The sequence below is a fragment of the Balaenoptera musculus genome, chromosome 5 (assembly GCF_009873245.2).
Source record: "Balaenoptera musculus isolate JJ_BM4_2016_0621 chromosome 5, mBalMus1.pri.v3, whole genome shotgun sequence".
Taxonomy (NCBI): domain Eukaryota; kingdom Metazoa; phylum Chordata; class Mammalia; order Artiodactyla; family Balaenopteridae; genus Balaenoptera; species Balaenoptera musculus.
In genome coordinates, this window is record NC_045789.1 from 119,113,723 (window position 1) to 119,185,811 (window position 72,089).

General features: G+C 38.1%; 1 protein-coding gene and 1 pseudogene across 1 annotated transcript; both read right to left on the reverse strand.

The window, feature by feature from the left end:
* Positions 1-22,655: 22,655 nt before the first annotated feature.
* MAD2L1 (mitotic arrest deficient 2 like 1) lies at positions 22,656-27,927 on the reverse strand. The gene is made up of 5 exons (XM_036852072.1): positions 27,721-27,927; positions 26,775-26,921; positions 25,332-25,452; positions 24,238-24,341; positions 22,656-23,509 (listed from the first exon to the last, which is right to left on the reverse strand). Exons 1-5 carry the CDS (start codon positions 27,791-27,793, stop codon positions 23,337-23,339), a joined length of 618 nt encoding a protein of 205 aa, XP_036707967.1. The 5' UTR covers positions 27,794-27,927; the 3' UTR covers positions 22,656-23,336.
* A 443-nt stretch (positions 27,928-28,370) lies between these two features.
* LOC118895345 lies at positions 28,371-52,046 on the reverse strand (annotated as a pseudogene).
* Between the last annotated feature and the right edge of the window lie 20,043 nt (positions 52,047-72,089).

A 72,089-nucleotide genomic window follows, 5' to 3' on the forward strand; every position in this document is an offset into this window, starting at 1 on the left:
ATCCCATTTGAAACAAGTCTAAATTACAAAGACTGCTGAATTAAAGAGACCTCCGGGAGAGGAAGTGTGTGAAATAGAGTTGTTGGTGACAGGTACTATGTATGTTTGCCCTTGGCTCCTGATTAAGAATCATGGCCTTGCTGTGAGAGAGGCAGGGTCCCGGTATGGAAGCAGTCTCACTCACAGACACACACACACACACACACACACACACGAATCTCAAAAATCAAAGTTGGTTTTTAACTAAATATAACTTGCAGGTAACTTACAGTTATTCCTAGCTTTGAAAGTGACATGTTGATAACATCATTCGCTGTGTCTGAATTTGTTACTGTTATAGTTACAGACTGCAAAAAAGAAGCAAGAAAAATTGCTATAAATTAAAAAAATTTAAACAGGTGAGTAAATAATTATTGTTAAATTATTATCCATATTCTAAAGGCAAAACTTGTATTTCAGGTAATGACAAAGTAAAGCACATGTAGAACACAAACCCCTAATTATAGTTTATTTCCATTCCTTTATATAACATGAAGCTAGTAGAAAGCATTTCAGTAAAACAGAAAGGATTTGTGGCACACAAAATATAACAGCTTGGGACTTCCCTGGTGGTGCAGTTGTTAAAAATCCGCCTGCTAATGCAGGGGACACAGGTTCGAGCCCTGGTCTGGGAAGATCCCACATGCCACGTAGCAACTAAGCCCGTGCGCCACAACTACTGAGCCTGCGTGCCACAACTACTGAGCTGCGTGCCACAACTACTGGAGCCCACGCGCCTAGACCCCGTGCTCCGCAACAAGAGAAGCCACCACAATGATAAGCCCGTGCACTGCAGCAAAGAGTAGCGCTGCAACTAGAGAAAGCCCGGGCACAGCAACGAAGACCCAATGCAGCCAAAAAAAAAAAAAAAAAAAAAAAATATATATATATATATATATATATATATATATATATATACATATAACACAGCTCAAGCAAGAAAGAGATAGACTGAGAATTCTGAGAGGGCAAATGGGCTGGTCATCAGCACCTTAATGCTTTTTCCATAATGGAGGAGGGATAGTTTAAAAAGAAGGAGCTGGACTCTCTTCTCTCTTCCTGAGTTGTGTTTTTATAGTATGGCTTTTTTTCTTTGCAATTATGTAGTCAGTTAATTTCAGCATTTTCCCCTATGTCTGTGTATTTGAAGATTTCTTTGAAACACAAGTATCAGATAAAATTATTTTTCTACATAGTAATTCTAAAGGCATTATCAAGCTAACACTATATGGCAAATGGGAAAGATAGACATATATCTGCTGGATTTTATAGATTTTTTTTTCTGATGTAGATATCTATGTGTATTGACACCCAGGGTACTGTGCAGAAACTTCCAAATACAATGACCTGGAAAAAGTCATTTGAATAATTCTCTTCTTAGTGAAATACAGTGCCAAGATTATCCACTCCCTTGAAACCAAACCAAGGAGTTATCCAAAAGTCCAGAGCATGGTTTTGACTCTCCTGTAACATTGAGCACTTACCATATGCCAAGCACTGTTCTAAATATTTTATAAACATTATTTCATTTAATTGTAAACTACATCAGGTAGTCTTTATTAGCCCCATTTTACAGATGAGGAAACTCACAGTTTTCTGTTGCCAAAAGCAACAGAAACAGGGTTTGAACTCAGACAACCTAACTCATGAGCCTGTGCTCGTAACCACTTGGCCTCCATGGGTGTTGACCTGTAGCTCCCTGAAGAACCCTCCTCCTCTTTCCTATCCTGAGCCTCACCTCTTCCCCCAGAGCCACCAGGCTTTCTGATGGGATTATTCTTTTATTTTTGGAGTGAGATGATAAATCTCATGATACTATACCAACAAAGCTAGATGCTAGCTTGGAAATGTTCAAACTGTATCACAACAAAGCTTTATACTACAGTGGATTCTCCTAGGGTCTCATGGTGTTTTTTCACACTCAGTCACAACTCAGTGAGATTTTCTCAGTAGAAGTTAGAAAGAATGAATCTAATGTAAACTGACTTGAGGAGAAGGGAGAGGAGGGCTGCAGTTTTAATTTCTATTGTGTATCCCTTACTATGGATACCCCTCTCCTTTCCTGTACCTCAGCCTTATACTAGGGGGTAAGCCCCAATGGTTTGTGAAATTTATAGGATTCTAGGGAGATTTCTCCTAACACAGGGGTGTTCCCTTAGATGCTTAGGAGGAGGGGTTGTGGTATATTCTGTAAGTATCTGTCATCTCACTGATAAGTTAATAGTAATCGTCAACTTTTGACCTAAATAAAATTCATTTTTCATTGTTTCTGTATTCTTCAATAACTACATATGAGAGGATAGTGATGTCTAAAGACAGTGAACTAGGTACAGTCCCTTCCCATTTGTAAATTCTTCATGGGCCTCTGCTAGTATTAATATCTTAATATTTATAAAGCAGACCCTGTTCTAAAAAGCAAAAGTAATAATTTTATTTGAAAAATAACTTACTAAGCATTCTAATGAATATCAAAAGTGATAGTGAAGGTTTCATCTGAGTTTAATTCTTGAGAACAGAATTTTCTAATGTATGTAGTACAAAAGAAAATGACAAAAATCTCAAAATAATTTTCGCTGAATATTAACATCCCACACAACTGGAGAAATATAATTTCTTTCACAAGAAATAAACATTTACGCTTATTATTACATACAAGCTAAAATTTACTTACTCTGACCAAATACATAGGTAGCAGTTAGTCAACTATTTATTCCATTTGTGTTGATTTCTATAGCATCAACCTAAAGTTGAGTTTTCAACTGAAGTCTGAAGATGAGCTGAGGTAGAAGGGAACTTCAGTCCCCCCACCCCTTTTTATGGCTAAGTGGAAAAACTAGGTGCTAAACTCAGATTATTAATTTGCACAGACTGATTCAGGGCATAACACAATCCTCCATCAAGGATGAGGCATGACAGAGAAGAGATATCACAGGAGGCTATTTCTTTTTAATTGTTGTTTCTTTCTGGAAAAAGAAAAAACACATTTTTTATATTAATAATGATCATGAATATACCTAAATGTTCTTATGGGAATGTTCTTGTAGGTGGTTTTCTAAAAATTGTGGTGAAAACTCATACAAGGTGGCAGCACTCAGTACTGCTAGTCATTGCCATGGAAGAACTGTGTCTCCCCCTCTCCCTGCTGACACCTTCATACACCGAAGCCCTCACTGCCAATACGACTGTATTTGGAGATAGAGCTTTTAGGATGTAATTAAGGCTTATGAGGTCATAAGGGTAAGATTCTAATCCAGTAGGATTGGTGGGCTTGTTTGATGAGGGAGAGAGATTTCTTTCTCTCTCCCCACATTCACACAGTTAGGAAACGCCATGTGAACATACAGTGAGAAGACAGCCATCTGCAAGCCAGGAAGAGAGCTCTCACTAGAACCTCACCATACTGGTACCTGATCTCGGATTTCCAGCCGCCAGAACTATAAGGAAATACATTTCTGTTGTTTAAGCCACCAAGTCTATGGTATTGGTTGCATTTGTATTCAGGGTTGAGAGGAAAGTGCACCCAGTTGATTCTGTCTCCAACATACATTCCAAATCTGTCTGGCTGAATCTTTCATTTTCACTGCCAACCCCCAAATGGAGCCCTTGTTACTATTCATCGGGACTGTTGCCTCCCCTAACTACTCACCCTGCTTCCACTCTTGCTTACCCAAAAATCCATCATCTACCAATAGTCAGAAAATTTTGCTAAAAATATAAACCAGATATGGTTACTGTCCTAGTTAAACACCCTTCAGCATAGTATTTCAGCCCCTTACTATGGCCTGTGGAGACCCTGTGTGGCTGGACCCCTGACTCCAGTATCATATCTAATATCGTGCCCCCCACCTTAGGCTCCAGTCACACTGGCTTTCCCTGAACTCCTCCCTCCAGGGGGCTAAGCTGCACCCACTTACGCCTGCTGCTTCCTCAGCCTAGAAGGCCCGGCCGCCTTGGCTAGAAACGGTGGCTGCTTCTCCCCCCACAGGTCCACCCTGAGAGGTCCTCCTGGTCAACCCCTCTGTAATACACTCCCATCTTCTACATGGTCCTGGTCAACCCCTCTGTAATATGCTCCCATCTTCTACATGGTCCTGGTCAACCCCTCTGTAATATGCTCCCATCTTCTACATGGTCCTGGTCAACCCCTCTGTAATATGCTCCCATCTTCTACATGGTCCTGGTCAACCCCTCTGTAATATGCTCCCATCTTCTGCATGGTCCTGGTCAACCCCTCTGTAATATGCTCCCATCTTCTGCATGGTCCTGGACAACCCCTCTGTAATATGCTCCCATCTTCTACATGGTCCTGGTCAACCCCTCTGTAATATGCTCCCATCTTCTACATGGTCCTGGTCAACCCCTCTGTAATATGCTCCCATCTTCTACATGGTCCTGGTCACCCCTCTGTAATATGCTCCCATCTTCTGCATGGTCCTGGTCAACCCCTCTGTAATATGCTCCCATCTTCTGCATGGTCCTGGTCAACTCCTCTGTAATATGCTCCCATCTTCTGCATGGTCCTGGACAACCCCTCTGTAATATGCTCCCATCTTCTGCATGGTCCTGGACAACCCCTCTGTAATATGCTCCCATCTTCTACATGGTCCTGGTCAACCCCTCTGTAATATGCTCCCATCTTCTACATGGTACCCTAGGTACTTTGTATCAGAAGCACTAATCACAATCTGTAATCTCCCCCTCTTATTTTTATCACCTGTCTGTAAGCCCCAGGCAAGAGAGACACTGCCTGTCATATTTTCTTACAGTAAGGGTTAGCGAACGTGGAACTCTAGGATAAGCGGGAGAGCAGGTAATGTATATGCACTTGGTATTAGACATAAGCATCAAATCACTGAATAAAGAGAGGGGCCGCTTCTGCCTTCTCCAGCCTCTTTTGAGTTCTACGGGGCTCTGGATCAGCAGGGTATGATTGGCTCACTCAGATGATGTAGTATTCTCACTGTGGGTGTCCACCTCAATGGAAGGGCTTCTCCTGCAAAACATCAAACACCACAGAACAGCTAGTCTCTGGTCAAATATATGATGGAGTTTATGTTAAATGTCAAGGTGGACACAACTCTAAACATTAGCCTCAATCTCCCAAATAGGGCTTCACAGCTCAAATTCAGGAGTCAGTAAGTTATTGAAAGTTATTGAAAGAAATTAGGTTACTTAGGGAGCTGATATGGGCAGAGAACAGTTTCAGGAACAAAGCCTGGCGCATGTGGACTCTTAGAGGTGGGGAAATGGGGAAAGCAGCAAAGCCGGGCACGAACTGTTAGGAAGAGGAGAACCGAGGGGCCAAAGGTAGAGAGGATTACAAGATGGTAAAAACCAACAACAGCAACAAAAAACAGCCAACAACCACCCAAAATAGGACCATTTGTGGCCTAATATAGATAAAATAAAATGATATGGAGATTTGCAAAGACGTAACTACAATTTGGTGTCATGTTAACATAAAAATTTAGGTAACGGAGGATTCTGGAAAATTGACCCCAATCTTATCTAAATCCATATTCAGATTTTGGGGAAAATTCTCAAAGATCAGCAGATAATACTGGAAACATCAAAAAGTTTCTAAATACAAAGCAGTGCTTAGCTATTATTTGGTTGAGCTATGACTAAGCTCTAACAGAACTCTCTGGTCATAATAGGTAAAACAACTAAACTGAACAGAACATAAAGACTCTGATAGATAGAGCAGAAGTCTTCATAGTTCTACAGAAAATTCTCCCCTGTGGAGCCAAAAAAGTGTTCCCCCCATACCCTCTCTGCCCCGAGAATGTAAAGCCGCTCACCTGTGTTCAGCAGCACTGAATCTTATGAACACCAGCAGCTTTTCAGGAAACCAGTGCTGAAGTTAAAAATTAGTTCACATGTCTTAGAGGAAACAAAACAAAACACCTCCTGTGACCACCAGTCTGTTTTGATGGTCAAAAATAGTATATTAAAAGGCTACCTGATGCAGTGAAGCCTTGAATGACCACCAGAAAGCTCCAAGTGCTCTTTGATTGACATAAACATCCTTTTTTCTCCAGTTCTTGGCACTGAAACTTGAGGATGTCTACAGCACTTGGCAGAGTACAGTGAACAAATCCATAAAGCCTGAGGATTCTGTAGTAGTCAAGATCACTTGCCATTATGATGTCAATTCTGAGGCCATGCTGTAACTGACAAACTGCCATACTTGTTTCCCTGACTTTGTCTCCATCTTTTCTTTTTTTTAATTAATTTTTTTAATTTTGAAATAACTGTAGATTCCCATGTAGCTGTAAGAAATAATACAGAGAGAGTCTATAACCTTTTACCCAGGTTCCCCCAATGGTAATATCTCTCTAAACTATAGTACAATATCACAACTACTATATTAACATTGAAACAGTCAAGATACGGCACATTTCCATCACCTCAGGGATCCTTTATATTACCCGTTTACAGCCACATAGACTTCCCTCCCACTTCTACCACCTCTTTAATCCCTGGCAACCATTAATCTTTCTCAATTTCTTTAACTTTGCCATTTTCAAGAATGTTGTATCAATGGGATCATACAGTATGTAACACTTTGGGATTCGCTCTTTTCCACTCAGCATAGTGGGAGATTCATCCGGATTGCTGCAGGTATTAATAGTTCATTTCTTTGTAACTCTTGGTAGTAGTCCATGATAATGATGTGTCACAGTTTGCTTAACCAACTGTTAAGGAAGGCCCAGGTTGTCTTCAGTGTTGGGCTGTTAAATATAAAGCTGCAACATACATTTGTGTACTCATTTTTGTGTCAACATAAGTATCCATTTCTCTAGGCTAAATGCCCAGGAGTGCAAATGTCTGGTTGTATGGTAGTTGTATCTTTTGTTTTTTAAGAAACTGTCAAATTGTTTTCCGGAGTGGCTGTACCATTTCACATTCTCACCAGCACTGTATGAATGATTGTTTCTCCAAGTCCACACAAGCATTTGGTGGTGTCATTTTTTTATCTTAGGCATTCTGATAGCTGTGTAGTGCCATCTCATTGTGGATTTAATTTGCATTTCCCTAATTGTTAATGATGCTGAACATCTTTTCATGTGCTTATTTGCCATCTGTATGTCTTCTTCAGTGTTAGGGAACCTACAGTAATCTGCTAAGAACATTTTATGTAAAGACACCTTTCTCCTTCCACTTGAGAACTGACCACTGTACAGTTGAGGAGGCTGACGCACAGGTAGTTTAGGTGCCGTGAAACCAAGCAGCCACAGTGCAACTAAAGGATTCAAATCCAGCTGACTCCCAGCCTCTGAGCAGCAAGGCCCCCTAACCTCTTCTCACAGGGACGGTCTCTTTCCTTTGACAACGGTGGAGGACTGAAATTTGATCATATAGTGAAGTTTGTGGTTTCCTTTGTAAGGCTCCTGTAATAGTTATCTGAATACATATCTTTTATTCCCCACTAGACTCTAAGGATCTCAAGGAATGAGTCTATTTTTGATTTATCATTTAATTCTCACAGGCATTGGCACATTGGAGGAATTCAAAACATTTTATGAAATAATTTTCTGCTGTGGATGAAGGAAGAAAGGAATAATCTAAAATAGTCTCTCTTTCTTTTACTTCATTCATTTAACAGAGAGTGTTTGAACCTGTACTGAAAGAAAGGCACTTGGTTAGGTCTGGGCAGCAGGGAGCAAAAGGGACTCCAGCCCAGCTCTCTCACAAAACCTAGATTTAAATTGGGGAGACAGAAATTAAACAGAGTCTCACCAATAACTCTTAATGCCAGACTCTGGTAGGTACTACAAAGAAAAATTAGAGTGAGATGAGTAATTACAAGAGGGACCGGACACCTGACTTTGATTGTGTAGAGGGCAGGCAAGGAAGGCTTCTTTGAAAAGCTCCTTTGAAATGAGCTTTAAAAGATAATTTGGAATTAATTGGGGGGGGGGAGGGGAGGAAGGGAGAGAGGGAAAGAGGTATGGAGGGAAGGAGGGGGAGAGACAGAGAGAGAGAGAGAAAGGGAAAGAGAGAGAGAAGAAGAGGAGAAAAGAATATGTGTTGGGAGAGGATGTTTCTTTTTTAAAATAAATAAATAAATTAATTAATTTATTGCTTGCTTGCTTGCTTGCTTGCTGCGTTGGGTCTTCGTTGCTGTGTGTGGGCTTTCTCCAGTTGCAGCAAGCAGGGGCTACTCTTCGTTGCGGCACGTGGGCTTCTCATTGTGGTGGCTTCTCTTGTTGCGGAGCACGGGCTCTAGGTGTGCAGGCTTCAGTAGTTGTGGCTCGTGAGCTGTAGAGCGCAAGCTCAGTAGTTGTGGTGCATGGGCTTAGTCACTCCGCGGCATGTGGAATCTTCCTGGACCAGAGATCGAACCCATGTCCCCTAGCATTGGCATGTGGATTCTTAACCACTGCGCCACCAGGGAAGTCCGGGAGAGGATGTTTCATATTTCATGCTGAAGGGGTAGAATTTGAGTATATGAAATTTCAGAGACATGAAAGAGTTTGCTAGATTGGAGACACTAACAGAAGGTACAGGAAGGTGAAATAAGTCTGAAAAGGTGGGTGGAAGCCAGAAGCACAGGTCTTTTAGGTCCTCTGTGACCTTGTTAAGGCCTCTCCTCTTAAAACCAAACTAGCACAGATGCGGCATATAGACAGTGGCCTCCAGAGACTGCTCACCACTTTTAAAGGGACAGTGCTAGTCTGGACATGCTTGACTGTATTTAGAACCATGGAGGCTCATTGGGCAACACTTTTTGGCCTCTCATCAAGCATTTGGCAGAATCTATGTAAGGCAAGAAATGTAGGCAGACGTATCTCTGCACCTTCCCCAGTTCCCAAATTATCTCCATTCTCTGCCTCTCCCTTTTGGAGAGTTTAGAGGCCAGGAAGACGTCTCCCCTTCTAGAATCTAGTCACTGGTAATCAGTTCTGATATGCATCAGAATTGCTTTGAGGAGCTTTTTAGGCTGTACTCTCCCAGAGGTTTTGAGTCACCAGATCCAGAAAACCTGTATTTATAAAAAGTGTTTTGCATGATTCTTACATGTAACCAGGATTGTGATTGTGTTTTAGGCATCCATTGAGAAAGAAGTGTTCTTGTACCATCTTCCCCTTGTAGTGAAGCAAAAGAGAGAAAACCTTTTCTCAGAAAGATCAAGGAAGCTTTCCTTAGTCATGTAATAGTTATCTTTAAATGTAATAGCTAAAGCTGAATGTCTTCCAAATACCGTTGTTAGTTCTTTTAATTTTATGAAAGAACTCTAAATGGAATAACAATGACAAGGTGTGTTTTCTTTTTTTAAAAAAAAATTATTCATTTTTTAAAATTGGAGTATAATTACTTTACAATGTTGTATTAGTTTCTGCTGTACAGTGAAGTGAATCAGCTATATCTATATACATATCCCCTCCCTCCTGGACCTCCCTCCCACCGCCACCCCCCCATCCCACCTATCTAGGTCATCACAGAGCACCGAGCTGAGCTCCCTGTGCTTTACAGCAGGTTCCCACTAGCTCTCTATTTTACACATGGTAGTGTATGTATGTCAATCCTAATCTCCCAATTCATCCCACCCTCCCCTTCCCCCCGCTGTGTCCACATGTCCATTCTCTAAGTCTGCAACGAAGTGTGTTTTCATTTATTTCATTGAACACTGAACTTTTGCCCTAAATATCAAATAGAAGAGGTGATCCTATGCCAATAGTACCAACATTTAAACACACTGCAAAGACAAGACTATTTTCTTAATTCTATTTTTTCCCTTAGATTTTTAAATCTTTGATTAAATGTCTGTATTGGAAAACAGATTGTGTATTGTCAGGAGCATGAGTTCTGGAATCCAATTACCTGTTTTGAATCCCTCCTCGTTCTTTACTCCCTACATGAGAAGACTAGGAAAACCAGTTTACAATGTCCTCATTTGTCAAATGGAGATGATGATAAAAGTACATTCCTTATAGGCTGGTTATGAAAATTAAGTGAGGTAGCACTTCAGAAAACTTACTATGGTACCTAACACAGTAATCCCTCAATTAACGTTAGTCTGCTTTTAGGAGACAGCGAGACTTTGTATTCAAAGACAGCAAGTAGTATCATGGATCTTCTTCCAAGATAAAGACAGGGAGACAGAACAGGTACCAATGTTGACTGACTACAGGTTGCCAAGCTCTTTGCCACGCAGTTTATGTACATCATGTCATTTCTTTGCAGCAGATTTGTGAGGTAAGAATCATTATTTCTAGTTTTACAGATGGAGAAACTGAGGCTCAGTAGAGTTAAGTAACTGAGAGCCATATACCTAACAATTCACAGAGTCACATTTGTCTAATTCCAAAGTCATATAGTGTTTCCACAGCTAAACAATGTTTCCCCTCTGGAGGAGGGAAGAAAATATATTTAAGCCACATCGTGTTTAGGTTCACTCCCAAATTATTTAATTGGAATGTATCTGAGTGTTTACATTAACTGTCAGCATTTGCATTTGGTGCCCATACCCCACTCTCTCCTCCTCAAAATGGCTGGCTATGGACCAACTCTCAGACAGGAAGTTTGTATCAGTTCCCAAGGTGGATAGTCGACTCCTGTTACCTTAACCAGGAGCCAGACCTTGGGGTTTAGACAGGCTGGGAGTAGCAGTCAGAACTGTGAAAGTGCTCTAATTGATGCTTCACCTCCTGATGGTTAGTTGTCCACATCTCTGTGACAGATACCAGGCTGTGAATTGTGGCTAAACCTTTCCACTGCCTCCTCAGCCTAATCCCCATTCAGGGTCCCTGTCCCTGTCCCTGTGAGTAATTTCTCTCCTGATTCTGGCACTCTGGCCCTTCTACTACCTGCTAGTTGATTTTTACCTCCACGAAAAGGGAAAAGAGAGGGATGCCCAGGCCTGGGCAGTGAGCGCTTGTTCCACTACCCTTTGCTGCCCTCTGCTGACCATACCTGGAAATTATGTTTAACCTTCAGGCCCCCGGTCCAAGGCGTATTCATGATAGAGAGTGAGTGAGTGAATTCTGGCACACAAAAAACTAAGTAAATAAAATAAATGATATTTTCATGCATTTTTTAAAAAGTCAAATTTCAAAAAAATACATTAAAAATGTATTTAAAATTTCAAAAAAAAAAATAACATGGTTAACAAGATATCTAAATGTACCCTTAAAGAATACAGTCATCCCTCAGTATCTGTGGGCGATCAGTTCCAGGATGCCCTGTGGATACCACAATCCACAGATGTTCGAGTCCGTTATATAAAATGGCACAGTATTTGCATATAACCTATGCACGTCCTTCTGTATGCTTTACATCATCTATAGATTACTTATAATACCTAATACAATGTAAATGCTAGGTACATAGTTGCCAGCACACAGCCAATTTAAGTATTGCATTTCGGAACTTTCTGGAATATTTTTGGAATATTTTGGATCTTAAGTTGGTTGAATCTGTGGATGTGGAACTTATGGATGCATAGGGCTGACTGTACTAGCTTATATGTACATAGACCCTACCATTCATCTTTTCATTCAAGGGACAGGTCTATAATAGCACAGTTGAAAATCATGCTACCAGTATTGATCAATCTTCTTAATCATGCATGTGTATGGAAAAAAAAAAAACAAAAACAAAACCAGAAAATTTAGAAGAAACCAACAGCAAAAATGAGAAGGCCAAGTGGAACAGATGTAACAGTTGACTCCTGAAGAAAACAGTTAATTAAGAGAACTGAACAAAACAAATATCGTATATTAACGCATGTATGTGAAACCTACAAAAATGGTACAGATGAACCGGTTTGCAGGGCAGAAGTTGAGACACAGATGTAGAGAACAAACGTATGGACACCAAGGGGGGAAAACTGCGGCGGGGTGGGGATGGTGGTGTGCTGAATTGGGCGATTGGGATTGACATGTATACACTGATGTGTATTAAATTGATGACTGATTAAAAAAAAAAAAGGGACAATGAGAAAATGCTGAAGGCTGGAGGAGAACAAAGAACATTAGATACAGAGCGGCAAATATAAGTATATATCCAACATTTAATTAGAAATCATGCAAGTTAGAAGACATTTGAGTAACATCATTAAAGTGCTGAAAGCAAAAATGTCCATCTAGAAGTCTTTATCCAACAAAGATGTTCTTTAAGAGTGCAAATATATTCTCAAACAAATCTGAGAAACTTATTGAAAGCAGTCGTACATTACAAGAAATGCTCAGAAAATGAATGAGAGTAAGGAGGGAATGTGACTGACAGAGTGCTAATTTAATAACGTCTTTGAGAAGCTGACATATCAGAAGAGCCTTGCCTGGATAAGGTTAAGGAAGAGCTATGCAATGAGTGTCCAAGTAAAGAAAATAAACACCATTGAATGTCCTGAGTATGGGAAGTCTTCATGTTTTGTTAAGAAGAGCAATAGGCCATTATAAAATTTTAAAATAATCATAACAGATTGAACATACCTGTTTAACTTTCTTCTGTCCTAAAATGTCAATAAACTTTATTTATTTAAAAAAAAAAAAGAGAACTGAAAGAAAAAATGATTTAAAAAACCCCTCAAACCCTAACATCTTCAGAGTCAAGAAGCCAAAGAATAGGTGGCTGGGTAACAAGAATAATCAAAGAAAAAAGATTTCTTGGAAATTAAAGGTATCATTGGCTAAATGAATAATAGAAATTCTTGAAGATTGGGTTTAAGGACTCCCATTTGAGCTTGACACTTGGAACATTCATCTTTCCATTTTGATGATATAGATTACCTTTTTTCCTCAATAGGTAGAGCTATTCAGTCTTTCAGTAAGGAGTAATTTAATAATTGGAATAATGTAAATGCTATTTCAGTTTGTAGAATCAACATATAAACAAAACTTGGAAGACAATAGTAACTATAAAAAAGAATCTAATATTAACATTGATAATGTAAAAAAAACGGAAGTCTGTTAAGGCAGCAGAGAGATGTGGAAGGTAATGTCAGACACAGATTTTTCTCACCTTATCTAGTAAGGAATCAAGATATACTATCTAAAATTTATGTAACAAAATATGGGGTTTAAGCATATTCTTTAAAATTATAGATAAACACCAGAAGAACCAAAATACTGTAACTGGAAAAACTTAGTAGTGGATAAAGAAATATGAACTAAATTTATCATCTTTTAATAGATACTATCTAAAGTTGATGAACGAGAAATGGAGAAATTAACATAAGTTTCAGAGGTATGGTAATAACCAGCAACAGAATAAAAAATGTTTAAAAATAGGGAGCTGGTGGGGGGGGTGGTGGGATGAACTGGGAGATTGGGATAGACATATATACACTATTGATACTATGTATAAAATAGATAACTAATGAGAACCTACTGTATAGCACAGGGAACTCGACTCAATGCTCTGTGGTGATCTAAATGGGAAGGAAATCCAGAAAAGAGGGGATATATGTATATGTATAGCTGATTCACTTTGCCGTACAGCAGAAACTAACACAACATTGTAAAGCAACTATACCCCAAGGGAGCTGGATTAGAAATGGGGAGTGGGAGAACGAGGTAAGGTAGAGAACTTATTTTTCATTTAGTACCACTCTGTACTGTTTGATGTTTTTTAACTTGTGTATGTATTAATTTTACATGTCAAAAGTAAAAAGTGAAAAAAAAAAACCAAAAAAATTTCTGCAGCTGCAGTTCTTGGCACCATTTTCCTTCACAGCTGCAGTCTCTCTCCTTACACTAATGGTCAGATCCTACTGAGACAGGAAGGCGTAAGAACAGAAAAGTTTCTGCTCTGAAGTTTAGGTTTAGGTATTTTTTGTTTGTTTGTGCTTGTGTTCTATCTTTTCAATGGCCCAACCTTTTGGAATACTAACTTTTGAGTACTTTAATCTGTGACATCTAGAATCTCCTTAAAGTTTTGTTAAACTTTGGTATCCTTCTGTTACTTTTTCTTTTTCTTTTAATTGAGGTAAAATTGGTATATAACATTTATACACATTTCAGGTATACAGCATTATAAATTGCTATTTGTATACACTACAAAGTAACCAGCACTTAAGTCTAGTTACCATCCATCACCATACAGTTGATCCCCTTCACTCACTTCACCCTTCTTCCAATCCCTTCCCTTCTGGTAACCACCAATCTGTTCTCTCAATCTGTGAGTTTGTTTTTCTTTTGTTTGTTTTGTTTTTTTATATTCCACATAAAAGGGAAATTATATGGTATTTGTCTTTCTTCATCTGACTTATTTCACTTAGCATAATACCCTCAAGGTCCATCCATGTTGTAGCAAATGGCAAGATTTCCTTCTTTTATGGCTACATAGTATTCTGTTGTGTGTATATATATACATTAAATCTTCTTTATCCATTCATCCATCCTTGGACATTTAGGTTGTTTCCATTTCTTGGCTGTTGTAATAATGCTGCAGTGAACATAGGGGTGGATATATCTTTTCAAACTAGTGTTTTTGTTTTCTTCAGATAAATACCCACAAGTAGAATTGCTGGATCATTTAGAAGTTCTATTCTTAATTTTTTGAGGAATTTCCATACTGTTTTCCACAGTGGCTGAACCAGTTTACATTCCCACCAACCATGTACAAGAGTAATCCTGACTCACTGGCCTTTACTGTGATCCTGGTGTTTTAATTTTTTTTTTTTAATTTAATTTTGACTCTAGTCACCTACTGCCTAGCTGGGTCCAACTCAACCTGCCTAGGTAAGAAGGAAAAAATTTATGGAAGAGTGATGACAATCACTATTATCATAATAAATAAAACAGTGTATATTATTAAGTTAAAACACAGTGCTAAGAAGTAGGGTGATGGTCTCTACCCGATTCTTCATGTTTTCATAGAGAAGAGTGTACTTCTCCCCTACAGAGAACACACTTGGAAGAATTTGGGAGTAGAGGTTTCCTCTAGACCACAATCTTGCATGAGACAACAGACAGGAGGAAATGAAGAAACCAGAATATCTAAATTTTCTAAGAAGGCAATAATGTCTCAAATGTCACTCTCTGAGAGAAAGTAGGCAATATATATGGGGAGATCCCACAAGCATCACCCAAACAAAACAAAACAAGAAAAAACACAAAGAAATACACAAATATATTACACACGTAGAAGCACAACTGTTGGGCAGTTTCTGGTCAGTAAACACAGATTCCCAGGCTGTGGACTTGACACTGGTGCAGCTGGCTGACCTGCCATGGGACTGAAACGAGCTGTTCTCAGGTCCTCACTGTCTCCAACACAGGTACCACTAAGTTATCTGCCATGCTCTCTGGCTGAGAATAGCAATGTCAAACCACATTATACCATTCACTTAATTTGGGGATCATAATTTTGTTTGTGATAACTTCTGTAGTGGAGCTGCAGTTTCTTTTGTGGCTACCGACCCCTTGGAGAGTAGAGCTAACTAGAGATTTGAATTTAAAAAGGCTGAAGAAGCTATATTCCTATGAAAGACAGCCTAGGACACAGCTGCAGATCTAGGAATCCAGACAACTAAGACCCTCTGGCTGAGACTGAGCCAATTGTATAAAATAGGGAATGAAGGCATTTGGACTTTAATTTCTATGGGCTTTTATTTACAAGGGGATTTAGTTTTGAGGAAGCTGAAAAAGAAGAGTTTCCTATTGTTCAAATTTGGGACATTTTGTTGTTGATCCAGTCTTTGTATTCGTTTCATAAAGTCTGATGATCTATTTTGGACAATGTGACAGGACATAATTAGTGATAAGAATAGAATAGGGAGTGAATTTTGAGCTTAGGGTGCTGCGTGGAATCCTGTCTGACTCATGTTGCTAGAGTCTTTTGTGGGCAAAAAGTGAAATGCCCATCAGCAGTTCCAGAGGGGAACGTAGTGTAGAAAGAAGTGGAGTGTAGGATGGTAAGAGCACAGCAGCACTCTGAGCATGCAGCCCGCCCTGCTGAGAGGACAGCCCGCCCTGGCTTACTTCTGACTTGCTTAAGTACAATGGCTTATGACATCATTTCCCAGCCTTCCTTCATATATGTGCTGCCTTCGTGATTTTTATTTGCAAATCACCCGTCCCAATACTGATACATTTTAAAAAAAATAATGTGTGTACTTTAAAAATCTTTAGCTCATGATATGTTAAAATATGCTATATATTTTTCTGAATACAGATTAAAATACATAATTACTAAAATTTTTTTTAAATGCCTGTTACCATCACCCTGCTACCTAAAATCAACTGGCATAATGCCAGTGGAACACACTGGCATTGTAATATGCTAAAAGATTAAAAACCTGGCACATGGGCTTCCCTGGTGGCGCAGTGGTTAAGAATCCACCTGCCAATGCAGGGGACATGGGTTTGAGCCCTGGTCCAGGAAGATCCCACATGCCGTGGAGCAACTAGAGAAAGCCCGTGCACAGCAACGAAGACCCAACGCAGCCAAAAATAAATAAATAAAATAAATAAATTTATATTTAAAAAAAAAAACCTGGCAGATACTGGGAGGGATGCATGTTACTCCACTCTTCAGGTTTCTGCTATGATCCTGATGATGGAAAGTGGTACTGGAGAAATATTGGGGGCCCCTCTCTCCACCTTCTCTCTCACACCATCCCAAGCAACAAAGAAGAACTCTTTCTAAGGCTTGCCGGAGCTCAGGTACAGTGTTTCTAACTCTGCCCTTGGCGTTCAGGGAGCGGCACTTCTTACTCCCATGCTGGAGTTGGGCTTGAGTGAGGAAGACCGAAGTTGTCTGACTGTTCCACAGTTCATTTATAGGGGAGTAGTAGCAAATCTATTTCTGCTTTAGGTGTAAGCCTCTTGCTCCTACTCAGCTTTACTAGAAAACCCCATAATATAGATGATAATACATACATTTCAATCTGTTTTCTGTGTCTATTTCTCAAACTGGTGAAAGCCCATAAAGCAGAAGCCCAAATTCCAACACAGCATTTAGTTACAAAAACAAGTGAAAGGAATGAGAGAAGAAAATGTTGATGGAAGAAAATGAATGCTCCTGTTACACAGCAAAAGGCTCTGTGTTAATAAACATTTAGTGATAGCTTATTATGAAAAAGAGTTTTTCAAAAAGTTAATGTACCTTGACGCTCAAACATTTGTGGTTGTGAGTTTTCACTTCCCCAGCTGAAGTTAGATTCAGGTGGTACTGTAGTCTCCTTGGCTGAGTCTGCATACTGGAACAGGGGGACCCTTCCTTGTTCCCTAGTCTCTGAGAGGCAATGAGATACAGTAAGAATACAGGCTTTGGAGTCAGGCCTGGGAATGTATTCTGGATGTTTGAAGCTGGGCAAATTACTTAACCTTCCCGAATCTCACTTTTTACAGGTGTAAAATGGGGATGGTATCTCTCATTGGGTTGTTGTGAGGATTGAGATAATGCATGTCATGTACTAATTTGATGCCAGATCCCCTCCCTGCCCACAAATTGAGCCTAAGGTACTCTATGAAGGATTCTTTCTCCTTACGCAGTGTTCCTTCACGGTTATCCTCTGGGCATCAGCAGTTATAAAACCTTCATTTTGGATCCAGTCCTTCTCTTTCCACACTGTTCTCCCCTCACAGCCCTGAATTGAGGTTTTGGAGCTATTCCTTATTCCAGAGGACTTGTCATTTGGGACTCAGACTTCATCATTTTCTTTGCTTCATGGCTCTCCCCATGTCCCATCACCAGTTTCCAAGACCACAGGCTGTAGCCCAAGTCTCCTACTTCCCCACCAGCCCCAGCTTCTATGCACCTAGAAGGAACCAGGCTGAAAAGGTGTAAAGCACCTAACTGGTACTTGGCACATGGTAGATGATCATTGGCTATAAATTTCCTTTCTTAGATCTGGAAGCTTTCAACTGGTTTCTAAAGAGCTGTATTGACTATTATGATTGAGTACAGTGATACAAGAACAGTATTTTAGACATGAAATATTTTGGATACCACTGACTCAATCTTTAAAACCACTAACTTCTGCACTTAGGGAGACTGCCATTTAGATAGAAATCATATCCATGTCTAGGCATATACTCAATATGTCCATATCTATATAGTTTTTAAAGACGTTTGAGATCTTTCCCTTGCATGGCAATGGAGTATGGTTGGCCTGCTTATACTCAGAAGTCTTTTCCACACAGATAAAATTCCAAGACAATAAAGATTTTGATCTGATGTAAGTTCCTTTGTGCAAACAAGCTTACATAGCAAAATGATGCAGATAAATGTAGATGAAAATGGACTTTACACAAATAAATGAAACTATATTATGTTTTTCTAGTATAAAAAGAGATCAAATGGTAGGAGGACAAAAATAGGTGAAGTGGTAACATAAACTGACTTGTGAAATCAGAGGGTCAACTCTGACATTTTTCTCTCTAGGCCTTTTCTAATAGTTTTGTTGCTAGGGCTACAATGTTTTTGCCAGATTGGAACAGGATTGTCAACTCTAATGGAGATTAAGTAGCTTTCCCAGCTAGATTTTTTTTTTTTTTAAATAAGCATAGGTTAATACTGCTGACTTTCAAAGCCATATTCAAGAATGGAAAGATCGCTAAAGATCTGTTTTTAGAAAATATAACTAATGTGAAGTTTAGCAGACAGGTTCTATTCCATAGTTGTTCCAACACAAACCTTTATCATGGTCACATTGAACCAAATAACTTGAAATATAATTTCATACACTAAAAAAAGAATGAGAAAATATTATTTACAAGTTAAGCCAAAAATTAATTCCCCAAGGAGTAACTGAGGTAGTTAAATGAACAATTCTTCTGATTAGTTGGAAAACTGTTTCACAGATGCTTGAAAATTCACACTTGATTTATTCTATAAACAATATAGATAAGGCATAGGATAAAGTCCTCTCTGTTTTGGTTTCTTCCATTCATTGGTCAGAGTCGTCTGAGGAAAGTGTAAATACAAACTCACCAATGAAACTCAAAGCCCAGTAAAGGAAAAGTAATTTGTTCTGGACACTCGATTGCTAAAAGGATGTAGAAGGTAAGAACCATTAAGAAAAGGGTGAAGAATTGCTTTTGATGTGCCTGTTGTGGAGTCAAATGAGCTTCCTTGGCTGAGGTCAAAAGAGGCCATCTAAACTTTAAAAACATAGTGCCATTTGCATGCCCACTGACCCCACGATTCTGCTTGTGCACTAAAGCATGAGAATTAAATGAAATAGTTCATGTAAAGTGCCTAGCAAAAGACAGATGCTGTGTTTTTCCCTCTGATGTCTTCATATTTTTGTAGACAGAAATCCCAATGTTAACTTCCAATAAGAAAAGCAGAATATTAGTCTAATTTAGAGTTAGAAGAAATTCACTTTAAGTATTACAACATTAGTGACGCCTGGTGGAAAATACAGGCATTACAATGTAACATCATAGCTATTCTGATCTTTCACAGAAAATAAAATTAAGATAAATTTTACAGACTAAGCAATTAAATGGAAACAGAAGGTAAAGAAAAATTAAATGTCTATGTGGATACCTACTTTATTATGCTTATGATTTTGGAGTTCATATGCTAAAATATATAGGAGGTTAATGAACCTAAGAAACTTGAATGCATTCTAATAGTAACATTTATTCAGCATACATGTTTATATAGTGATTAAAAATAGAGGCGTGTTGCCTTTATGCTATTCTGAATCTCTTTGTACACATCATGCGCCAAAGAACCTCCCTTCCCAGTTTTCAGATCAAAATTCACCGTGGGGTGTCCTGAGGAGTACCTTAAAGAAATAGCCAGTTGTGTTTCGCAGAATATGGGATAGAGATAGAGCCATCCCATTTGAGATACCATGGATGGAGAAAACAAATGATGTTGCTTTAAATGTAAGCCTTGAATATCACAAAATCAATTGCTCTGAGCGAGGGAGGGGTTTGAATATTTGTGAACAAAACAGCAAACACATCTATTACAAGGTCAGCAAACTACAACCCCTGTGTCAAATATAGCCCACCGTCAGGTTTTTGTTATTGGAACACAGCCATGCTCATTCGTTTACCTGTTGTCTAAGGCTGCTTTCAAGTTACGACGGAATCACTTGAGTAGGTGCAAGACACCATATGGCTGCAAAGCCTAAACTAGTATCTGACCCTTCACAGAAAACGTTTGCCAACCCCTGGACTATTAGATCCTTTCACCATATTTTCACACCTCTCCCCCATCTCCTTGGGAGGAGTATACTTCCCTTCCCCACTGAAGTTTGGCTTAGCCATAAGACTTGCCTTGGCCAGTGGAATGTGGAAAAGTGTCAGTGTGCAAGTTCTGAAACTAAGCTTCAAGAATCCTGGCTAGTCACTGCCCTTTCAGTGGTAGAACGACACATGACCTGTAGACTTAGGTGAGAATGAAGACAAGCACCCCAGCTGACCTGCAGACTTGAAGGAGGAAAAAATGCTTATTGTTGCTATGTTATGGTTGTTTGCTCTACAACAAAAGCCAATTGATACATGAGATTGTTATACCTCTGTGTAAAAATTCCCATGGAGGCTTGACTTCTCTGTCTGATTGATGGTACTGAGAGAAGGATCCTGAAGACCAGGTGTGGTTCAGTCCCTTCTGGGGCTCTATTTCAAACCCTGATGGGCTCAACTGGAACATGGTTTCATCCCTCTACCTATGGTAAGCAAAATTGAGTCAGAGCCCAGGCAGGTCTAGAGGCCCACCAGATTCTCTTGGAATCTTAGCTTCTATTTAACATGGTATGAAGTCAGTCACAATTCTTTCATCTGTTGGTTTAGATATCTTCCTCCCAGGGTGAGCCTCAAGGTATAGAAGGAGGGTGGGAGAAGTCCAGCTGGAACCTTAGGCCAAAGCTTTTCCAATCTAGCTTTATCAGTAAAGCTCATAGCTTGGCTCCCATTCAACTCCAATATGTATATTTCTGAATTGATACATAATCTGTAAGAGGCGAGGAAGATCATGACTGGCTCCTCAGAATCCTCACAAGAGTAAATAGTTAACATGCAAATGGTGTAAGAAGTCTAATTTAACCATGTTAATGATGTTGGCTGAGATGAAATGATCAAAGTATTTAAAAATGCAGTTTCCCAGAATTCTTAGTCTTACATCTCAGCTTGTTAAAATGCAAACAAAGCTTTTCATTGTCACTTTTTTTAAACCAGCAATCTGAGTCACCTGGATAGATCACTGGGTAACACCAGTGGTCCATTTATTACATAAAGATATGCAGAGTTCACAAATTTGTCACTGAAAATCCCTGGGGCTGCCCTAGCTCTCTGGTTTTCAGCCTTTCCTTTGATTCTTTACATAGCTAATATTCTTCCATTAAATTTTTTCAAAGCCAATTTTTTTCTGTTTTCAAAAAAAGAAGAGCCTAGCTGATGCAGAACTGATACTATAGAGTAACTTGCAGGCAACAGATTGTATGGCAGAAGCTCCTGTTATTGAGGGTAACATTCAAATCCAGAGCATTAATTTCTGGACATAACAACTCTTAAAGGAGAGAGAAGTACCATAATAAATCACAAAAGTAGTAATATTAGGATCACTTAATTTGTCAGAAACATAAATGACAGAAATGTGTTATCAGCAATATATAATGTTGCTGCTGGTGAGCTTTTTTGGGGCAAGAACCACATTTTATTATTCCCATTGTTTAACGAAGGGGCATTCAGTGTTTCCTGAAGCAGTCATTGCTTTCTATAAAAACTTTCAAACGTATTATTTCCTAAATATAGGACCATAATTTTCAACTCTCTCCATATTTTTACTCAAGCTCTATTTCTGCTTTCCTTCTCAATGCATATTTCAAATGTTAAACAGATTATGAACAGCTCAAGGATTCACATGTTGACTCTTGACCATCCCTAAATAAACATTATTTCCACTTCTGAGTACCTACTTTCTTATTCAGGAAGACTTGTGGGTGAACCTCAGTTAGATAGCTTCAACAGCTCTTTAGAGATTGGCCTTTGCAACAGCATTCACGATACCCATCATCAAAAATTGGCACCTATTTGTCCAGCAGCTCTAAGAGATGAAAGGATGTAAGACATTGCCCTTTATTCTTAACAAGCACACAATTGGATCAGAGATAAGATTATCCAGGTGAAATAATAAAGACAAATACATAATGAAGTAAACCTGTTTGGTTACTTCATGGTCCTTTGCCATATATTTTCCTCTCCTTCATAAGATCTCAAGCTTCAGTACTGTAATAAATACTACAGTACTACACGATCCGCAGTTGGTTGAATCCATGGGTATGGAGTAACCACAGATATGGAGGGCTGGCTGTAAGTTATACTGGGATTTTCAGCTGCTTGGAGGGTCAGTGATCCAGTCCCTGCACTGTTCAAGGGTCAACTGTATATGGAAAATTAGACTAACAGTAGGCTAAGAGTATAGAAAGGTTCTACAATCCAAAATTTGCTAAACTGAATTAATTCCAAAGGACATTTATCATTTTCCAAAAAGAATGTTTATTTTAAATCTACTGTTATAAGATGAAGGGGGGTACAATAAATGCTCGTGCATTAAATTGAAAGTACCTCAAGACTTACTCAACTTTCAATTCTTAGGCCCTACAACCATAGTAGGCACAAGAAATAATATGCTGTACTGAATGCATCATAACTATTTAACTGTATTAACACCACACCAATATAAAAATATTTTAAGACAAATTTAAAACATACACATTTAACTTTATTTCATCATTGTCATTTAAAGCTTGATTTTATAAAACATAAAAGGACATTCTTAAAAGTTTGGTATCACAGCAATTTGAACAGTAGGAATATCCATAGCTTCATAGGTTCAAGTTATATAAATTAAAATCAAATAATTGGAAAATTTTTCAATATGGAAACTATACAAATGAAATAAATGGCAAAAGGACCTAATAGGAGCAATATTTCATTACTTATGGACTATCATTAGTTACTTTCAGGATCTAAACAAATATTCTGAATATTCATATTTCTTTTGCTCTATTTTATATTTAAATATTTCTCTATATTCTGAGTCAAGCTGCTTGACCAAAAGGTCTGATTTAGAAAGACATTTAGCTTTATGGCAAAAGTTTTTCCATCTACCGTTACTACCTTCAAAGGAACTGACATTACAGTGCTAATGTAAGCTGCTAGTTCCCTTTGGAACAGTGTGCAATAACTTACATCAGCCCTATGGAAAGTGAAACAGGTACCAAGGAATGGAACAATTATGCACAGATTCAGTAAAGTATAATGTTAAGTTTTCCCCATCTAAAAATTAACCAGTGAAATAAAATATATCAACTAAAGTTGATTTGGTTTCAGGAAAACCACATTTGAGAATACAAGTACATTACTGTCTTTAGCTTATCCTCAGTCATTGACAGGAATTTTGTAGGCTACCATGCTATTTACTTTGTGAATTGTAGTAGTAAATGAACGAAGACGAACTTCCTCAGAATTGGTAATGAACTGTGGTCCTGACTCTTCCCACTTTTCAGGTACAACCAAATCTTTGTCTGTATAAATCAGGAGATCAAATGAACCTAAATTGGGGATAAAATAATTAAGGTACATTATTTTTTCAAAAGTAAAACTACCTGCCCTGTCTCTCTCACATTTTGAACCACACATAGTGTTAGAAATGTAGTTTAGCCTGGTCTGTAATAACTAGTTCATTGCTTTTCTTCAATGGAAATTTACTGTAGTACAGAAAATATTGCACTCCTTTCACTTTATCTTATGAAAAATTCAAGTTTTTTTTTTCTTTAAAGAAAAAACCGTTAAAAATATTTGTAGAAAGTATATAATGAATCACATGGGATAGCATGAATGTGACCTACAGTAAAGCTAACATCTTGGTTCTGTGACTGATGTATCCTAGTGCCTAGAACAGAGTGTGACATATAGTAGGTTTTCAGGACATATCTGATGTTTGAAGGAGTAAGGAAGATAGAAAAGCAAGACACAATTATAGCTATAGTCTTAAATATATATCAATACATAAAAGTGTGTAAGAAATGAAGATAATGAAAGAAATTACATCAAAACATTCAAGAGTGAGTATTGTGGAATACTTTCATTCCTTTCCTTTTCAGCATTTCCAAATTTTCCAGAATGCATATAACATTACTTTTCCTTTATAATGCTTTCCCATTCTTATTACATGATATTGATGATTAAGAAAAAATTTAATAAAGGGGTAATTCTTAAAATAGTAGCTTAGTCTTTTCCCCGACAAATTTAAGGCAATGTGACGTTGTATAATACTTACAAGAAACTTCCAACAGTGGCAGAAATGTCACTGTAGCTGTGATCTGTCTGATCACTGAGCGGATTTCATCTTGGATAGCTTTCTGAGACTTTTCTCTGGGTGCGCTACCAAAGAAACCAAATCAATTAATTTAAGTTTTAACGAGTTATTTTAAACATTTGTAAGATTATTTATCTAATTAAATGATTCCAAAATCAAATAAGTAATACATTAAAAAGGAGTTTTTTAGAAAATGAGTGCATCATTAGGACCCATAATACCACAGTAAGCATAGTATGTATTTTTATTATTTCATTTATCCTTCCAATCATTTTTTAGGGTTGGTCTTAGGATCAGGTCATTTTGTATCAGGTGACCAGAAAATTTGCCAAGTGCTTCAAGTTAGGAAAACTTCAGTACCTCTTAAAAAAAAAATAACAGTGGTATCTAAAATATTTAATTGGTATAATCATTTTGGCATTTTTAGTAACGCCTAAATGTCTAATTCCCTGTTGTCTCAAATAAGATATTAAATTGTATATCAAATTATTTTTATAAGCTAAACATTCCCTAAAAGAGACCAAAGGCTTCAGAAGCAAACTACATTTCATTATGAGAAATGGTTCTGAATTTACAGGTGAGTATGCCTAGGACAATGCTAGTCATTAGCATATAATGATGGGCATTTCCCATTCAGGTAGTCTGGAAACTTCAGAGTTTATGAAGTGTCTTAGGAAATTTGTGGCATTAAGTGAAATACAGTAGAGCTGCATCTTAAGCTGGGAGAGTCTAGGATAATCCCTTATGCTTAAAAGTACCTTTAAACAATTCATAAAATGGGCCACCTAGTATATTGTATGGCATTTTGCATATACCACCATCAATACTACAATTTGAAATTCACCAATTTAGGCTAAAGGCAATACTATACAAGTCAATGACATGCTAAAGTAAGCACAATTCTTTTCCACAGGAGACTGAAGATCAAATTAAACATCCTAGAAAAAACTATACCTCATATGAAACTTGTTCAATATAATTAGAACTCATTTTGTAAAGAAAACAAGTTTTAGAACAAGCATATGAAAGTGGAAATAATTTAAATTCCTACTTACCTGTTATCTTTTGCAGTCTTGTCGCACTCAATATCAAATTGCCATCTTTCAAGGACCTCACCACTTTCAATATTTGAGATGACTACCACCAATTTCTGCACTGTACACTTGTATAACCATTCTGTAATACATAACAAGGCATCTTTTTTGGTTCACTGAATTACAAAGCAACTCTTTTCTCGGGTCCCACTTCCTATCCTCAGCAAATTTCTACCACTGCTATTTTGGATCTCCTCCAAATTATACAGAAAACTTGCCCCATCAATAACCTAGCTCCTGTTTTCAAATTCTCAGTATTTATACCAGGTATAGCACTGGGTGCTGAGGATAGGATCGTAAACATTCGGTACTTCCATCCTAATCCAAGGCAAGAGTGTAGAAGATAACATTAACCTAATCAGTGCACCAATTAACGTGAAATTAAAATTGTGGTAACTGCTATGCAGGTGCAAAATATATGGTACAATGAAAGCATAAAATAGGAAAATTTGACTCAGTCAGGGAGGGTTTGAGTTTAGTTCTAAGAGGTTCCACACCAAATAATCCGAGTGCAGCGCTATGAATGACTATGGGTGATTTAGCCCTGAAGTTAATGAAAATACAATGATGTAATTTAAAAAATGAAGTTACTTAAAACAACAAAAAAAAAGATTCATGAATTTTAAAATTAAAAAGGAAAAAAAAAGATGACAGCTGTAGTGTTTTTTAGAACTAGTAATTTGGAAGGTCAAATGGGTAGATAGGGAAAAATATCCCACAACACAGAAAAATCAGAAATGGGACTCCTAAGTGGAGAGAAACTTATAGGAATTCTAGAAAAAGAAAGAAAAGGAATAGATGGAGAACAAATATTGATCCAACAATACTGCAACTTCTTGAGCTAAAAGGAAAAAAATGAGTGTTCAGATAGAAAAGGCTACTGACTCAGGCAGGATTTAAAAAAAAAGGACAAATGGAAATAGGTGAAAATAAGAAAATTCTAACGAGCGCTCTGTTATTTAGTAGTTCTTCTTTTTTAAGTTTAGTCCCCCAGGTTGAATTCAGTTTTAGTTCCTTCATCTTAATATAAGGATGGTTTTAGACTGCAAGCAGCTACAAAAAAATATATTTAGTGGATTTTTTTCTCAGATAATCAACACCATCATAATAGTAAAATTCAAACATGTTCCATCTGGTCACATAAACTCCGTTAATGGAGATTGTTTCCTTAAGCCATATCAGATTTCTAACATTAAAATATTCAGCCTACTCAAAGTGTGGTGGAGGAAGGGTGGGACGTCTTTCAATTTATATGCTATTTGCTTCCTCCCAGTTGATTCACTATGGGGTGGTAGTGTGCTTTACACCACCATGTACAGAGCTGAAAAATGAGCACCAAGATGCTAGAAAATGTGGATCATAGAAGGCCTGCAAAACTCAAAACTGTTTCCAACAGTTAATTACCTTTCAGTTGTTCCACCACATTATTTAGGTATTTTATGAGTTCAGGATCAGTAGTTACAAGCAAGGTGAGTCCATATTTCTGCACTCGAGTAAACGTTTCGGATGGATATATGCCACGCTGATATAAAATGCTGTTGATGCCAAATGCTGAAAACAAGAAATATTAAAGTCACTGTCACTTTGTAACTTCGGGAAATAAAGCATATTTAGATGTGGCTATGGTTTCATTAATGGTGTAAAGCTGTAAATGTCTAAACACACACGTGTTTGTGTGTTTTGCTGAAAGCAGAATAGGTACAAAGTGGCATTAAAAATCCTTAAAATCTTGCTTTTAAGTAAGAGAGAAAGTGATACCTGCATTTATGTGGCAATAAAAGAAAAATGCCAAACTGCATTAATCTCCCAGTGGCAAATTTCATTTCATTGTAAAACAAGTACAAACTCAGATTTTATGGTTAGAGGATGTCAAAATAGGCAACCGACTGACTAGTCCAAAGCCCAGGCAAGCCTCGCCCCCTCTCTCTTTCCTCCTTTTATCCTCACAAGTTCTGCCACATTCTATCAGAAGGTACAACTGGCCTGGTCCAGAACGGAGCTTCCCGAAGTCTAGTCCATCACCGTCGACCAGATTCACCTCGCGGGGGTGATGGTGAGGGGTGAGCTCTGCACTTTAAACAAACGGTCCCGGCGAAGGGGCTGTACCGCGAGGCAGGCCTCAGCAGCACCCAGGCGTCCTCCTCCATCGTTAGCAACGCGTCCGGAGGAGGCGCCTGCATCCGCCTCTTCCCAGATTCCTCCTGCCGGGCAGGAGGCGGGGGCTGAGAGGGCTTGGGTTCGGGGCCGCTCCGGCCCACTCGGCTTCCCCCCGCCTCGGAAGCCGAGCCGCGGGCCTGCCGGGCGGCCTGGGCTCCGTTCTCCCCGCCCTACGGCCTGCGCGAGGACTTACAGAAGAACTCGGCCACGATTTCGGCGCTCCCGCGCAGGGTGATGCCTTGCTCCCGGGAGAGCTGCAGCGCCATGGCCAGGCCCACGGATGAAGGCACGCGCTTCCACCCGGCAGACAGCAACACCAGGGCTTTCCAGAGCAGTTCCCCGCCACTCGTTTCAAAAGTAACGACGCAGGACGCCGTCGGCCCCTCGCGCAGGCGCGACAAGCTTTTAGGCCCCGCCCTACGCAGCGGGGTCCCGCAAGATCTCTGGGCCTTCGCAGGAGCGGCCGTTCGCGCAGGCGCAATGGGTAGGCGTGGTGACGCTGTTCCCAGTGGTTGCGCTCGGGAGGATCCCTGTTGGGCACCGGTAGTTGTGGTCGGCGGGCTCCCTGGCGCCCAGGGGGGAGGATGGTAGGTCCAGGTTTTAGTGGCCGCTCCCTAGATCTGGGGACAGAGCGACCAAGGAGCACAGTTCCCGAGTTTGAAAGATATTTTGAAAGTGATATGAACTGTCCGCCAGCTGCGCCATAAGTGGCCCCAGGGATCCTTAGTGGGCGGTTGGAACTTGCTAGATGCTTTGGGAATTCGTAAAGCAACTGCGTGCGCGGCAGCCCAGCCACAGTTTTAGAGGGATTACTGTGTGGGCGGCTTTTCTTGAGAAATTGGGTTAGGGGTTAAAGGGACGAACTGCTTGCATTTTTCTATCCCTTGTCTGTTCTGGGCTCAGCTCACGTTTATGCCCCGCCCCCCTGCGAGGCGGAGTCTGGGGGCAGCCGGAGGCTGCGTCCGCTGGGCCAGCTTGCACTGTGTACCCGTCCACCCCTAGGCGACTGGTCGGGAGTAAGGTCCCCTCACCAAAAAGGCCCGTCAGCACTGAAGAGCTTTTCAGTGAATTTTGACTCACAAATTCAATGACTTTTAACGTTAGGATGAGAAGTATTAAGGAGATAGTGCACGGCTAATGTTCATGTGAGGTGCGAAACAATTTTATACTTAAAGCAGGTGGGAAAATTATTCGTAAAATGAAGTCCGAGAAACTTAACTACCAGATGTACTGTTACTTAATTATATGAGAAAAATGCCTGAGTGTATTCGTTTTCTATTGCTGTGTAACAAATTATCATAAATTAGTTTAAAACAACACCCATTTGTTATCTCAGTCTTTAGGTCAGGAGTCTGGGGCATGGCATAGCTGGGTGCTCTACATAGTCTCATAAGTTTGAAGTAAAGGCACCTGTCTGCAGGTGGGATCACATCTAAAATCTGGGGTCCTCTTTTGACCCCTTTGGCTCCTGGCAGAATTAATATCCTTGTTCTTAGACTGAGGTTCTCATTGGCTTGCTAGCTGTTGGCCAGAGGCCAGTCTTGTGCTTTTGCCAGGGAGCCCTTCCATAGGCCTTCTCACACTTCCAGTCTCTCTGACTTCAGGGAGGTCCTTTTAAAGGGCTTACGTGATTAGGTCAGTCCCAGCCGGATAATTTCCTCTTTGTTGAAGCTAATCTTCAAAATGATTTTGCCTCATAATGACATGTCTGGCCACACTCAAGGGGAGGGATTATGTAGTATATGCTCCCTAGAAGCCACAAATTTGGGGGCCCATCTCAGAACTCTGCCTCGTCACAGTGTTATGTATCAGAATTTGATCAGTTTGAAGAGTGAAACAGGTATAATAGGTAATAAGCTGACTTGACCCAGTGAAGTATTTTCCTTACATTCTTTAGTCTCTGTGGTACAAGTGTGTATGCGTGTGTTTAAGTCACCACCTTTTCATTCCTTCCACCAGGATTTTGGGTTAGAGCCAGAATTCTGGCATCACGCTGGTAGAACATGATGCCCACCTTACTTCATATATAAATTGTCTCTTTTGCTAAGGAACTTACTACTTAGCACTTCAGGAAAGACTTCCTTCAGTTTCATAATAATATAGGAGATGCAAATAATTGTTAGTATAATTTTGGAGATTCTAGAAGGCTGGCAAAATATATAAGATTTCCATAAATAGAGGAAGTATTTGTTAATACTTTCTTTGTGTTCTAGTCTTAATACTTTCGTTGTGTTCTAAGAAATAATTAAGGCTTAGAAAGCATGGTCTGTGCTTTTTGAGGATTTGTAATCTAGTTTTGTTTAAATATGCATACTTAAAAACAGTTGGAGGCTCATAAATTTGATCTTATCTGGCTTCTGCCTACCTGGCAGCCTCCTTTCAGGTTACTATCCTAACCTGCCTACTCCTTTAGTAACGTTTCAAACTCAGAGCTTTTTGTAAGGTGCTTTCCTCTGCCCAGAAATTGAGTTTTATTTGTTCAAATTTCTGATTATGTTCATACTTTTTAAACTTAAATGTTACTGCATTAAAGAAATTTTCTTTAACCCCTCAGAGTATAAGGTTCTGCTCTTATGCACTCTCATAGCATCCCATAGTGCTATTTCAGAGCACTGCTTTCACTGTTGCAATGAAAACAGTTACATTATCATTATTTAAAGGTATCTTTTGTATCTTCCTGTTTTGGCAGAGGATTCATGATGACATTTATTGGGTGCCCCACAAATATTTGTTAAATGAATATTTGAATATTTGCCTAGGAAAACTTCATGGAAGAACCCAAAATGTTTTCCAGTTGGAGAGCAGGTTGAATGGATGCAGTAAGGCCACTTTTAGGGAGCTTTGAATACCAATACCTATTTGAGTTGATTGAACTAGATGTACAAGGATTTCTAAATTCTTAGGATTGTTGTAATTAAAGGGGTGTTTTTTTTCAAGTGTAAATTCAGTAATGGTAGTAGAATATATTGTGTAGTGGACCATCTAGAGTGGTGGTTCTCAAACTTGAGCATGTGAAAGAATGACTTGGGTATTTTGCAAACTGTGTGGATTCCTGGCTTCTGTTCCTCCTTCTTTCAGTCTGGTTCAGTTCAGTACCATAGACACTAGTCACATGTGACTTAAGAACTTGAAGTGTGCTGGTGTGAATTGAGACATGCTACAAGTATAAAGTACCAGATTTCTAAGACTTCGTTTAAAAAAAGAATGTAAAGTATATTGATTTTTTTTGTAATTGATTACATATTGCAATGATACTCTACATGCATTGGATTAAATAAAATATATTATTAAAATAATTTTACTTGTTTCTTTTTAGTTTTTTAATCTGTCTACCAGAACATTGACAATTACATAGATGACTTTTGTCATCTTTCTATTGGACAGTGCCAGTCTACTTTCTGGAGTCTAGGAGATGACATGATTTAACCAGCATCCCAAATGATTCTGATGCAAGTTCTTAAATCACTCTTTGAAAAGCAGTAAACTATGATGGCAGTTTTAGTAATGCAGACCTAGGAGGTTGAGTTCCTGGACTAGATGGATGCCAGAGTTTAAGTAATAAAGTATACATCAGAGCAAGACGTTTTGAAAAAAGAATTGAGTTTTGATGACTGATATGGAGGAAGAATGAAATGGTAGTACAGAATCCAAGGTGGCAAGCCTGCCATATACAGTAGAGTTGGTCAAAGCTCTCAGGATGTTAGGTAGAGCTGCTCAACTCTGAGACTGTTCTGTTTCACTGTAACACTTATGATTCTAGAAGCTTTGGTGGAACTTCTTTCCCATTAGCTTTTGGGTACTTGGTTTGACATTGATCCCATCTTACCTAAAGCATGCACCCTTATCTTTACAGAAGGTTTTTTAAAAACTTGTTTTCAGTTACTTGAATTTACTTTTATTCACAATTCAGTGACATCTTTCTAATGTGTATTGTTTAGGGGAAGGTTATTTGGACAGGGAGAAGTATAAATTAAGATTTATTTCTGAAGAAAATTCAAGCAGAGTGCATAATCAAATAACCTAGAATTATAAAAGAGATGAGTATGAAAACGTATGTCATAAACAGACCTGTATTCCATATTAGAATGCTAAAATCAGAAATACTCATAAAAATTTCCAAAGCTAGAATCAAATGGAATTTTAGGCAGTTAACTAATAACTTAGCTGGACAGTCTTAGAGATGAGGAAACTGAGGTCTGGAGTGACTACATAGTCTAAGATTCAATATCTGGTTAGTAGAAGATTTATAGTAATAGAATCTAGGGTTCTTGACTTAGTTTCTTTTAATATTATTTCTATTTGAAGACATGCTGGAAAATGCTCTTATTTTTAAAATATTAACTGATTTTAGATTAAGGGTGTTCAATAACCTGTATACTTGTCAAGAAAATGGCAATTACAGTCCTTAATGAATTTTATGCCAGTGTGCAAATAGTTTCAAACGCCACAAGATGGCACTGTTTACATGTAAAATAATACCTTTAAAAAACAGTCCATGTATATGTGCTTTAGTTCAAAGTGAAATGAGGAAAAAAGAATTTGGTGATTTCTAAGGTATTCGTATGTGTGGAACACATCAGAATGAAATGTTGGATCATAATATATTACAGAACTGTTATACTTCTTTTAAACATGTAGCGTGTATGCATACACACATGCCCGAAAACATTTATTTACGTTTACATTTAAGTTGCATATTTGTTTTTACCTGGAAAAAGAAAACATTTTAGGTAGTTGAGTCATTATTCTGATAGACTTATGACAGTTTTCCATCACATTTCCAGGTGTTATTTTATTCTTGAGTCCAATATCTTGAAATAGAGCATTTTGTTCTAAAATGGGTAAAACAGGGATACTTATCTTTATGATAATTTTAATAAAATAAAATTAAATTTATCCACTAAATTTAGATTAAAAATTCTATGCATATAGATGTTTATGTCAGTATGGGGAATTTGCTCTCTTTAAAAGAAAGGATGCTGTCATAAGTCTTAGTTATTCTATTTCTTATATAGATCATTTCTCATTTGATGTGAAGAGCAAGAATTAAAATCAGAAATTTTCTACTCTGATTACTTAAGGTTTATTTTGTAGATCCAATGAATGTTTACATTTTTTCATAAGCTTAAGAATTAAATTGTGTAATGTAAATCTCCTAAAGATCCATCTTCCCCAAATACTTTCCTTCTGAGGACTCTTTGATTGTTGGTCCACATGTTCAAAATGATAGAACAAATTTGAATCATGAAATTTTATTAATAAGCAATGGCTTAATAAACTTAACAAATATATCTCTGTACCTGCATAATTCATCATTTTTAATGATCCAGTTGCATACATAGGATATTAAAATTTTATCTTTAGTAATAAGTACAAAAATTATTGAAAACTTATTAATAATTCCATAATTTCTTGTAATGAAAAACATGGGCTGTTCTTATCAGAAAGTATTACCATGTTGTATTATTTTATCATAATTCTATTATGATAAGTAATATATAGTCACTTAGAAGTCTTCCATAGCTCAACCATGATTAGGCACCAAAAGGCATAACTTGAAAGGTAGGTACTCTTATTCCTATTTAATCCTCAGAGACTGTTTGGAACATTTATATATGTGTGTGTGTGTGTGTGTGTGTGTGTGTATGTAATATATGTATGAAGAATGGGTTCTGCAATCAGTTGACTTTGACAGCAGAGTATATTTTAAAATGTAAGTGAAAACAGCTCAGAGAGTGTCTGATATGGAAACTAACAACACAAAGCCTCTGTGAAGAATTAAAAGCCATGGTTGCAATTAAATTAATAAAAACAGATTTAATGCATTAAATGATTTTATAATTACATATTAAATTTGGTTAAATATTTTATGCCTATAGTACATTTTAAGCTTGTTGCTTCTGAATCTTTTGTAGGTGAGAGTCATTTTTACTATTGCTTAATATGTAAATATAGGTGAATTAGTTCTGCTGAATCTACCAACTAATAATGCAACTAAGATGTTATTTGAGTAAGTGGAAAAGTATTTTTTGAGACATTCCATAGACAAAATAAATAAGCCATAAAGTTGGGTCTTTCTCAAATATTTGTTAGTACCATTTTATAAAACATTTATGGGAAAAAAAAAGCTTTGTGAGAACATGAAAATCACTTTACTTTAAATTCGTTTATATTTTTCTATTTAGATAAACTTGGCTTTTTCAACTGAAACAATTTTCTTATAACTTGCATTGTGTTTATAGCTCATTCAAACAATACAGTAGTCAAGCCATATTTATCAGGTTACAGATCAGTCATGCACATTAATTCTATTATTTGTGCTGAGGTTTTCTACATATAAATTGGCTATGACAGTGTTTTTAATTCTTGAATGATGTGTATAACCTGTTTAACATCAACTAACAGCAAAAAGGCTTACTGAATTCCACAGTTTTTGGTTTAATGTTGGAGATCAAGTGGATTAAATATTAAATCGTGTCTTTTTATGATTGCTTAGTCCCAATATGGTTGTAAGTATAGATGGTAACATTTTACTCCAAAATTGATTGCAGTTTTGTTTTAAGGCAGTTGTTTGGGTTATCCAGTATATACCTCTTTAAACCTGTGTTACGCCATTATCAGAACAAAAGAAAACCTGAAATCAAGTTTCATTTAATTAGTATATCTCCAAGAATATTCTTGCAGACTCTAGTATGTGAAACAATGGACTGTAGCATTTTAGTTTACATAAATTTAGATGTTTTTAAAATTTATTCACGGAATTTTATTATTAAAAGTAATGTGTGGCTATGAGTTTGTATAACTAAAAAATTATTAATAAGATAGATTTCTTTTTGTTTTTGGAATTACACATTAAGATTCTTATTAATTTTGAGTTATCTTTAATCTCCTTTAAAATAATAAGAAATTATGATATTGACTTCTCAAGAGCAGCCAAAAATGCTACTGTTAACACAGAAGTTGAACATCTTAGGGAATTAAGAAGTTATGTGTTGCTATTCCTAGGATGGCTGCCCGCCTTAGGAAAAAGATCAGGAGAGTGGGAAGAACTTAAGGCCCCAAGTACACTTGCCTGTGCCTTCTGGGAGACTGGAACTTGAAGGAAGATTATTCAAAGGACTCTGGAAGTGTAAATGTACCTTCCTCTTCTCTTTCTCTTTCTCAAAGATCTTGTTTAAAATAGTGTATCTCATCAGTAACACAGAAGATAATGAATACACGCCAATATAGGTTTATTTATCTCTAAATTATAGACATTTTCCACAGTATTAGGTATAGTGTGTGTATATGTGTGTGTGTGTATGTATATGTATGTAGGAAATTAAGAAAGATGAGGTAAAGAAATATTTATTTTAAAAAATGATTCTTGTATCACTAGAAAATAATTTTACTTTCACTAAATATATTAACTGTATTAAGACTTACGTGGTTAATATGCTTCCGTATTCTTAAAAATCTTGGTTTAATTATTTGTGAAGAGTGACTTAAAAGTCAGGTACTTCAGCTTAATTTAATACTTGGATTTTTTTTTTTTAATTTTTTTGTTTTCTGTGAGAGTGATTCTTTTTACTTTTTTTTTTTAGATTTAATTAATTAATTTATTTATTTTTGGCTGTGTTGGGTCTTCGTTTCTGTGCGAGGGCTTTCTCTAGTTGCGGCAAGCGGGGGCCACTCTTCATCACGGTGTGCGGGCCTCTCACTGTTGTGGCCTCTCCCGTTGCGGGGCACAGGCTCCAGACGCACAGGCTCAGTAGTTGTGGCTCACGGGCCTAGTAGCTCCGTGGCATGTGGGATCTTCCCAGACCAGGGCTCGAACCCGTGCCCCTGCATTGGCAGGCAGATTCTCAACCACTGCACCACCAGGGAAGCCCAATACTTGGATTTTTTGATTTGTTTTTTGAGTTTTTGTTTTTTTGACCATCAGAGCTAAAAAAGTTACATCACAAAGATATGAAGATCCTAATGAGAGTTCATTGTTGACTTCTTATTTTTATTTACCTGTTTTTAGCAATTATGCAAAGCCTTGAAAAGTTATTATTAAATTCCCCATTTTCCTGGTGCCAATTAGATGTTCTTACAAACTAAAAAGTGTTGTATTGTTATAATTTTAAAAAATGGGTCTAAAACGAAGGTTTAAGCAGTTTTGGTCCATTTCTTAAAACTATGAAAACACAACACCTTTCTATTAGTTTGGAACTAATTGAACTAATTGTTTTTATCTTTTAATTGCCCTTGGAACTAATTTGTAATTTAGAAATATTATAAATAGATTAGAAAAACTTGTTTCCAAGTTTTTCAATGTTCAGATGAAGTTTTTTTAAAAAAATAATTGACACAGACATGCTCTCTCAGTAGCTTGAGTGTCTTGAAAAAAATTTTTCATTTTAAAAGTCACTTTTTCTCTGAAAGAACATGAATGTTAATTTTTCTGAAATTCTTGTTAGATAGCACAGTACCAACTGTTAGCTGCACAGAGAAAGAGACATTACATTTGCAATGGTTGACTTTCATTTCTTTGGGGATACTAGTCGTGACCTGTGACTTTCTGTCCTGCGGACTGTGAGAGTGTCAGTGTCAATCCACTTGTTACATTTTAGTACAGCTTAGTTTATTTTCTTAAAGAGTCAATATAAGTGGGAATTCTACATTTCTTCCTGTATCCCAGTGAATTGTTTTGTGCACACATCCCACTTTGGAAATAATTGGTTTTGGGAATGTAGGCAGAAACCCTGTTGGCTGAAGGATATGTCACCTGGAGTTGGGGATGGTTATGGTCTTTGCTCGTCCCCTCTCCCAGGCAGACATGGAATGGATGTAGCTAGGTTGGCCAACTTGCATGCCTGTATAGAAATTTGAGTTTTCGTTCTCCTTGCTGGCTTCTGCCAGAGCAATCCTATGAGGAAAATACATTATCTTTATTGGGAAAGAGTGCCCCAGACTTTTGAATCCCATTCATTCATTTTCCACTTAAGTCTGCTGAAGGCATGGAATAAAAACCCTCTTCAGAGTTTCAACAAATTCTTATGTGGTAGAAGTCCATTTGGATCAGAAGAGAAAGAGCTTTACTACTGGTAACATGGAGGTGGAGTGTCATGGCATTGCTTAAAGAAGCAGGAATCTCCAAGCAATCTATCAGAAGCAGAGTTCTTAGGCAAATGTGCAAGAAAGGGATGCCAAAATAGCATGTTCTAGAAACTTTTTAGAGGCAGACTATCTGGACAATTTAAGAAAAATTAAGAATTTTTTTCCCTTATCTGTAAAACGGAGGTAATAATAGTACTTGCCACATAAATATTCTGTAAGGATTCCTTTAGATAATGCAAGTGAAGCTTTGATTTACTATTAATATATTATTCTTGTTATTGTTATATTATTGTTATTATTAGTTATTATTATTATTATCTAGGTAGCTTTTCCTCCACTTTCCCATGCAACTCTCCTGGTACTTGTCTGGTACTTGTTTAGTCTAGGATAACTAAAGGAGTCCTTAGGTAAAGCAATTTAAGGCAGAGATTGGGACAGACGCTCTCTTAACATTATGACAAAGAAGAAGTAATGATAATGCTAACTACCATTAATTGAGCACTTATTTTCTGCCAGGCGCTCTTCTAAGTGCTTTATGTGAATCAATGTATTTAACCCCTTCACAGGCCCATGAATTACGTACTATTATTACCTGCATTTTTTACAATGGAGGAAACTAAGTTGCAGAAGGAGGTTGGATTAATTTATCCAAGGTCCAGGCCATCTAGATGATAGCAGGATATGAATCCTGAAAGTGTGGAAGGTCTGACTAGATTTTCAATAATCTAGCTTGAGGGGTCCTTATGCCCTGTCCTTCCCTCCATTTTTGATGTGAAACCCCTGGAACTCATCCAGCAATGGAACACAATGAAGCCAAATGGCTGGAAACCTAATGGAAACATAGGTTTCAGCATAGAGAGAAGACCCTGGGCTTAGGATAGGGGTTGGAACAAGGGAAAGAGGCCAGAAGTGGAGGAAGAAAGACAAGAGGTGGGGCCCAGGGTGAAGTACTGTCTCTTCAGGTTAAGAGTGGGCAGCTAAAAAGGGTACCTTGAGTAGGACTGCAACAGCAGAAATGGTTTTTTATTTTGTGTACTATACAAATGCTCTGGCTAAGGAACAGACTGGTGATTGAAATCCAGGCTTCTGCTCAGCTTGCCAACTCTGTGGATAGTTCCGACAGAAGGAAGTGAGGATGTCCAGTACAATAAAAATGTGAAGGGATGACAAATCTGAGAGACATTTTGAAAATGTGTTCATGTGTTTGAACTCTGAAGAATAAAGTGTGGTATCTTAGAGGTCATAGTGGAATTGTATACATGGAGATGAGTTTGGGTGAGTTCAAGTGAGTTTGGGTCAGGAAAAGACTCAGGGAAGGAATTGGGGGTAGTAACTAATAAAATGTCACATGGTGGAAGAAGATACAATGAAGGAAACTCAGAAGAAATGGAGAAGTAGGAGGCAAATCATGAAATGAATGTCCTAAAAACCTACTTTAGTGAATCTGAGTTGGGTAGGAAAATATTTTAGTAGTTTGGTACGCAATTCAGTACAACTAAGAATGACTGGGAAAACATCATTTGATTTTGCACTCAAGAGATCTTTGGTGAACTAAGAGGAAGCAATTTGGGGCAATTTAGGGCATGGAGAGGGGATGGAAGTCTTTTGCAAGGAGTTTGGAAGTGAGGGATAATGAGATAAAAGCAAAAGTTTTGTGAGTTAGAGGCTTGGAGAGTGGGGGAAATAACATGAACAATTGCTGGATCTTGGGAATTTTATTTTTAGGAATATAGAGGAAAGAGAGCCAGAAGAAATGTAAAAACTGAAGTTGGAAGTTGGAAAGGTGTAACTACTAGAGCCAGAGGCCACAGAAAACAGTGGCATCGAGGACCTAAGTGGAGAATAAGCCTTAAAAGAGACAGTTTCTTGGGAAATGAAAATATACAAGAAAGAAGAGGTGAGAGTATAGAAATTTTTATTTTTAATGAAACATTGAGGATAATTGCAAAGGGTTCATGGACCCAATTCCAGCGTGTGTGTGTGTGTGTGTGTGTGTGTGTAGGCTTTTGTACATCAGGAAGCAATTCTCTGATGCCAGCAGTGTCCGAGAATTCAACTCAATTCTGACACGATCTGGTTCTACCCAGAAATAGAATCAGATTCCACAGGTAAAGTTCTCAGTCCCACAAGACCACCCTCCACTTCAGACACCAGTTTCAAGCCCAGGTTGGTTACCTGTGTTGCTGACCTACTGGCTACAAACCCGAGGTTCCCACATCCTCCTCCTCGGTTTCGAATAATTTGCTAAAACGGCTCATAGAACTCAGGAAAGCTTATTTACTCACTAATTACAAACTTATTATAAAAGAGTATTAAAGGCTATGAATAAATAGCCAGATGAAGAGATACATAGGGTGAGGTCCTGAACAAAGGAGCTTCTGTCCTCTTGGAGCGGGGAGCCTGGCAGTGTGGCACATGAGGTGTTTGGTTTCCCTACATGGAAGCTCCCTGAAAAAGGATAAAAGCTGTCCTTTTGGGTTTTTATGGAGGCTTCATTACATAGTCATGATTGACTAAATCATTGGCCAATGGCGATTCATTCAACCTCCAACCCCTCTCCCCAGGAAATCAGGGGGTGGGACTGAAAGTTCTAACCCTCTAATCACAGAGTTGGTTTTCCTGGCGACCAGCCCCCGTCCTTTGGGTGGGACCCAAAAGTCACCTTCCCTGGAGCTTTTTCTGGAACTGAAGGCAAGAGACCAAATATTATCTTCTTTGCCCTTATTGATCAGGAAATTTCAAGGGCTTTGGGAGCTGTGAGCCAGGAACTGTGGATGAAGACCAAATATTTATCATTATATATATATATATATTTGGCCATTGTGTATGAGTGCTTGTACATATATATATTTCTCATATATATTTGGTCATCTGGATGACCAAATACATACATTTTCTATAAATCACAGTATTGCAATAACTTTTAGTTCTCAGTGGAGGAAGTGGCAAGATAGGGAAGTGGGGGAGGCAGAGATAGACAAGGTTTTTTTGAGCAGCCATTGTGGACAATAGGAAGAAAAGTCAACCAAGGAGAAATAACAATACTGAACATTTTTTTCTCAATAGATATTTTTTCTCGATAGATATTTATTGAGTACTATTTATCTCATGATGTGGTACTGTGTGACTGCAAGAGGGAAAAGAAAACAGCCTTTCTTTGCCAGGCAAATCTAATTGGGGAGCCGACACACAAAAATAGCTGCAAATAGGAGGTATCAGATGAGTATCAAGTGAATGTATGCAGCAAATGCACAATGAATTCAAAGATAACTATGGAATGTTTCTTGGAGGACAAAGAACTTAAAGAGTGCCTAGAACTGGCTGGCAGATATGGGTGGTGGTTAGGGAAGGTTTAATGAAGAATATTAACTCCAATTTGAGTCATAAAGAAAAAGTAGATGTAGACATATAAGTAGGACATTACAGGCACAGAACTTAAAATCGATAGACCCAAAGTTTAAGCACCAAACTAGCTCACTTTACCCGGGACACAGTCCTCATGTAATTAGATCACATCTGGGTCTTTTTTCTAGAGAGTCTTGTGTGGCAGGCTGGAAAATTTGTACTGTTCCAGGACATTAGAGAGCCATTGAAGGTTTTAGGACTTGGGAACAACATAGAGTGATGTTTCAGTAACATCAGTGTAGCTGATGTAAAGTACAGATTGCAGAGTTATAGTAACAGTCAAGGCAAGAAGCACTCGAGTATTTCTTCACTGTTTAAAGTCTGGTGAGTGCTATAATTACCAGGAGAATCCCAGGTTTTGCCTCATTATCATAGATTCATCAATTTCCCTCCTTTTTTTCCTTTCCAAAGACATCTTTGGTGTCTTTGATTTCTGGTTCTTTAACTCCTCCAAATTTTCAGTCATTTACAAAATCTCCTATCCTTCCTCTTGGCTTTGTGTGCCCTGTCTTCCGTTGCTCTTTTTGTATAAGCTGTCCTGCTCTCTGTCTTGACTTGATTCAGAGAGAGAGGCCTGCACGTTTCGGCCTCATCATAGAGAATGCCAATAAACTGATGGCCTGCGTCACTCAATTCCTAATGTTACGTATATATTCCATAATATTTGCTAAGCTTTCTATGGCTACTAGTGTTTGATATCATTTCATTAAATAAGTTCAGTAAAGTATTTCTGCCTTTCTTTTTGGTATCATGACAAACAGATGAGCGTAGTAAATTTAGTGTGGTTGTATTTGTGACTGCATAGTAGCTCTAGGAACCCTAGAAGTTTCTTACCATTTTACTAAGTTTTCACTCAATTTTAATTACATTTGAAAACCTTTAAAATTGAGATCAGAAATTCATATACCTTAATTTGATTTTTAACTCTCTCTAAAATACCAAAATATTGCTGTTGATTGCTCTTGGATAAATTGTTTTTTATTTTAAAAATTATCTATTTCTGCCTTCTCTTACTGTGACTTAGTATCTAAAACATAGTGTATATTAAAATATATGAGATGAAAATATATAAAGGGTGAAAATGAATAGAAAGAAGCCTTGATCCTGTAATACAGATATATCTACACACATAGTATGATCCTGATGCCATTTGAATCCATAATAATCACCCTCTAAAAGCATCATTATAGTATTGATAGTTTCTAAGTCTCTTGAAATTATTTTTAAGTTACTTGAGACTTTAGAAAGTAGAAATTCTGAGTAAGTAATACTTAATGCAATTTTACTGAAAGCAGTAAAAAAGCATCAAGTAGTTAAATTAACTTTTTAATTCTGAGGTAATTTATGAATGATTCAATCCTGCTCTTCTGCTTGAAACCTTTTTCCTTCAGTAAAAGAGGACGAACTTGGTTTTATCTTGAGAGTTCAAAAAGGAGTGAAAAATGAGTAGAAAGAAGTCTTTATTCTGGAAAATGGATCTGATTTCGAAGTTCAACTGGAATAAGCAATTGTTAAATTTTGTATAGAAAATTGTATCTGATTTCATAATTATCTGATTATTTGATCTATTGAGTAAGCAAAGCATACTGTTTCGTAAAGTCTATGAATAAATACTTTTTCCAACCATGACAGATTAAGTGAAAACAAAGAGAGTGAACAAAAATGGAAGGGGGTCATGGATCTGCATCTGCATGGAGGAAGAGGGCAGTACTTTTGGGGGGTGCAATTTACATGAGCATCTGGGTCTTTTGTCATGTTTTGGATGGATGACCCAAGTCTGATATACTGGTGAATAGCATTAACAAAGGTCTCGTTGTCAAAGGCTAGGAAGAAAAATGCAATTAGCCACAGCAATGAGGTGATGTCTGTGTTTGGGGGAAAAACTGATACCTAACTGGCTATAGAAAAAACTGAAATGATACCATCAGTAAAAGGCCAGATTTGTGTGTGTGTGTGTGTGTGTATCCACTATAGTGATCTTAACTCAGTGGGATATGACAAAAAAGTCATTTTTTTGATAGTGTTTGGATTATGTGATGAAAGTGGATATGTACCTGTTACTAATGAAATGACCTGATAAACTCAGTGAATTCATAATTCATAATACACCAATTTCACCAACCTGACAATACTGGTGAATACTGCTTTGCAATACTGTTTGTTTTCTATTTAAAGAAAATTAGAATTAAGTAAAAGTGCACTGGAGTTCAAAAGAAGTTTGTTCTTTTTTTTTCTCTCTCTCTATAAACCATGCCATCCAGAGTAGGGAACCATATCTAATCTCCCAATTAGGTCAGGCCCCAGGATAATCAATCTCTTTAACAGCAGATGCCTTGTTTTAACAAATGAATGCTTGGTTTCAAAAGCAGTTTTGTGTTGAGAGAGGAGTGCAGTTGGCATGGGTGATTAGAACTCTTTTAAACCCTGTAAAAAGCTTCTGTAGATTGTTTTATGCCCACACTTTGTGAACTGAAGTAAATGCTGTATATATCCATCTTAAAATGAACATGGTGAGGACTTCCTACAGCCTGTGAGAACATCTACATGCATATAAATGGAACTATTTTAAGTCCAAAATTTTAATACCCATTTGAATTACACTGTGATTTTGATAACATCTAAAGCTAGTGTATATGTTTTTAGTAGGTGCTCCTCATGTTTATTAAGTATGCTCATCAATGACAGTAACATAATTATTAGATTAACATTTTTTTAGGCTGAAAATACAATAAGTTAACATGATTCTCATATTTGTTATTTGGACTGCATTTATATTAGTTTGTGAATGCCTTTTTTCATGTCTGGTGCCTTTCAGTTCATATCCATGCTCTATGCAAATGGGCAGTGTGAGGCAACTGTGAAATCAAGAAGAAATAATTAAAAATTAAAGTTTATAAGCAATGTGTATTAAGTTAAAACTATAAATTGACTTAATTTTGCTCACAACTCCATTTAATCTAAGATAGTGAAATGTAGTGAGATACTTTTCAATATGGTAAAACTAAAAAAATTCTAAGGCTTCAATAAATTATTTTAGATAATCATTGTTCAAAATGTGATTGCTGGAACTTATCAGTGATGCCTGAAAGTGATACAAAAATAATTCCGAAGGCCCCAAATTACCTATTGCCTTTTTTAGGAGAGCAGATTACATAATTAAAAGCATGGCATTGAAACATTTGCGAGGTAGTTAAGAAAAAAAGCATTCTCCAACGTATTTTGTATGTTACCATTCAACTTTACTGTATAATGGTCAGTTCTACCAGTTTTTCTCCCCTCTTAAAAATTGTTTCAAATATGACTAATTTGTGGAAAGTTAATATTTTTTATAGTGAAGGTTGATAAAAACATCTTAGGAAAAATTGAAAGCAGATGGTCTTTAAGAAACATTTATTGCTAATTACTTCTTAACCTTTCACACAACTGTTGGTAAATGTATAGGATTATATTACTTTTTTAAGTAAGTTTTTAAGGCTAAATTGGTAGATAAGCTAGAGATGCAATGAAACAAGATTTCGTAAATACAGACCTTTTTTTTTTTTTAAACAACATTTAAATTAATTAATTAATTAATTTTTTGGCTGCATTGGGTCTTCGTTGCTGCGCGCAGGCTTTTCTCTAGTTGCTGTGAGCCGGGGTTACTCTTCGTTGCGGTGTGCGGGCTTCTCATTGCGGTGGCTTTCTCTTGTTGCAGAGCATAGGCTCTAGGTGCACAGGCTTCAGTAGTTGTGGCACGCAGGCTCAGTAGTTGTGGTGCACGGGCTTAGCTGCTCCACGTCATGTGGGACCTTCCCGGACCAGGGATCGAACCCGTGTTCTGTGCATTGGCAGGTGGATTCTTAACCACTGCGCCACAAGGGAAGTCCAAAATACAGGCACTCTTAATAATACCAGATACCAAAATAGAACTATGATGTTCACTCATGCTTATTTTAATGTGTAACAGCATTTCAATATGATTAGTAGAATAGCTTCTGTATATTAAGAACTTCTGTATATTAAAATTTTTAGCTGGAAGACAGTTTAATGTCCAGATCTGTTACTCAGCTACATTTTAGATTTTAAACTTAATTTAATTATTATAGCATATCAGGCAGTATACATTTAATTTAATGAAATTAACACTTAGGTTTATACAATAGCTTTCTTACTCAGATCCCAGTGATTTTCAGAATCCAGAGATTTCCAAGCTGAAATTCTTCATTTTCATGGAACTCTTGTAGCTAAATTTATATATGGATTATTTCTTCCTTGACAGGCACACACATTCACTATAGTATGAAAAAGAAGTCTGAAAGAAAATATAGTGAAATGTATATCTTTGGGTGATGGGTAGATTTGGGGTGACTTATTAAATCTTCTTTACTGTATAGCATAGGCTTTATGATTCTTTTATAGTTAGGAAAAACATAAATATTTTCAGTTTCAAAAAAAAGTACAATTCCAGCATAGGTGATATGTAATTTGACAATATTTTTTTTTTAAGATTTTTTTTGATGTGGACCACTTTAAAAGTCTTTATTGAATTTGTTACAATATTGCTTCTGTTTTATATTTTGGTTTTTTGGCTGTGAGGCATGTGAGATCTTAGCTCCCCAGCCAGGGATCAAACCCTCACCCCCTGCATTGGAAGGCGAAGTCCTAACCACTGGACTGCTAGGGAAGTCCCTTGATAATAATTTTATAATATAGTTTGACAATAACTTTTTGTTTTCTCTTGAAATTATGTAAAACCTGTAGGAGCAAATACCCTGTTCTTTCCTTGGCACTGCTGATTTGTCCATACTGTTGAAATAAACCACTCAGTGGAAGGTGTACTTTAATGACTGTAAACTATAAGGAGTACATTAAAGCATCCCAGGAATGACCCAAAATAACAAACAGTAAACATGGTAAACAGAAATTGTATCTATCCAGGATTTCTCAACCCTTTCACACTATGAAAAATTATTGAAGGCCCCCAGAGAGCTTTTGTTTATGTAGCTTATATCTATGAGTATTTATCACATTAGATATTAAATCTGAGAAATCTTTGAAATATTTATATATTAATAAAATAATAATGAATACCAATTATGTGTTAAAATACATAATATAGATTTTTCAGAATAACAACAAAAAGTAGTGAAAAGAGTGGCACTGTTTTACATTTTTGTAAATGTCTTTAATATATGCCTTAGTAGAAGACAGCTGGATTCTTTTATCTGCTTCTGCATTCAATTTGTTGCAATATGGTATTTAGGTTGAAGTATATGAAGAAAACTTGGCTTCATGCAAATATGTAGTTGGAAAGAGAGGATAATTTTAATAACTTTTTCAGCTAATTGTGGATATTCTTCTTTAATATTACACCAAATGTCAACAAGTAATAGTTTGTTAGAGACTAGTTGCAATGTGAAATCTGAAACCATCTCAATAAACTTTTAATACTTTTGAGCTTGGCCTATTTCTCAAGGAAGGTTTCTAAAAGAAGTCTGACTTTTGATTTTTAAAATAATGAAGTATAATATTCCAATAATAATAAAACAATCCCAAGAGTATTCCAAGGATATTTTAACGATTAATTTGCATCCAAGTGTTTTCTAAAACATTTGAGCACTACTCAAATCTCTGAGCTTGATTTCTTAATTCTTAGATACATCAACTTTAAAGTTTACTATTTGTTGCATAGATGAGGTCTTAAAGCCTTTGCTTTTCATCTGTTTGGTGGTAACTTTACATATATGAGTTCATCAGATGTGAGCAGTGTAGGAATACAGTAAAGGCCTGATCAGTGGTTGCTGGCATGGTATTCTACTGTTGCAGAGCTCTGTCCTCACTGTAAGTATGAACAAAAGTAATTTCCAAACAAGACCTTTGCTTGAGCCCTGAGAACCAAAATATTGATTTCCAAAAGAAAATATTTGTTTCAATCGTGACAAATATTTTTATGGCAGAAATTGAAGGCAAAATACACATTTTGCATTATGACACTCATATGTCAGATCTTATTAAAAGTAATTTAGAATGTTCCTACACATTGCTTTTGATGATGTCTCTTTTCTTTGTAAACATTTGTACAAAATGTCTCAACAAGGAACCTATTATAAAAACTTCTTAAAGTCCTCCTTCCTTCAAAATGAGGTCTAGTTGACTTCACTAGGAAATGTGGATGACATGTTTTCATGTTCTTTTTTTAATGGCAAAAACAATGATGTCACTCTTTACTAACAAGTCCAATAGCAATGCTAGAGAATTCCTGCCGATGTGGTTATCAAATATATTCAAGATTCCAAGGACACCATCCTTTATCCTCCCTACTCTCCCAGAATAGATCAGATTCTCCTAATGTGCACTCTCATTCCTACAATCTTGGATTTCCCCATATTGCACTCATTGCAGTTGCTAATTACTTCTTTGTACAATCAGTTGATTAATATCTGCTTCTCTCACTATACTGTTAGCTCCAAGAAGGAAAGGTCTGAGCTAGATTTTCCATCTCATCCCCAGGACCTCCAGCATGGTCTTTGGCACACAATGGGAACTCTTTAAGAGTTGCAGAATATATGATAGAATACTTCTGAGCATTTAATGCACTTTGGAGTCCCCAGAGTATTTTCCTATACCTTTTATATTTTGGGATTCTTCATCCTTCTTGAAATTGGCTTTTGTGATAAATCTGAGTTCTTGTTTCTTTCTCACCTCCTTGATTGTTCCATTTTTGTCTTCCTTCATGGCTTTTGTTTTAATATCTAGTTCTTTAAGGCAACCATGAAGTTCTGTCTTGCCCTTTACTATTTTTCTCTTTTATGCACTTTCTCTCAGTTAGCCATAACCTCTGAGATTCTCAAATCTAAATCCCTAATCCCAGTCTCTCCCTCAGACCATGGTTCTGCATCTTCCAGGTAGTCTCTCTACATTTCCAACCAGATATTCATCTTTAAAGCCAATAGATCTCTGACTAAATTCATCATCTTTCATCCTACGTCAATTGTCCCCTGTGCTTCTCTACGTCCCAGCAGTTACGTTTGTGCCGCCTTTATCTTTGCTTTCACTGAGTCCTGTCAGGTCTCTCTCTCACTCAGGTCCATGTTTTCATCCCAGTTACCATCACATTAGCTCACACCTTGGCTTTCTCATGTCTGTCCTGTTGTGATAGCATTTATACTCCCCCTTCTCTGTGCTGGTTCTTTTGGTTTTAATACATCTTGTATACTGGTATGAGAGTAACTTTTCCCACAGAATTTTTCTCTTAAAAACTTTCCTTCAATTAATAATTTGAACATTGCCTGGGCATTTCATGGTATTAAGGAATTTTAAAATAAATGAATTTATTTATTTATTTATTTATTTATTTATTTATTTATTTATTTATTTATTTATTTATTTATTTTTGGCTGTGTTGGGTGTTCGTTGCTGCACACTGGCTTTCTCTAGTTGTGACAAGCGGGGGCTACTCTTCGTTGCGGTGCATGGGCTTCTCATTGCAGTGGCTTCTCTTGTGGAGCATGGACTCTAGGTGCATGGGCTTCAGTAGTTGTGGCATGTGGGCTCAGTAATTGTGGCTTGTGGGCTCTGGAGCACAGGCTCAGTAGTTGTGGTGCACGGGCTTAGTTGCTCTGCGACATGTGGGATCTTCCCAGACCAGGGCTCAAACCCATGTGCCCTGCAGTGGCAGGCGGATTCTTTACCACTCCGCCACCAGGGAAGTCCCAAGGAATTATTATTTTTAGATCTGATAGTGGTTTTGAGGTTGTATTAGAAAGGAAAAGAGGCCCTTATCTTTTATGCATACATACTGAAATATTTATGAGTAATTGATATGATCCCTGGATTTGATTCAAATCATATGGAGTGAGAAAACATAAATGGGAGTGTAGATAGATAGGCCAGAGTTGATGCTTACTCAGACTAGTTGATGAGCACATGGAGGTTCACTATACTGTTCCTTATAATCTTATATATGTTTGAAATTTTGCATAATAAAAATTATTTTAAGTCAACTCTTTAGTTCTTTAAGTGCTCGTAAAATAAAGTCCAAACTCTTTATTTAGGAATAGAAAACCACAAGCCAATCCCAGTCTATCCTCCCAGTGTCATTGGCCAGTGTCTCCCACATATATCCTTTGCTCATGTGGCAGATTAGCAGACTCTTCATTGTGTGTGTGACCGTCTTTCCCCAGTCCTCTGCGTTCCTGTACACTTCTTACCATGAGCACCTTGGCTGCAGGATTGCCTTTAGTCTAGGTATAAGGTAGTTTGCAAGAGCTGTACATCGCTGTAAAGCCATCAACCAATGACAAAGAGGGTTGGTGATTAAATTCCCCAGCTGTTTTCTCTTTTGGGTGGATCCCCCAGAAGTCTCCAATGGACTTGAGTTCCAGTTGCCCACACTGGTATCTTACTGTTGAACACATTAGTATTGCTTTCCTTCCCTTCTTGGTCTCACCTCTCCACTTCTGTACTGGATCAGTTGCATCGAGTCCTAGTTTCAGGCTCTTCTGGGGGGTCGCCAGTCTCACTCAGCTGTAAACTCATCCTTTTCTGGTTCTGTGCCTTTGTCAAGCCACGCTCTTGGCCATGCATGCCCCTCCATACCTATTACTTATATCATTGCCTTTTCTAATCTTAAATTTTAAAACAATGCTAGTTTTAGAAAACTTTGAATATATAAACATTACAGAGAAAACAAAAACCATTCATGGTTACAACACCCCACAGATGAACATTTTCTTTAGTCTTTTTCTGTGTGTGTGTCTGCAATCATCTGACCATTTTCCTGGGGCTTGAAGATCCACTTCCAAGATGGCTCACTCACATGGTTCTTGGCAGGACCCCTTGGTTCCTCACTGACTTTGGCAGAAGGTTTCGGTTCCTTGCATATTGGCCTAACAGGGCATCCTGAGTGTTCACACGACATGGCAGCTGGTTTCAGCCGGGGACGTGGTTTAAGAGAGAGAGCAAGAAGAAAGTTACAACATCTTATTATGACTTACCCTTGAAAGTAACGTACCACTTCTGCCTTATTCCACTGGTCACACCAACGAACCCAGATACAAAGTAGGAGGAAACTATATAGGGGCGTGAATATTATGAGGCTGGGAACATTGAGGGCATCTCTGAAGCCGGCTAGCAGAGCTAGTTTGTAATCTGGAGCTGCTTTGGGGGTTTTAAAAAACTGCCTTTAGGGCATCTCTTTTTTATGTCTTTCTAGCCTGGCCTCTGAAGAGAAATCATTTCATGTCCCTTTTCACTGTGTCTCACCCGCCTCTTTAAGGTCTCAGACTTTCTTCTAGTTCTATTTTAATGATACTGTTTTTCTTTGTTTGTTACTATTCTGAAAATTTTCCAATTCTACGAATAAGACTCAGGCATCTTTTTCAAACCACTCTCATTTCTTCCTAATTTATTTTTTTTAAAATATTTATTTATTTATTTAATTTTCAGCTGTGTCGCGTCCCAGTTGCGGCATGCAGGCTCTTCGTTGCGGTGCACAGGCTTCTCTAGTTGTGGCATGCAGGCTCTAGAGTGCATGGGCTCTGCAGTTGCAGCACAGGCTCTCTAGTTGTGGCTTGCATGCTCAGTAGCCGTGGTGCACAGGCTTAGTTGCCCCACAGCATGTGGGATCCCATTTCCCCATCAGGGATCGAACCCACGTCCCCTGAATTGGAAGGTGGATCCCCAGCCACTGGACCACCAGGGAAGTCCCCCATTTCCTCCTAATTTCTAAAGCATATCTGATTTCTAGATTTAGAATGTTCCAGAAACATCCCTGTTAAATCACTTCCTTAGGCTTTGTTGCCTATTTTCAGGATTGTTTCTTTACCTTAAGAAAAGAAGGTGAAATAGTCTTTTTATTTTAACAGCTTCCTCCAGTTTTAGTTGTTCATTGATAAAATCTATCACTCTTCCCTTGGTGAAATAATAGTTTGGGTCTCATATCTAAAACGACCATCAGAATCTGTGCATTAAAGACAGTCTGTGTTATAGTGGTGAGAGGGTAAGTTTTGAGGCCATAGGCAAAGCTGCATGACTCCTGAAGTGAACCCTTTCACAGATTTCTCCTTGGCCCTGAGTATAGTTTAAAGCAGAATAAGAAGGAAAATTATCAGGGCAGGTGAACTACACCTGCCCATCGAGGGCCTGCACTAGGAATTTAAAACTAAGACTCCACCCATTAGTATTATGGCCCTTATGGAACTTTGTTGCCTTTGGATTTAAGTCATGAAGATATTTTCTAATAATTTATCCAGACATTTCACATTCATGAAATTATTTATTTTAGCGATAATGTAAAGTTTATAGCATAACATTAAATTTAATTAAACCTTCAAAACAACGTAAACAGACATTACAATTAAAACAAAACTATGACAGGATGTACATGATGGTCAGCAGGGCAAACTTGTTCTACAATTATTTTATAATTGAGCTGTAAAATTAGTTCAAATACTACACTTGTTTTTTCAGTACCTATCAATAAAAATTGCAGAGTTTTGTCATTTGAAGATTGTAATTCATGATTGAACATAATGAGGAGTCCTTAATGGGGGATGTGCCTTTTCTTAAATGTCCCATTTTTACAACTTTGGACCCTCAACAGTCTTCAAATGCAGCACTCATTTTCCTGCTCTCGTGTCTTCAGTTTGAAGGCTAATTTGTTAGCTTTCTTCTCTGCTCTCTGTTCCCTGTGCTCTTCTTTTATAACTTGCTTTCTTGCTCTTTTATTTTCTTTGCTCTCATTTTTAGAACGTGGTTGAGTTGATACCTTAAGTAGATCACTGCCATTAATCATCTGCACTTATTAACTTGTTTTGCTGTGAGTCCTTTCTTTGGTAAGCCATCGAGAGGCATTCCTGTTTTATTAAATACTTGGATTTGTTTGGGCTTTGGTTAATATTTGATAAGCTAAGGATGGTTGAATAAATGTGAGCATGTGCTACAAATGAATTCAGAATCCCACTTCTCTTTTGCTTCTTCTAGAACTAGAGAAACCATCTCTTCTTCCTCAGACTCATCAGTCTCATTAACTGGCAGACCTTCATCCTCAGAGTCTTAAAGTGTATTCAACTTTATACAATTCTCTGCCTTCTCTTTGCATTCGTCATTAAAAACTTCATGTAACCCATTGCTATCTATTGATACATGAATGGAACCCTCCAATTTGGCATTATCTGGCGCTCCAATCTTGTTATCATCTTAATTGTTCATAAAACTTCTCAAACTGCTCAGGTAGGGTCAGCTGCTCATTTCTTCTCACGACTGAGGAAGTAATAGAATTCTCTATGAAGTGACTTTTTATTTCTTCTTCCTAAAAAAAATGGCTTCCTATGACTTCATGAGGTTTGCACAGGCAAACGAACCATCTTCATTTGAGAATGGGCTTTAAAAACCATAGTCATCATTCCTCCCTATCACTTTTCTTCCCATCCATATCTTTCCACTCACTGCCATTTTCAGCTTTAGATTTCTTTCCATCTATTCCCTCTTCCTCTGTTGTTCCTCATCAGCCTGAAGGATAAAATCATTTTCACATAGATGCTGGATAACAAAGTCAAAATCATCACCAAGAGCTGCAACAACGTCAGGATCCAAATCCAGTTGAGAGCTCAAAATAGCAGCTGTTTTATTTACCAATTCAATATCTTCCTTAAATTCTGATGCAAACTCTGATTAAGGCAAAGTAATTCCATGGCCTAGAATTATTAAAGTTTCCTCTTTCTCATCTCTCCTGTTATGCGGAAGGTATTTTGGATTTAAGCACATAGGGCCCAGATGATTCTTTCAAGTGCTGTAGGTATTTATAATCATTGTCAGAGAACTCTTCATAACTTCCTCTGTTTTGCTCACATTCTTCATCATTTATTTTGTGTAGGCAACAGAACCCTCTGGGGTGCATTTTCATCTGCTACTAAAGACTCTTTGACTCGAATGGACCATGTGGAAAAGACACAGTTTTCCTCTCTCTAAAGAGCTTTTCCCCCCATTCTGTTGCTGTGTGGGGCTCACACCAAGAACAGTGACCTGAGGGTCCCAGAGCAGGTGACACATCTTGGAAGTGGACAAGGCCTACCTAGCAGCCACGTCTTAAGGCCATGCCACACATCTACTCTTGGACTTCACAGTGCAGGTCTGAAGAATTGGCTCAGAGACACAATAAAAGCTACAAATATTATTCCACCCAACAATGCCTAAAAACACTTAATCCCTGCCTCAGCTACACCTGCAAGATCAGCCGAAGCTGGCAAAAGAGTCTCAAGTTACCTGTCTGACTCTGTGCCCCACTCAGGCTTGAAAACCCACATGGCCTAACACAGTAAAGCCCCAGCCTTGATCAAAACACTGATTTCCCATGCTATTTTGTCCCCTCCCTCATTCATTTCTTATTTATTTCTCAAGGTTGTCTGCCCATTTACCAAGATGTTGGAGTCTGAGTGGATCAATAAGTACTTGATCCCTTCTCCCCATCCTCAGTCTGGAACCAATATAGAGACAGATGTAGGCTCCCAAGAGAAGAAAATAATCACTTAATATATCACTTTTATTAAAAAGAAAGCTGATTTCTAGAATCAGAGAATTCCAGAGATTGTCCTTTTAAATTAAACTCTTAGTCTCTGGCTTCCATGTGTTCACTGAGTGTTGTTTCTACCTTACTTAACCCCAAAATGAAACTTATTCTTTTCATAATATAGGCCTCCACTAGTTGTTATTTGTTCATTAATAAGTCTAGTAATTTTACCTAGTTAAATAACAATTTGGATTTCTTAAGATCTATGGCCAAATAGGTATGCACCCCCAATTTAGACACAGTTACCCACCTTGCCGCTGGCACAGCTGACAAGCACAAGCCTCACTCTTACGGCAGGTCCCTTACTCCATCACAGAGAGCTGTGCATGGCTCCTGAGGTCAGGTTGTGACTGAAAGAGGAAAGAGCTTATGTTGGATGGCCCAGTTGATTCTCCCGAACTTTCCAGTCAGGTACATCATTCCTCACCTGGTTGGAGCAGAAGTCAGAAAGGCTAGTTACTTCAGTAGATGAACTTCTACGTAAAACCTGAAGCCAGGTACATGGAACTCCCTCCCAGTAGATGTATCCTCTGTCCATCAATATGTGAGAGGTAATTCCAGTGCCCCCCAGTCCACCCCCAGTTTTAAGGCTGAGGTAGTTAGTTAGCTCAGAGGCAGCTGATTCAGAAGACGGAGCAATCATCAGAGGAAAGTACCAGTAGCACATCTAGTCTCATCCCTGCTGATAATTGTTTCTGCTGTATAGGTAACCTACTAGTCAGTGAAAACGTTCAGATTTGGATAACAGAAAGTTTAGTTAGAAAGGTCAAATCAAATTTCCTCCATTTAACTTTCGTGATTTTTCCCCTCCAGTCTGAATTATAGAACAGAAAATGGGAATGACCATTTGTTAGCATTCTTCATGCCACTGAAGATTGTTCCTACAATATTATGTGGAGGCTAGGTGTAGATTAGAGGATATGCTCCCACTTTGTTTTATGAGGCATTGACATATCTGTCTTATATTTTTTATTTTCTATAGAGATAACAATCTGAGAATTGCTTGAGAATGATGCAAAAAAACAATCTTGGGTTAGGCTTGGAAACAAATATTATAATTTAAAATATAATGTAGTCCATAAGAAAATGTGTTGATTTACATGTTTAAATAACTGATTGTGACATTTGAAGTGATTATAATATAGCAGGTAGAGAGAAAATTATATCTTTGTAAATATAAGTCAGTGCAGTAAGAGCAAGAAATTAGTATTGTGAAATTCCAAAATTAATTTGTTATATCAAATATACACAATATTCCTCTTCCCTCTTTTTTATTTTTGTCATCTAATGCATTAATTGTATACTTTTTTTGGAGTCCATTTTACCTCTATAGTTAGCTTATTAGCTGTAACTCTTGGCCATGTTACTTGTTAGGTTGTTTTAGAGTGTGTATTATACATCTTTAACTTATCACAGTCTACCTCCAAATGATAATCTATTTTACATATAGAATGAGAATATAAATATAGTATACTTCCATTACTTTACTCTCTATCTTTTTGCTACTGTCATCATACAGTTTACTTCTAGATATCTTATTAAGCACCTAATACATTGTCACCATTTTTACTTTGAATGGTTGATTATATTTGAAAGATTAATAATAATAAAATAATAATTTAGAAATTTTCTTTTTTTATTGAAGTGTAGTTGATTTACCATGTTGTGCCCATCTCTGCTGTGCAGCACAGTGACTCAGTTATACACACGTATACATTCTTTTTTTATATTCTTTTCCATTATGGTTTATCCCAGGAGATTGGATATAGTTCCCTGTGCTATACAGTAGGACCTTGTTGTTTATCCATTCTAAATGTAATTGTTTGCATCTACCTATACCAAACTCCCAGTCCATCCCTCTGCCTCTCCCCTTTCCCCTTGGCAACCACAAGTCTGATCTCTATGTCTGTGAGTCAGTTTCTGTTTTGCAGATAGGTTCATTTGTGTCATATTTTAGATTCCACATAGAAATTATATCATATGGTTATTTGTCTTTCTCTTTCTGACTTACTTCACTTAGTATGATAACCTCTAGTTGCATCCATGTTGCTGCAAATGACATTATTTCGTTCCTTTTTGTGGCTGAGTAGTATTCCATTGTATATATGTACCACATCTTCTTTATCCACTCATCTGTTGATGGACATTTAGGTTGTTTCCATGTTTTGGCTATTGCAAACAGTGCTGCTATGAACATAGGGGTGCATGTATCTTTTTGAATTATAGTTTTGTTCAGGTATATGCCCAGGAGTGGGATTGCTGGATCGTATGGTAACTCTATTTTTAGTTTTCTGAGGAACCTCCATGCTGTTTTCCATAGTGGCTGTACCAACTTACATTCCCACCAACAGTGTAGGAGGGTTCCCTTTTCTCCACACCCTCTCCAGCATTTGTTATTTGTAGACATTTTAATGATGGCCATTCTGACCACTGTGAGATGGTGCCTCATTTTAGTTTTGTTTGCATTTCTCTAATAATTAGTGACGGTGAGCATCTTTTCATGTGCCTACTGGCCATCTGTATGTCTTCATTGGAGAAATGTCTATTAAGGTCTTCTGCGCATTTTTCAATTGGGTTGTTTGTTTTTTTGCTGTTGAGTTGTATGTGCTGTTTGTATGTTAGAAACTTTCTTTATATTTACCCTCGTGATTACCAGATCCAATGATCTTCAGTCCATTGTGTAGATACAGGTTTCCATCTGGTATCATTTTACTTCTGCTTGAAGGATTTTAACATTTTTTGTAGTGTGAGTCTTCTAGTGATGAAAACTTTCAGCTTTTGTGTGCCTGAAAAAGTTTTTATTTTACTTTATTGCTTTGTATGATATTTTTCCTGGGTAAAGAACCTCGAGTTTATCATACTTTTCTCTTAGTACTTTAAAGATGTTGCTGCACTTGTCTTCTAGCTTGCATTGTTTTCTTCAAGAAATCTGTGGGGCTTCCCTGGTGGCGCAGTGGTTGAGAGTCTGCCTGCTAATGCAGGGGACACGGGTTTGGGCCCTGGTCTGGGAGGATCCCACATGCTGTGGAGCAACTAGGCCCGTGAGCCACAACTACTGAGCCTGCACGTCTGGAACCTGTGCTCCGCAACAAGAGAGGCCACGATAGTGAGAGGCCCGCGCACCGTGACGAAGAGTGGACCCCGCTTGCCGCAACTAGAGAAAGCCCTCGCACAGAAACGAAGACCCAACACAGCCAAAAATAAAAAAATTAAAAAAAAAAAAGAAATCTGTCATCACTATCTTTGTGTCTCTGTATATTGTCTTTGTCCTCAGGTTGCTTTTAAATTTTCTCTTTAGCACTGGTTTTAAGTAATTTCATTATAATGTGCCTTGGTGTAGTTTTTTCCTTTTTTCTTCCATGTTTCTTATTCTTGGGGTTTGTTAAGTTTGTTGGATCTATGTGTTTATGATTTTAATCAAGTTCGGTACATTTTCAGCCACTATTGCTCTAAATATTTCCTCCTCCCAGCCTTTTGGAGACTCTGATTACATGCATATTTGGCTGCTTGTAGTCATCCCACAGTTAATGGATACTCTGTTAATGTTTTCAGTCTTTTTTCTCTATATATTTCATTTTGGATAGTTTCTGTTGCTGTGCCTTCAAGTTTGTTAATTTTTTTCTTTTCAGTGTATAATTTATTAATTCCGTCTCATATATTTTTCCTCTTAGACGTTGTAATCTTAATCTCTAGACGTTCCATTTGGGCTACTTTTATATCTTCTATGTTTTACTTACTTTCAAACTCTTCTCTAACTGCTTGAACGTATGGAATGCAGTTGTAACTGGTTTAATGGCCTTGTGTACTAATTTTATCATCTCTGTCATTTCTGTATCAGTTATGATTGATTGATTTTTTTCTCATTATAGATTATATTTTCCTACTTCTTTGTATGCCTGGTAATTTTAAAATTTGATATAAGACATTGTGAATCTTACCTTGGGTGTTTCTATTTTCGTATTTCTTTAAGGTATTCTTGAGCTTGTTTTAGGATACAGTTAGTTGGAAACCATTTGATCCTATGTGGATCTTGCTTTTAAGCTTTGTTAGGTGAAACTAGAGTTGTATTTAGCCTAGAGTTAATTCACCCCAACTAGTGAGGCAGGACCCTTCTTAGTACTCTGAACAATGACCCTTAATAATGAGATTTTACACTCTGACAGTTGGGATAGACATTATTCCTGACCCTGTTTGGCCTCCTAACCCGCTGCTCGCTCTAATCTTTTCTTTATCTGGCCTCAGGTAGTTTCCTCACTATGTATGTACTGATCAGGACTCCACTGAATACTCAGAAAAAACTTCTGCAGATCTCAGGAGTTCTCTCTTTGTAAAACATTGTCCCTTCCAGTACTCTGTGATGAAAATTTTAGCCATCTTCATTTTCCTGGATACCCAGCTCTGTCTCCTAACTCAGGGAGATACCTGGTCTCTGACATTCCCCTCCCTGTGCAATACCCTGGAAACTTTTTTCAGGCAGTAAGCTAAGTAATCAAAGGGCTCACCTCCACTTTTCCCTGTCTCTGAAGGATCACTGTCCTTCATTGCCTGATATCCGAAGTTTTGAGTGCTGTTGTTTCATATATTTTGTCTGTTTTTTTCAGTTGTTTGAAGAGGGGATGTAAATCTAACCCCTCTTATTCAGTCTTGAATGGAAGTGGAAGTCCCATTGGTTGATTTTTCTTTTTTTAATCTTGCACCAGCCTTGCATACTGGTGTAAACCCTACTTGGTCATGATCCACCATTCTTTTTATTTATTGCTGGATTGGGTTTGCTAATAGTTTGTTGAAGAATTTTACATCTGTGTTCCTAATGGATATTGGTCTGTACTTTTCTTTCCTCATAATGCCTTCACCTGGTTTTGGTCTCAGGGTAATGCCACCTTCATAAAATGAATTGGGAAATGTTTTCTCCTCTTCTACTGTCTGCAACAAGTTGTATATAATTTATATTATTTCTTTCTTTTTTAAAAAAATATTTATTTATTTTATTTTTGACTGCGTTGGGTCTTCGTTGCTGCGCACGGGCTTTCTCTAGTTGCGGTGAGCGGGGGCTACCCTTTGTTGTGGTGCGCGGGCTTCTCCTTGTGGTGGCTTCTCTTGTTGCGGAGCACAGGCTCTGGGTGCGTGGGCTTCAGTAGTTGCAGCACGTGGGCTAGTAGTTGTGGCTCGCAGGCTCTAGAGCGCAGGCTTAGTAGTTGTGGCACATGGGCTTAGTTGCTGTGTGGCATGTGGGATCTTCCCGGAGCAGGGCTTGAACCTGTGTCCCCTGCACTGGCAGGCAGATTCTTAACAACTGTGCCACCAGGGGAAGTCCCTATATTATTTCTTTATTAAAGATTGGGTAGAATTTACCAGTGAAAATATTTGGACCTGGAATTATCTTTGTTGGAAGGCTTTTAAGGACAAATTCAATTTCTTTAATAGATATAGGACTGTTCAGATTACCGTTTTCCTCTTGTGTGAGATGTGATACTTTGGGTGTTGTAAAGAATTAATCAGGGGCTTCCCTGGTGGCGCAGTGGTTGAGAGTCTGCCTGCCAATGCAGCGGACACGGGTTCGAGCCCTGGTCTGGGAAGATCCCACATGCCACGGAGCAACTGGGCCCGTGAGCCACAATTACTGAGCCTGCGCGTCTGGAGCCCGTGCTCCGCAACAAGAGAGGCCGCGATGGTGAGAGGCCCGCGCACCGCGATGAAGAGTGGTCCCCACTGGCCGCAACTAGAGAAAGCCCTCGCATAGAAACGAAGACTCAACACAGTCATAAATAAATAAATAAATTAATTAATTAATTAAAAAAAAAAAAGAATCAGTTTCATCAAAGTTGCCAAGAGCAGTTTCTGTGGAATGGTGCAGGCAAAAGCCAGACTGGAGTGGACTTAAGAGGTCTTTAGAGGAGTTTTGGTGCAAAGAGAACCACATAACGTGGTCGCTTCTGAAGAGAAGTGGGTTCAAGAGAAGTTTTTTTTTTTTTAATATAAAGAGGAATAAGAGAATATATGGTGATGAGAGTAACCCAGTTGAGAATTCTGGTTGCCCAATGTTTAATTCATACGAGTAGTGTGTAATCAAATAAGATAAAAGGTACACAAACTGAATTTAGATTGCAGAGTGGTATGCATAGAGAGTTTTAATATGAATTTAATGCACATTCTTCTTGATCTTTCATCCTTGCATCCTAGATGAAGGCAGATTACTGAGTAGATTCAGTCAAGAGCTTCTCTACCAGCTTGGAAAAAGCGTGCTGCTAGGTAACTATTGGTCTTCAGGCTTAATTACAAATGAGAATTATTATAGTTGAGAGGAAGTTGTTTTAATATACATTATTACTGTCCCCTGGTTCCCCACTTACTCTCCCATGACTTGCTATTTTGTTTCTAAAATGGGAAATGGAAAATTATGCTGATAACTTTTATTCAGTTGTGAAAATAGCCACTGAATGGAGCCAACAAGATACTCTAATGCCCTTAGAAGAGGAGGGAGAGTCTCAGCAGCTGGCATGCAAACAGTTATATGGGGGACATGGGATGAGAGATGATTTCTGCCGACTGAGATCAACAAATTGTCTTTGATTTGGAGCCAGTCATCATGCAAAGAGCTGAAACAGGAGTGACCTAAGCAAAGCATATGATAAGTGCAAAATCCTGAGAGGGAAAAAGCTGACTGTCATTCAGTGTGTAGTGTGACAGAATACAGTGATGGTGGAGTGTGTTACAAGATGAAATATCGGATATAAGACAGGGTCCAAACTATTAGGGATTTGTGGGCTATGGTTAAAAAATTACATTTTATTAAATGTTTGATACTAAATAGAGGATTTCTGTTATTAAAAGACCACTTGGGCTGCTGCGTAAAAGACTATAGCAAGCAAGAATGGAAGCTGATAGACTATTGCAGTAATTCATAAAATGGTGGTATTATATATTAGGGTGAGATAAAGTGAAGTAGATGGATTTGGAGTGGGTTTTGGAGGTAGAACTCAAAATCTGAAATTAGACTGAGGTTAGAATTCTTCTGCAGCTTACTTATTGTGTGACTTCAGAAAAGTTTTAAAAACCCTTCCTACATTGTTTCTCATCTGCAGAATGGGGATTATGGGAATATTAAAATAACATGTGTAAAATATAAGGTTTATACCATGATGTCTGACATGTAATAGTCACTTAATAAATAGTAGTTATCATTCTTATGTTATTGTAGCCCCTTAGCTGATATTCCTGTGTCCAGTTCCCTCTCCACACAAACATATCTCCATATTGCTACTAGAATTGTCTTTTAAGTCACAGATTACATCACTCCTTTGCTCAAGAAACCCTTTAAGTCCTTCTAATCAGTATAAACTTCATGGCATATATCAGAGACTCCCATCCGTCTTTGCATCTTCATCTCTCACATCATTCTTCTCCCATTTACCGTAGACTCTGGACTAGTGCTTCTTAAATTTTAATGTTCCTACCACTCACCAGGGGATCTTGTTAAAACACAGACCCTAATTCAGAAGAGCTGAGGTTCTGCATTCCTAACAAGCTTCCAGGGGATGCTGTTTCTGCTGGTCTCTGGACCACACTTTAAAAGCATAGTACTAGAGTACTTAAAGTCCCTGAAGGGTACATTGTGTCCCTGCAACTTTGGCTTTTCTCATCCATCTGATCTCATTGTCCAGACTGACCTTTCTCTTATTTCTCTGAAATCATTCTCATCTTTCAAGGTCTATCTAGCTCAAAGGTCACTTTCTCTATGAAATTTTCTTCAAACATCCATTTTGTTCACCATCACAGCTTCCCAAATGTTTGCTTTCTCCATTCCCCATAGTATTTTGTAAATAGCTTATATCACAGCATGCATCATTTTGCATTGCCGCTGATATTTAGATCCATGGTCTTCCTTGTTGGACGGTGCTCTCTGAGGTCAAGCACGTGTCTCCGTTTCTTCTTTAAGTTCTACAGCTTCTTGCACAGAGGGCACCTGGCAGATGCTCAGTAAATATTTCTTGAATAAATGAAACTGATATATACCTCTGAAAAATGGTGAATCACTCTGTATAGTAAATGTTACTCCAAGTAAATTTAAAGGCTTTTTTAAAGCTCAAATTACTGATTTTGCATTTCTTTATGTAAAATACTCCTATTCTTGTTAAGTTTTCTTCAGTGTTCTAGCTGGTCACCCAAAGCAATATATCCATAATACATATCTATTAGTTCTTAACAGAGCAATATATCTTTTCAAGCTTGTAAAGCCTCAGGCTTTCTCTTAGCTAACGCCGAGCTAAAATTTATAAAGATTACACACACTGTGACTAATGATTTCTTTTAACTGTGCTGTCAGAGAGTAACATGGTTAAAATCTTTTGTCTGAAGCTGGTAAGGAATGAGAAAAAGAATGGGAATGTAACTGCTTTTTAAACATTTAAATTATGTAAAGAGAAGAATAGGGATGCTACATAATATATGTTTTAATATCTATAGCCAAATACAAAATATTTCATTTCCAACTTTTAAGAAATCACATTTGTCTAATGGAGAAATTTTAAGAATCACATTAGATGAAAAGTTTCTTAAGGGCATGCATGTTCAGTTACGTCCACTTCTCAAGAATTCTTTAGCCTTTATGAAATTTTCTCAAGGAGAGAAATCAAGTTAGCCCTCCCTCCTCACCCCACCATGTTCCCAACCAGGGAAAATTTCTTCAAAGTCTGTTAGAACTCCTTGCTTACTTTGCAACATAAAATTAGAGCATTCCCTTAAATGGATAAAGCTAGAGATATATATAGCTATCAAAGCTTGGACAGCTCCTTCTCAGGGCTAAAGAATTGTGTTTTCCATATGCACAACTCTTGGTGTTGCTGATTTCAGTTAAGTAGACTTTCAAATTTTAATTTGCATAGCATTAACACTTCCCCCTGAGAAGCAACAGTTTTATGGAGACATTTCCTTGTCTGTTCTCATGCAATTAAAAAAAAAATCCACGGGGCATTCATTAACACTTTTAAAAGTGATAGGCTGTGTTTTATGCCATTTTCATTTGCATTGCTTCTGATCTTGCCATAACTAATTAAAAGGGAATTTAGGGTAATATAAACAATGCTTTTTGGCTATAATAAAAGCTGTTTTTTTGTCTGACAAAGAAGTAAAGTCTACAAGGTCTTTTGGACAAAGGATAAGGATATACTCTTTATGGCTTGACTCTCAAGAGGCCTTTATAGTCTATTATGTTTGAGGTCGCTTCCTTTGTGGAACTTTCTTCTAATGTAGCTTCTACTGCCTAGCATTCTGTCCTCTTACCTCAGCCTAGGGAGGCTGCCCTTAAATAAATCTCTTTGGTGGGAAGGTAGGATTTCAACTGGGTCTTGAAATAGGAATATGATTATAGTATTAGGAGGGAAGGTAGTTGGTTTTGCCTCATTAAGAAAGAATTGTCAGCTGAAGCCAAGATATGGGGAGAAGGTCAGTAACATTCTGGAGGTAGCTCAGTAATCAGCTTTGTTGCATAATAATAGATAATTTAAAAAAGGAAAGGTGAGACAGATTTTTGAGAAACTTCAGTTTGGAGCATGAATTCAGTACATATTGAACCTTATTCACTACATATTGATAAATTATTAAAGGGTTTTTTAAAATGCTAGAATGATGCCCATGTTAAATTTGGATGGGCATAGTTATGAGATATGCTGGGACTACAGTAATTCTCAGCCAGTTAGGAAAGGGAGGGAAATACAATAGATGAAACTGAGCCTTGGCAAGCTGACCTACATGTATGATCTCGTCCATGGCAAGCTCACAAGCTCAAGCAGTAAATGGGCAATTATAGTAACAGGAATCATTCCTTCTGCTGGGGAATAGCAATCAAGAATATTAACTGGCAACTTTGGGAGTCAGGAAGGTCACAGTGCGTGTCACAAAATCTTCCCATTTGGCAGATCCCTCGCCAGTGGGGGACAGGTTCAGAGTGCAGTTATCAGGTAAGAAAGGGCTTTTCATAACTGAGGCAGAGAATTAGAGACCCCTTGTGGGTTATTGATGTTCAAGACAGGAATTCAGTTTTACAGTTTCTGTGTATGGTGGGATAGAATAGGTTGAATGTCGGGGCTGGGATTTTAGGCTAATCTAGGCAGAAATAGAGAGGAAGATAAGAGACATACACTCAGTCTCATGGATTGAGCCAACAGCATCTGGCTACGTGATTGCCCCAGGCTTATACCTAGTTCACTGGACCTTAGTTTTGGTTGGTGATGAAGGAGCCTATAGGCTTGAGGAAATCCAGCTGTCAGTGCTGGATCATCATATCTGGAAAGGCTAATCCAATAGTGGTATTGAGGTTGTAAACAGCTATGGGGCTGTGCCTGCAGTAGTTGAGTCAGCTTTGGGGAAGAAGCAGAGGAAATGAATCAGGGTATAGCAGATGTTTCATATAATGGGTCTGTCCCCTCTGGAAAACTCTTTAGTGGCCTTCATGATAATGTTCAAATGCAATGGCCTGCTATTTAAGTCCCTATCCAATACAAATTAAATGCCTCTGTCCTGTGTTATCTCTCACTGTTCCCTACATGGATTTTCCATTGCAAGCAACTTAATTTACACACTGTCCTCATATACCTCATGCTTCTCATTTTCCACTTCTTTTCTTACAATTCTTTCTTCCTGGAATACCTTTTCCTACTTTTTTTCTACCTACAAAAGTCTGTAAGATCCAGAACAACATTTGTGTACCTCTTGTGTATTTCAGCACAAAGTAACCTCTCTCCCAACATCGATATTATCCATAAAACGTTTGCTTATCCTACATTCCTGTGAGAATTCTTTTTAATTCTTAATTCTTCTTAATCCATATTTATTCAGTATGACAGGTTTATTGAGAGTCTACTATATACCTTTGTAACGAGCTCCAACCTTCGAATTTCCTAATCTCTATCAAAACATGTCACCGGGTATATTACTCTGCTCAGGTTGTCATAGGAAAATATCATAGACTGGGTGGCTTAAACAATAGAAGTTTATTTCTCACAGTTAGAGAGGCTGCCAAGTCCAAGATCAGGGTGCCCTTGTCCTGGCTTGAAGATGGCTGTCCTCTTGCTGTGCTCACACATGGCAGAAAGAGGAAACTCTGGTGTCTCTCCCTCTTCCTATAAGGGCACTGATCACATCATGGGAGCATCACCTTCATGACCTCATCTAAACCTAAGTACCTCCCAAAGACCCCAACTCCTAATACTATCACATTGGGGGTTTAGGGATTCCACATATGAATTTGGAGGGGACACATTCAGTCCCTAACATTCCTCCCCTGGCCTCCCAAACTTTGTGTCCTTCTTGCATGCAAAATATATTAATTCCATCCCAGCATCCCTAAAACTCTTAACTTGTTCTAGCATCAGCTCTAAAGTCTAAAGTCCTATCTCATCTAAACATCATCTAAATCATATATGAATAAGACTCAAAGTACAGTTCATCCTGAGGCAAAATTCTTCTCCAGCTGTGAACCTGTGAAATCAGACAAGTCATTCGCGTCCAAAATACAATGGTGGGACAGACATAGGATAGACATTCCAGTTCCAAATGGGAGAAATAGGAAAGAAGGGAGGAATGCTGGGTCCTAAAGAAGTCTAAAACCTATCAGAGCAAATCCATTAGATGCAAAGGTGCAAAGAATAATCCTTCTTGGTTCAATGCTTTACCTTCCTGGCCCACTGGGGTGGTAAAGTCACTTTCGCAGCTTATCCGGTTGACCCCACGCCTGTGTCTAGGCAAGGCCAAGGCTCTCTGTGGAGGCGCTAACCACACTGGGGCTTTATGTAGAGGCAGTGGTCCCCCCCACCGAAACCAAGGTGGAGGCAGCCTTGTCCTACTTTTCCCCAGGGCCTGGGCACACTGGGTCTGTGGTGGGAGTGGCAGCCCCGATGATCTCTGAATCACCTTTGGGGTCCTTCTTCCCTTCCCTTTTCTTGAAGAATAATACATGCCCACAGCTGAATAGCTCAGTGTAAAATCCAAGAAGTTTGACAGCCTTCCTTCATTCTCTCCTACTTTCTCTGTCCCCTTTAGTTCAATTGGCAGTGTCTTTGCTGATTTAATCCTATCTTTATTCCTGGTCTCTGTTGATATGGCTGATAATTTCATGAACCACACTCATGATCTCTTTATCAAATGATTGCTCAGACACACACTAAGTGTTCTCTTCAGAATAAGCTTTCTCACTTTTGCAATATGGATAGGCTGAGATCTTTTCAGAGCTCCAAGTTCTGGTTCATTTTTACTTAACAATTACGTCTTCAGTTTATTTCTTCCTTTGGCATTTTACTTTGGCATTTTAAGTAGTCAGGAGGGATTAAGCTACTCCTTCAATACTTTGTTTAGAAATCTCCTCTGCTAAATATCCAATTTCACTGCTTGCAAGTTCTATCTTCTACAGAACACTAGACCATGAATACAATTTACACAAGTTCTTTGCCACTCTATAACAAGGATCACCTTCCCTTCAGTTTCCAATAACATGTTCCTCATTTCTATCTGAGACCTTGCCAGAATGGCCTTGACCATCCATGTTTCTGTCAAGATTCTATTCATGATTATTTATGTATTCACTAAGAAGATGGAAGCTTTCTCTATAGCTCATCTCTTTTCTTTCTGAGCTCTCATCAGAATTACCCTTAACGTCCATATTTGTATCATGTACCTCAAAATTACTTCCGCCTCTACCCATTACTTAGTTCCAAAGCCATTTACATGTTTTTAGGTAGTTGTTAAAGCAGCATCCCACTTTTTGGTGTCACTGGCACACAATTCTAAATATTTATGTACTTAATAATAGAACTTCCTAGATACATGAAACAAAAACTGGTAGAACTGTAAGGAGAAATAGATAAATCCACAGTTACAGTTGGAGATTTCAACACTCATTTTAATAATTAATAGAATAAGAAGAATATTAGGGAGATTATAGAGTTGAACAACATCATCAACCAACTTGACCTAATTGATATTTATAGCACCCTCCAACTAACAATAGCAGAATCCACATTCTTCTCTAGTTCACAGGAAGTATTTATCAAGATAGACCATATGCGGCACCTCCCTGGTGGCACAGTGTTAAGAATCTGCCTGCCAATGCAGGGGACACGGGTTCGATCCCTGGTCTGGGAAGATCCCACATGCCACGGAGCAACTAAGCCTGTGCGCCACAACTACTGAGCCTGCGCTCTAGAGCCCATGAGCCACAACTACTGAGCCCACATGCCACAACTACTGAAGCCTGCACGCCTAGAGCCCATGCTCCGCAACAAGGGAAGCCACCGCGATGAGAAGCCCGCGCACTGCAACGAAGAGTAGCCCCCGCTCGCCGCAACTAGAGAAAGCCTGCATGTAACAACGAACACCCAACACAGCCAAAAATAAATAAATAAATAAGTTAACTTAAAAAAAAGATAAACGATATGCTGAGTCATAAAATAGATTCAAATAAAATTTAAAAGATTAAAATCATATGAAACTTGTTATCTGACCACAAAGGAATTAAATAAGAAATCAATAATAGATATTGTAAGAAATCATCCATATTTGGAAACTAAATAACATACTCTTAAATAAGCCAAAGCTCTCAGAAGAAATGAAAAGGATAATTAACAAGTATTTTGGTCTGAATGAAACAGACATGACAGTGAAAATTTATGGAGTGCAGATAAACAGTACATAGAGGGAAATTTATAACACTAATTGCATATTTTAGGAAAGAAGAAAGGTTATCTATGACCTTAGCTTTAACCTTAAGAAACTAGAAAAGGAGCAAATGAAATCCAAAGTTAGCAGAAGAAAAAAAATAATGAAATTACCAGCAAAAATTACAAAACAAAATAACAAAAATCAATGAAACCCCAAACTGATAATAATATTGATAAAATTCTAGTTAGACTGATCAGGAAAAAAAGAGGAGATACATATTGCAAATATCAGGAATAAGAGAGATGACATCACTGCAGATTATACAAATATTTCAACAGAGAAGAGGGAAGAAGACATACACATGGCCAGCAGATACACGAAGAGGTGCTCAACATCCTTAATCATCAGAGAAATATGAACCATAACCACAATGATCTCACACCTGTTAAGATAGCTGTCATTAAAACGACAAGAAATAACAAGTGTTGGTGAGCATGTGGAGAAAATGGAACCCTTGTGCACTGTTGGGGGGAATGTAAATTGGTGCAGTGATTTTGGAAAACAGTATGGAGGTTCCCCCCAAAATTAAAAACAGAACTACCATATGATCCAGCAACTCCACTTCTGGGTATATAGCGAAAGGAAATGAAAACAACTTGAAAAGATATCTGCACCTCCATGTTCATTGCAACATTATTTACAACAAGTGAGACATGGAGACAACCTAAGTCCATTGACAGATGAAATATCATTCAGCCATAAAGAAGGATGAAATCTTGCCATTTATGACAACATAGATGAGTCTTGAAGGCATTATCCTTAAGTGAAATAAGTCAGAGAAAGACAAATAACATATGATCTCGTTTATATATGGAATCTAAAACAACAAAACAAAACTGAACTCATAGATACAGAAAAGAGATTGGTAGTTGCCAGAAGTAGGGAGTTAGGGGTAGGAGGGTGGTGATATGAGGGAATGGTCAGAAGGTACAAACTTCCAGTTATCATCATGGTAGCCATGGTTAGCAATACTGTGTTTGAAAGCTGCTAAGATAATAGATCTTAAAAGTCATCATCGGGTCTTCCCTGCTGGCGCAGTGGTTGAGAATCCGCCTGCCAATGCAGGGGACACGGGTTCGAGCCCTGGTCTGGGAAGATCCCAAATGCCGCGGAGCAACTGGGCCCGTGAGCCACAACTACTGAGCCTGCGCGTCTGGAGCCTGTGCTCCGCAACAAGAGAGGCTGCGATAGTGAGAGGCCCGCGCACTGCGATGAAGAGTGGCCCCCACTCGCCGCAACTGGAGGAAGCCCACGCACAGAAACGAAGGCCCAACACAGCCAAAAAAAAAAAAAAAAAAAAAGTCATCATCACTAGAAAACTAATTGTACCTAAATGTGGTGATGGTTGTTAACTAAATTATTGTGGTAATCATTTTGCAATATATACATATATCAAATTATTATGTTGTACACTTAAAACTAATACAATGTTATATGTCAGTTTTATCTCAATAAAGAAAGATAATAGGGGAATATTATATATATTTTCATACTAATAATTAAGATAAATGATATGGTCAAAGTCCCTAACAGCTATCAACCCTCATTCAAGAAGAATTAGATAACCTGAATAGCCCTGTATATTAAAGTAATTGAATTTTTAGTTAGAAACCTCCCCCAACCACCCCCCTCCCCTCCAAAAAAAATGCACAGGTAGCTTCACTTGTGAATTCTACAAAGCATGTAAGGAAGAAATAATACCAATTTTGTGTAAATTCTTCCAAAATTTAAAGAGGAGAGACTGCTTCCCAGACTATTCCATGAGGCCAGGAATTCCCTGATATCAAAACCAAAGACATTACATGGAAAGAAAACCACAGACCAATATCTGTCATTAACATAGATGCAAAAAGTCTTAATAAAATTTGCAAAAATCAAACACAACAATGTGTAGAAGTGATAATACATCATGACCAAGATAAACCCAGGAATGCAGGGTTAGTTTAACATTTCAAAATCTGTCAGTTTAATACAACATGGTCAGTTCAATACATGCAGAAAAAGCATTTGACAAAATCTATTATCAATTCCTGATTAAAATCTTTCAGAAAGGTCGAAGTAAAAAGAAACTTCCTTAACTTGATAAAGAGTTATAAAAAAAAAAACCAAAAACCTGCAATTAACTAATACTCCACGATGGAAGACTGAGTATTTTCCTCCCTAAGATCATGAACAAGTGAAGGTTTTGTGCTTTCACCACTTATATTCAATATTATAGGTTTTAGACAGGGAGAAAAAAACAACAAAGGCATACAAATTGGAAAGGAAGAAGTAAAACTGTCTTTATTGACTGATGGCAAGGTTTTCTCTGAATCCGGTGAAATCTACAAAAACTTATTTAAGGCACAAGCCCTGGCCCAGCCCTGGCGCATGCTGAGCCCTCCCGCGTGCCGTCCTTACCCGGCCTGCCCCGCGCGGCCACCCCCGGAAGCGGACTTCACCTCCCCGGAAGCGGTTTCATGGGGAAGGTTATCAGAAAGGCTGTGAAGAAGAAAGTAATTTGGGTATGATTGAAGGATGACGGTATGGCACGTTACAGGGAGCTAAAATCGGGTCTGAGATTGGGTGTTACCAAGGTTTTGCTTTTGCTTGGAGATGTCTCCTGCACGGTTGCGCCACTGAGAAAGACAGCAAAAAGATGAAGGTCTTAGAATCGTTGATTGGAATGATTCAGAAATTCCCTTATGATGACCCTACTTATGATAAACTTCATGAAGACTTAGACAAAATTAGAGGGAAATTTAAGCATCTTTGTTCATTGCTAAACATTCAGCCCGACTTTAAAATTAGTGCAGAAGGTTCCGGACTTCATTTTGAGGATGACAGACGCACAAAGACTAAACAGAAGGGAACAGATGTTTGTATGTTAAGTGTTTAAAAATGTGATTAAAGGCAAAACAATGATGGGGGACTCATTGTTTTGCAGGGAGGGTTCCAGCGTGGCCGGTGAAAGGGCTTCCTTCTTCCGAGGTCTGCCAGGTCACCTCGGTGCCCCCCACGGGGCCCCTCCACACAAGCCCATCCTTTGTTGGGCCCTGTCTGCTCCGCAGTGTGAATGCGGCCCTAGCAGAGCCCTCACAGGGCTGCTCTTCTCTGGTCCAGGGTCCAAGCCCCTGGCTCACGGGTTCTCGTCCCCTGGCAGACCTAGCTGAATCTAGACTCGGGTTGGCTCTGGATAGGATAAACCTCCCCTTTACCCTCAGGGCTTTGGTCAGCGCTCAGAGGGACAGTTTTTTAAAAAAATGAGAGCCACAGGGTTGACATGAAGCAGGTTAATGGGAAGGAGTGATGGGTGCTGTGACATTTATTGACTCTTGAGATGTGCCAATGCTGTGACCTGCCTCTCATGTTTTATTTAGTCCCTTCAGGAGCCCATGAGGTGGGCGTTATTCCCATTTTACAGACGAGGAAACCGAGGCCCAAGAGACTGCCTGGTCCAAGGGCAGTGGGCAGCAGAGCTGGGACTCCAGCCCCATCTCCTGGTACCCGCTCTGGAACACACAGTCGCATCCACGGGCTCGGGGTCCCTGCTATGCCCCACGGAGCCCTGGGGAGTCCCCTGTGGCCATGGACGTGGACGTCTGGCTGAGAGGAGGAGAGGCCAGCCCTGTCCCCAGGGAGCCGGGACGTGCTCTTCCTGTGTCCCCGGCTGGGTGGGGCTCTGCAGCATCAAAAATGGTCAAGAGGAGGAGACTTTAAGGCCACCGTTCTATGTGCAGAAACTTTGGAGCCTTCCTTTTAGTGTGAGGTCTTCTGTCTTCTGCTCGGACTTAAAAGGCATCATCTGTACGCGGTGCACAGCCTCAGGTGCGTCTTCGTCACAGACACCAGCAGCGCTTATCTCTGGCTGGTGGGATGGAGGGGCTCTTGTTGTCGTTTTCCTGGGTGGATTTTTGTGCTTCCTAAACTATCTGTTTGGATAATGTATTATTTTTATAATTGGAGAAAAAAATAAACAGCATATTTTAAAGCAAAAAAAAGAAGAAAACACGTATTTAAACTTATTCAAAATGTAATAGGTGAATCTTGCAGGTTTGCAAGACACAAAATCAATGTACAAAAAAAAATCAATTGTGAAATGGCCTCTGTCAATAGAGTTTTGTTAAATTGAATTGTTTTAGGATTAGCAAAAGAAGATAAAGAACCTGTTGATACCTACTTTATGAGTATGTATCACTTTTTCTATGGATACCATGTTGTAAATACCCTCAGAGACCAAAATCTACTTTGTTTTCTACCCTCAGACTATAAAGTCTGTCCTCTGAAACAGCAGTGATTGGAGTTATACTTAGGATTTTACAACTCTTCAACTTTTTTCTATTTTATATCTGTTCTTTATTTGTTCTGCCTAATTCTTGCATTCCAGGCTATTGTATTGGCAAATACATTACCTCACGAAAGTCAAGGATCATTATCTGATATAGAGATTCATAATACACTTCAGTCTTTTGTCTAATATGCTTACTTCACTCAAATGTTCTAAATAGCAATATTCTAGGAATTTCTATGTTAGATATTTGAGCATAGACTAGAAATCCAAGAAGTAAATAAAAAATTTAATTGCATCCCGTAATTCCTACCTCTAGACTGGTTCCCAGGGTTTGATTTGACACAAGTGGGGCTTAAAGAGTTGGCCCATTTCCAAGCCATCTCCTATACAAACATAGACGAAGAAGTTGGTTTCAGTGTCAGTTATGGTCCATACAAGTGATTATGCTTAACTGACATCAAGAATGTTCTTTTTTCTGTATTTCTATCCACATAGTCCATAAATATGTAACAGTTTATCCATGCATTTGAGTGAGAATAACACTGAATGATTGACTATATTTTTTAAGATGAGAGAGGAGGTTTTTTGGTTTATTTGAAGTAAACATTTAAAATTTTAAAATGATGCAAGGTGTTAGAAAACATTGAGTCAAAGTTTTGAATAATTTAGAAGTGTATGTTTCTAAAAGAATAGAAATAAGAAAAGTAACAATGCCTATTTAAAAATAGCTCTCATAATGTTTGACACTGAGAATTAAAAAACTAATGACAAACATTATTATATAGTAAAGTATTATATAGTAAAGCAAAGATGTCCCAAGTATTCTAGCTTTCTGATATTACCTCTTTTTTGGGTATATATTCAAATGTAGTAGACTAACTTCCATTTTAAATATTACGAGAGGCATACCGCTTTGCCCAATATTTCTATTGATTCTTGGTTTAAGGTGGGCCAATTTTTAGTCTGCTCTAAACTCCTGCTTCTGTAGAGTTCTCAATTCCTACTTTTCATTTTCTTTAGGTTCTGTCCTTTTTCTACTCTGCTTCTTTCTTAGGTATAAACTCAGCCTTTTTATTTTTATTTTTTCCATTCCCCCAAGCTATACCACAACAAGGTTATCTATGTAAGTGTCTTAGGTTAGATGGTTAATATAGGAGTATTAAACACAGAAAGAACAAAGAAGACAAGTTAAATGAGGACTATAGTTCTTAAAAGTCTTCCGGCCATGCTGGCTACTGGGAATTTCTCATTGGCCATCCTTCTTTGTTGTCATTTTTCTGAATTCCTTTTTTCTCCCTCTATCAGATATTTCTGTCATCCCTAGTAATTCAAGTAACTGGTCACCATGTCTGCATCACCCCTTGCCAATTAATGAAAAAGTTTCACAATTTTTTCTGAACAAAGAAGATCAGGATTTGCCCCCTACGTTAACTGATTTGTCCAAAGAAATACAAAAATCTTGGAGTAGGTAAACAAACAATAAATAACTTAAATATTTCACTTATTTCTTTCATGTATTAAGATACTGAGTAATTTCGTGGAGCAC

Bases quoted from the DNA above. Each gene is read 5' to 3' on its own strand.
- MAD2L1 (XM_036852072.1), bottom strand. From the start codon at position 27,793: ATGGCGCTGCAGCTCTCCCGGGAGCAAGGCATCACCCTGCGCGGGAGC. The intron at 26,922-27,720 runs GTAAGTCCTCGC...TCTTGTTTTCAG, and splicing joins AATCGTGGCCGAGTTCTTCT to CATTTGGCATCAACAGCATT. The intron at 24,342-25,331 runs GTAAGTAGGAAT...TTTCTTTGGTAG, and splicing joins AAGACTGCAAAAGATAACAG to CGCACCCAGAGAAAAGTCTC.